Here is a 72089-nt window from a genome sequence, read left to right as displayed (position 1 = left end):
TAATCACTCATCATCAGGGAAACTCAAATGAAAACCACTTGCCTCACTGGAATATCTAAAATTAAACAGACTGATCATCCCAAGCATTGGTGACAAAGTAAAGCAATTGAAAGTCTCAATCACTTCTAGTAAGGATGTTAATCATGCAACCACTTGGAAAACAGTCTGGCAGTTTCTTAAAACATTAAACTTATACCTACCATATGAGTTATCTGTTCCACTCCTATATGCTTAACCAAAATAAATGAAGGTATATGTTCATACAAAGAATGTTGTTCATAACAACTTTATTTGAACAAGTCAAAAAGTACAAATGACCCAAATGTCCATCAATGGGTGAATAGATAAACAAATTATGATATATCCATGCAAGAAATTAGTTCTCAGCAATAAAAAGGAATGAACCATTGATACATGCAACAATATGGATGAAGCTCAGAATAATTATGCCAAGTGAAATAAGCCAGACAAAAAAAGAATACATATTCATGATTCTACTTACATAAAATTCTACAAAATACAAACTATATTGGTAGAGGTTGTCTGAGGACTGGGAGAAAGGGATATAGGACAGGGAGGAGGAGGAAGGAGGGATTGCCAAGGGGAACTTTCCGGCACGATGGGTATTTTTATCATCTTGATTGTGGTGATTGTTTCCTGATTGTACACATATGTCAAAATAGATCAAATTGCACACTTTAATATGAAGTCAATTCTACTTTAGTAAAACTGTTAGGGAGAGAGAGACGCAGACCAACAGACAAGGAGAACTAGAAAGAGAGGGCCTGACATGGGGAATATCACTGGAGAGTACTTTGGGATTCATGACTTTTAAAGGTGAAGGATCCAACTGAAAGTAATAGAAATAACAATAATAATTATAATTAATAATAATAATATTTCCATCATAGCTAATGTTTATTGTCTGCTTACTATTTTGTATGTATACACATGAGAAAATAGAAGCTCAGGAAGGCTAAGCAATTTGTTAAAGGTCACAGAGCTAGTGAGTGGTGGAATAATGATCTGGATCCAGAGCCCACACACTTAACCAGATCACTGGGAGGCTTCCAGAACAGACCACAGGGCGCCCTCAGTTTCCTTCAGTATTGGGGGCGTGCTAGCACAAACCCAATCACAGTGGTTCCCAGCCCCCCCTGACTCTGCCCAGCCACGCAGACTCGAGCTGCCCGGCTCCTAATGTTTTTTGCTCTCTTGTTTTTGCTCCTGATCCTCTGAGGCCAGGCAGGCAAAGCCATCCCTGACGAGTTTTGATTCAGGCAGCACTGGTCTCACAAATTCCAAGCCAGGAGGCTGGGAGCCAGTGCTCTGAGGGACATTTGAGAGAATGAAGATGAAAGCTGTCGGGAAAAGTGACACATGAGGGCACACATAAGGGCCTGCTTGGAATATCTACAGTTCAGTGGCTTCTCCGAACCTCTCTGGGGACTGGGGCAGGGGGGGCGGGGGTGGGAGTGGGCCAGTCATGGCAGGTGTTCCAGGATGTCTCATTAGGCCTGGGAGGGCCTTGGAAGAAGACTAGACTGTACTCATTAAAATAAGTTTGGGGGCGCCTGAGTGGCTCAGTCGGTTAAGCGTCCGACTTCAGCTCAGGTCACGATCTCGCGGTCTGTGAGTTCGAGCCCCGCGTCAGGCTCTGGGCTGATGGCTGGGAGCCTGGAGCCTGCTTCCGATTCTGTGTCTCCCTCTCTCTCTGCCCCTCCCCAATTCACTCTCTGTCTTTCTCTGTCTCAAAAATAAATAAAACGTTAAAAAAAAATGTTTAAAAAAAATAATAAGTTTGAATGCCACATGCAAAACTTTTGAAGCAGAATCCTTAAAAATGGTCTAAATAAAATACTTCCTATTTCTATAGAACACAGCAAGTGTTCTGGTTATTGGAATTTTTGTTGTAATAGTTTGGAAGCAATAGGGCCGAATATTGTTTTAGAAGATAGTAAATTCTGGTCCCACATAGCTCAAATATGACACGTGTGATTTGATGAAGGTAGAAGGAGTTCACATTAAACCTATATAATCTTTAGAAATGAAGGAGGTTTTTGTGGGAAAACGGAGAGAGAGAGAAGCAGACATGTCGAAGCCTCCCAGTCCTTTGTAAGGTGAACCAGACACCGCAGCAGGCTGAAGGTTTCGTTAGGTCAGTGTGGCTGGTGAACGAGGCCCTCCTCCGAAGCCAGCTCTCTGGGTTGTGAGAGGGGAATCCTGTGGATCCTTACACTTTGCAGCGACACGAGCCAGGACATGGCCGTTCCTAGCCTGGAAGCCCCTGGGATTCTGTCGCAATCAAAAAGTCTGAGACAGTCACACTCCAGGGAAGCCAGGGAGGGGGCCTGTGAGTTTTCTTGACAGCAGAGTCATGGGTCAGGGGATTGTTATCACTGTATCGCCTTCTCTGTCCCTGCCGTTCATGGTACTTCTGGCCTGTATTTCATCAGCAATTCCCCTTGGGATAGCCATGTTGGAAAAACAGAAGGGAATTCCCACCAGCCTTCCCCTGCCCAATCCTCCCCACCCCACTATGTTAGTTTCCTACAACCGCTGTAGAAAATTACCATACACTTAGTGACTTACAACACTAATTTATTCTCTTATAGTCTGAGCCCAGAAGTCTGAGATGGCTCTCACGGCGCAAAAATCAAGATGTTGGCGGAACTGCTTCCCTTTCTAGAGGCTCTAGGGGTGCATACATTTTTTTTTTTTTTTTTTTTTTGCCTTTTCCAGCTTTTAGAGACCATCCACATTCCTTGGTTCCACATCATGCCCCTTCTGTCTTCAAAGCCAGCATTAAATGGTTGCAACATTTTTCTCACACCTCATTGCAATGGGGCTCATCTGGATAATCCAGTATCATCTCCCTATTTTAAGGTCAACTGATTAGCAACTTTTACTTCCATCTGCAGCCTTAATTCTCTTCTTCCACCTCACCTAACACATTCACAGGTTCCAGGGGTTAGGACATAGACATCTTTGGAGAGCCTTTATTCTGCTTACCACCCCTCTCCCCCAACACAGGTAAACCCCACATTTCTGGTTAATTACAAAGATTAAACAAACCTAATGTTTCTAAGAAGTAAAAAGAGAAGAAAAAAGAACAAAAAGGTGCATCATGGGAGCTTCTTCAAATCTGCTTTGGGCAAGATGCTTGGTGAATGGGAAAAATGTTGCTTGAATTCTTGGCATAAAACTTTACTAATGACATCCGATTTATCTCTCCCTGATGAAAAGATCATGGAAGCCACTCACATAAATGTTTGTCTTCTTAAAAGCTTCCAAATTCGGGGCGCCTGGGTGGCGCAGTCGGTTAAGCGTCCGACTTCAACCAGGTCACGATCTCACGGTCCGTGAGTTCGAGCCCCGCATCGGGCTCTGGGCTGATGGCTCAGAGCCTGGAGCCTGTTTCCGATTCTGTGTCTCCCTCTCTCTCTGCCCCTCGCCTGTTCATGCTCTGTCTCTCTCTGTCCCAAAAATAAATAAATGTTGAAAAAAAAAAAAAAAGCTTCCAAACTCATCAAGAGGATGATGCCATCCCACAGGATCTCACTCAGTCAGTCAGAATAAGGAGCCTCTGACAAAGGGATTCAGGAAAATAATTCCCAGACAGAAAGACTGCCTTTTCTTAATCTTGAAAAGTTTGCCCCTTTTGGGTACCCAATTTGTTGTTTACAAGCACGCGTCTATAATGGCTGTGGTTTCTTCCGTGTTAAGCAACTAAAAGCTAGACTTTGATGCAAACACTTGTGAGAGCCCCTCTCTAGATTCCAGTGACACATACTGCCAGTCACAGAGCCATGCTGGATTTAGGCTGCACACCTGAGAGTGTGTATTAGTAACCTGTGGCTGCCATAACAATTTATCACCAGTTGCATGGCTTAAAACAGCAGAAACTGGGGCGCCTGGGAGGCGCAGTCGGTTAAGCGTCCGACTTCAGCCAGGTCACGATCTCGCGGTCCGTGAGTTCGAGCCCCGCGTCAGGCTCTGGGCTGATGGCTCAGAGCCTGGAGCCTGTTTCCGATTCTGTGTCTCCCTCTCTCTCTGCCCCTCCCCCGTTCATGCTCTGTCTCTTTCTGTCCCCCCCCCCAAAAAAAAAAAGTTGGAAAAAAAACAAAAAACAACAGAAACTGATTTTCTTACAGTTGCAGAGGCCAGAAATCCAAGATCAAAATGTCAGCAGGGCCATTTCTTTCTGAAGACTCTGAAGGAGAATTTGTTCCATGCCTCTCCTCTGGCTTCTGATGGCTGTCAGTAATCCTTGTCATTCCTTGGCTTGTGGCTGCCTCTATCTTCACACGGCCTTCTCCCCTGTGTCTTATCCTCTTCTTATAAGGACACTTATCATTGGATTTAGGGCCCACCCAGTTACTCCAGGATGATCCGATATCTACATCTTTAACTCAGTTACATCTGCAAAGACCCTTTTTCTAAATAAGGTCACATTCACAGGTATGACCAATTAGGAGTTGGACATTTTTGGAGCACCACAGTTCTGCACATTACAGAGTAGAATCTGGCCCCCAAATGGTACTGAGTGGAGTCCCGCCACTGAACCCAAACCCATCCCTTCAGGCGCAGTAAACTATTAAACACCACCCCACAACATCACTGTATTTCATCCCCTTTGCCAAGTATACAATGTTTTCTAGCCAGAAATGCCCTCTCCTGTGCCTGGAAAACTCCTGGAGCCCCAATATCCACCTCGAGAATCACCTTTATAAGATCTTCTCTGGCACAACTGCACACACGATACTGATCAAACGATCTTTGTTCTTCTCTTTCTCCAATAAATCTTGTAAGTTTTTCTATTAAAGTACCTATTACAATGATCACTTCACACATCTGTTTCTCCTACTAGGTCATGAACAACCTAAGGATGCAAAGATCCTCATGCGTATATGCATCCATTCATTCAACGAATATTTACCAAGAGCCTGCTATGCATTAGACACATAAGAACAGCCAAGGAGAAGCACACACAACTGACACATCTGAAAATGTGGGGCCCCAACCTAACCCAGGTCTGGGAGACCAGAGAAACTTTCCTGAGGTTGTGGTGTCCTTTGAGCTGAGAGCTGAAAAATGAATTAACTAGAAAGAGGAGGAAAGACTATCCCCAGCAGAGGGAATAACATTAGCAAAGATCCACTTGGGAATAAGTGAAAGCAACTTAGCAAGTTCAAGGGCCTTGAAGTGAAAGCAACTTAGCAAGTTCAAGAAGTCAATTGTGGCTACTGCAGGGCAGGGAGTTTCTGTAGTTACAAAGTGAGGCTGGGGGTATAGGCGAGTGTCAGAGCCCTGTAGCACACAGGACCTGTAGCACACAGCACACAGGACTTGTTAAGGTGTTTGGTCATTATGTATCTTCATGTTCCTGCTTAATCAGCATTAAGTGAATGAACGAAAACTGACCATCATCCATGGAGATCACACCAGCATACCTGTGCTTTCGCCATGTATGCAAAAACAAAATACATATTTATCCTTTCGAACTGAACTTGTGTTCCACAGCAATTTGATTCAGAGTTGAAAGTCTAATTTCAAACAAAAATAACTTGGGTAGCCAGTATCTGTACCAAATAGGGACTTGGACTTGGTCCAAATCAAAAGTACTTACTTCTAACTTATGAGGGAAAGAGACTACAACAAAATTAACTAAGAGTTTAAAACACTCACCCCTAGGAAGGAGGACAAGCTTCAGCATTGATTGACCATCCTGGTCACAGACAGTGAGCAGCCTCAGTTGCCTGGGGAGTTGTTAAAAATACAGCTTGTTGGGGCGCCTGGGTGGCGCAGTCGGTTAAGCGTCCGACTTCAGCCAGGTCACGATCTCGCGGTCCGTGAGTTCGAGCCCCGCGTCAGGCTCTGGGCTGATGGCTCAGAGCCTGGAGCCTGTTTCCGATTCTGTGTCTCCCTCTCTCTCTGCCCCTCCCCCGTTCATGCTCTGTCTCTCTCTGTCCCAAAAATAAATAAACGTTGAAAAAAAAATTTTTTTAAAAATACAGCTTGTTAAAGATAGAGATGCGCGGACCTGCTCTAGATCCAGATCAAAATGTCCAGGGGTGCAGCTCAGGCCACTACCAAGTTTCCATTAAGCAACTCCCAAGCCCACCAAAGTTTGAGGATCACTAACATAGTGACTTCTTTATTATGGCAAAATGTATCTAGTGATTTTTTTTTTTATAGTAAGACATCAGTGGTGTTATTTATACCGAATCTGGGGAAGAGGATGAGAGCTAGGATATGAAATGAAGGCGACGGTGGATACCAGGAGGGTTGAAAGTACAGATGGGAGTGGAGAAGGGAGAGGAAGTTCAGAGTCTTGAAATAAACAACCCCAAAAGGACTGATTAGTACTTTTTAACTATCAGGTCTCCCTTGGCTGGTGGAGAAGATGCTTAGGTGGCTAGTATAACTTGAGTTCTTATTCTCCTAGCCCAATACCCAGAGAGATGCCACCTTGACACTTCTCCTTCCTCTTGATCACAAAGTGTGTTCACACCACTGACACTCTGAGAGGTGATTGCACAGCCCAAGAGCCAGGGAGGAAGCCAACCCAGTCGCCACAGCTCTCCCAGCCTTCCACATGGCTGGGGGAGAAGTAGTAGTCAATGCTGGAGGACAAACACCAGTTCTCCTGGGAGGCAGATGCTGTCTCTGACTAAGGATTTGGTCCTTAATAGGATTTGGTCCTGTAGGTGTGCCGCCTGGCCAGAGGCTGATAGACCCTCCAGAGAGCAGGAAATCAGTGGGACCTGGACGCCAAGCAGGCACAAGGCAGAGGGTACACAGAAGCCTCCCATGGGGCAGTCCCTGTAGGGTCCCCTGGCTCTTGGCCAGCCCCTGGTGGAAAGATTTCATATTTCCAAACATCTCCCCAAATTATATTTTTTAACATATGAAAGACTTTAATAAACAAATGTAGATGCTTTCTTGGTTATCTGGCCTGGGCTCCTTGCCAAGAGGGGAGTCTATCTATAATCTGCTTGAGGCTACAGGGCAGAGAAGTCTATGGAACATGAATGTTTGTTTCCATGTTGCTGGTAAGTGGAAAAGCCTTTAGGTCAGGGCTAAGGTCTGGGGCAGGCTGAGGAAGAAGAGATCAGGGATGGCAAGTAGGGCCCCAATTCCTCCTCACTCTTTCCTAGTTTCAAAATAAAGTCACATTATAAGTGGGATTCCAGCTTGCAGACCAGCCTTCCTTTGGAGAGATCATGCAGACAACTTCAAACAAACTTAATCTGAAGCCAAAGGAGACCTGGACTTGTCTCTCAAGCTCTGTGCTCTCCTCTACCCCAAGGTTAAGTAACCATAGTTTGTGAGGGGAAATGAAAAAGATGGTGTAGAGACAGAGCTCCTAGGTCACAGCTGTGGTAAGCCAAATAGTGACCCCTAAAGATGTTTATTCTCTAATCCCTATGTTACATAATATGGCAAAAGCATGTTTGCATGTGTGATTATATGCAAAATCTTTGCATGTGTGATTAAGGTTACAGATCTTGAGACAGGAAGATTAGTCTTGATTATCCAGGTGGCCCCAATCTAATTGCAAGTACGCTTAAAAGCTGACAATCTTTCCAGGCTGAACTCAAAGAGGTGCAGTGGAAGAAGAGGCAGGAGAAAGTTAAAGTGGATTTACATGAGTGGATTTGACCCAGCACCGCTGCTTAAAGATGGAGGAAGGGGGCCACAAGCCAAGGAATGCTGCAGCTGCTAGAAGCTGAGAAAAGCCCTCAAGTGACAGCCAACAAAGAAACAGAGACCTCAGTCCTAGAACTGCAAAGAACTGAATTCTGCCAATAACCTAAATGAGCAAGGACACAGATTCTCCCCTAGAGTCTCCCCTGGGCCAGGAATGCAGCCTGCAAACACCTTTATTTTGACCCAGTGAGACAAGTATTGGACTTCCTACTTACAAAACTATGTGATAATAAGTAGGTGTCATTTTAAACTGCTAAATTTGTGGCAATTTGTTATAGCAGCAACAGAGCACTGATACCTCTCCCCCTATAGCCCTTTCAGAGAACAGAAAGTCAGTGGGTGCTAGGAACTGAGTGAGAGGCAACCTGGGCCTTTGGGTTTGTGTCTGACTGGAGCAGGTTGGGTGAAGGTCTGCACCCATGTAGGGGTTGGTTACTTAGACCCTAGAAGATAGGGATTCAGATAAGAATCCTGAGAGTAGAATCAAAAGAAAATCACCAAACAGGGCAAAAGGTGTTCAAGAAAATATTTTCTGATTCCATGGGTGGTCAGGTGGTCTTTCTCGTCTTCTGACTAGCTTGAGTGTGTCACCGAAGTCTGCAATGGTACGAGCCATGCCCACAGGGTTCTTTGTCAGCTCTCTGGAATCAGCCCTTGGTGGGATGGGGGACTGGAATCTGCCATCCACTGATGAAATCCAAGAATCCTTCTCCAGACTTGGCATTCTTCCCACTTACTGGGGGTAGGTGACAGTAGGTGTCTTTATCCACCCCCAGAGATGTGAAAGGCTCCCAGTCACTTGTTTCCATGGGTGAGGGTGGGGTGGGCAAGGGAAGGAATCCCTACATTGGGATTCTAAGTCTAAACACAGGTTGGAGCCAACTTACACAGGTGGGCACATAGTGGGCAGCTGCAGAGCATCCAGGGACACACCTTCTCACCAACCACGGGCTGGTGGAGACTGGGGGTCACTGCAGCCAGGTCTGCTAACAGCACCTCTCTGTCTCCTTAGGTGTGTGCCTATAGGCCTGAAGGAGAAGGGTTTTCCCAGGAGATATGAGGAGGCTCAGCTAAGCTCTCAGGAGTCTGTGAGCCCCTGAGCCAGAGGACAACCCCACCATGTGGAGTGCACACACTCTCAGAATCAGCTCAGCCTCCCATGATTCCCCCAGAGTAGCCAGCACTGTGCAGCTACTTATCAGACAGGTGAAGAGGCTGCACAAACACTTGACACCAGGTGGGCACATTTTTTAGAAGATAGGACTTCACCTTTTTCTCAGTTCTCTGAAAGTTGCACGTTCAAAACCTCCTTGCTCTGTCCCCAACCTCCTTCCCAGCCATTCTCTTGCCACTGTCCCTGCCATACTTGATCACTTCATCTAGTGTTCCATGCACACTTAGGACCTCTAATGTTGCTTAGTCATACCTCTGTCTAGAAAGCCCTTCCCTTTCTTGACAAAATAAATTTGGCCTTCAAAGTTCAGTCCAACCATCATCCTCTCTGGGGCACCTTCTCTAACTTTTCCTCATTTCTTACTCCAACTTGAGCAGAATTGTTGCTTTGCCATTCAGAGTGTTTATATTGCTTGGCACGGCCCTCTCTTGTGCACACTTGTTGCAGAGTAATGGTTTGAAATATTACCCAATGAACTGTACCCCTTCATCATGCTTTTCTTCAGCCCAGATTTCTTTCCCCGTTTGAACTAAGCTAGTCATCATTCATTGCCTTAGGGAGAGGCTGACAAAGCAAAGCATGGAGTCAGTTCTCAGCCTCTGAGTTTCTTTCTTTTCTAATACAATTCATTGTAAAATTGGCTAACATACAGTGTGTACAGTGTGCTCTTGGTTTTGGGGGTAGATTCCCGTGATTCATCGCTTACACACAACACCTTGCTCATCCCAACAGGTGCCCTCCTCAATGCCCAGCACCCACTCTCCCCTCTCCCCCATTCCCCATCAACCCTCAGTTTGTTCCTGTATTTAAGAGTCTCTTATGGTTTGCCTCCCTCCCTCTCTGTAACTTTTTTTCCCCCTTCCCCTCCCCCATGGTCTTCTGTTAAGTTTCTCAGGATCCACATATGAGTGAAAACATATGGTATCTGTCTTTCTCTGCCTGACTTATTTCCCTTAGCACAATACCTTCCAGTTCCATCCACGTTGCTGCAAATGGCACGATTTCATTCTTTCTCATTGCCAAGTAGTATTCCATTGTATATATAAACCACATCTTCTTTATCCATTTGTCAGTTGATGGACATTTAGGCACTTTCCATAATTTGGCTATTGTTGAAAGTGCTGCTACAAACATTGGGATACCTGTGCCCCTATGAATCAGCACTCCTGTATCCTTTGGATAAATTCCAAGTAGTGCTCTTGCTGGGTCGTAGAGTAGTTCTATTTTTAATTTTTTGAGGAAACTCCACACTGTTTTCCAGAGTGGCTGCACCAGTTTGCATTCCCATCAACAATGCAATAGGGTTCCTGTTTCTCCACATCCTTGCCAGCACCTGTTGTTTCCTGAGTTCTTAATTTTAGAGTCACTCTGACTGGTATGAGGTGGTATCTCAGTGAGGTTTTGATTTTTATTTTCCCGATGATGTTGAGTATCTTTTCATGTGTCTGTTGGCCATCTGGATGTCTTCTTTAGAAAAGAGTCTATTCATGTCTTCTGTCCATTTCCTCACTGGATTATTTGTTTCTTGGTGTTGAATTTGGTAAGTTCTTTAGAGATTTTGGATACTAGCCCTTTATCTGATATGTCATTTGCAAATGTCCTTTCCCATTCCATCAGTTGCCTTTTAGTTTTGTTGATTGTTTCCTTTGCAGTCCAGAAGCTTTCTATCTTGATGAGGTCCCTATAGTTCATTTTTGCTTTTAATTCCCTTGCCTTTAGAGACGTGTCAAGCAAGAAATTGCTGCAGCTGAGGTCAAAGATGTTGTTGCCTGCTTTCTCCTCTGGGGTTTTGATGATTTCCTGTCTCACATTTAGGTTCTTTCATCCATTTTGAGTTTATTGTTGTGTATGGTGTAAGAAAGTGGTCTAGTTTCATTCTTCGACATGTTGCTGTCCAGTTCTCCCAGCACCATTTGTTAAAGAGACTGTCTTTTTTTCTATTGGATACTCTTTCCTGCTTTGTCAAAGATTAGTTGGTCATACATTTGTGGGTCCATTCTGGGGTCTCTATTCTATCCCATTGGTCTATGTGTCTGTTTTTGTGCCAGTACCATACTGCCTTGATGATTACAGCTTTGTAGTAGAGGCTAAAGTCTGGGACTGTGATGCCTCCCTCTTTAGTTTTCTTTTTCAATATTACTTTGGCTATTCGGGGTCTTTTGTGGTTCCATATAAATTTTAGGATTGTCTGTTCTAGCTTTGAGAAAAATGCTGGTGAAATTTTGATTGGGATTGCATTGAATGTGTAGATTTCAGCCTCTGAGTTTCAAAAACCTAGTCACAAAGGATTATGGAAACAATTTGGTTACAGAAGAGATTTGGGAAAATTCACAGCTTATAGAATTCAAAGCTTCCTTTCCTTCCTTCCTCTCCTCCCCCCAACCCCACCCCTTTGGAGATTAGACCAGTGCCAGGATCAGTGCAGCAGCTTAATATCACAGTCTATGATAATGGCGCCCCCTGGAGTTGTGTAGTGCAAAACCTATACGACTGTGCATTGTGGCCTCAACATCGGACTCTTTCCCTATCTGTACTCACTCTCCCTAGCATGGAGGCCACTCTCCTCATTCTTGCCTCCTCATAGTTGCAGGACAGCTATTGTACTCCTAGGTTTCACATCCATGTTCCAAGTGGAAAGAAGAGGGAAAGGCAATTTCCCTTAACGAGAATTTTTACTCAGGAAAGGATGCCATTTGTATGGACCTCTGACTTGATCTCATTGGCCAAAAGTGTGGGAAATAGTCTTCACTTTCCAAGCTTTCTGAGAGGAAGGAAAGAGAGAAGGTCTTGAGTAGCCAGTTCCCATTGTCTGTCACAGAACATTTGAGTCAGGAGGCACAGCATGTGCAAAAGCTCAAGAGTCAGTCAAGAGTAAGAGCATCCCTGCTATATTCCCAGGGCCTACAACAGTGCTGGAACATAGTAAGCACTCACCAGACACTTGCTGGGTGAATGAATGGAGAGAGGAAGTAAGAGCATAGCATGGTAGGTAGAAAGGCTATAAGAAATTCAGAGTGGCTGCATTGTAGCAAGCGAGAGAGGAAGCAGCAAGACAAGAAGCCAAGAGGATTCCATGGAGCCAGAGCATGCAGGGCCCTCGTGTTTGGATCTTTATCCCAAGATCAATGAAAGCCTTTGAAGAATTGTCTGCAGGGGTGTAACTTGGTTTACATTTGTGTTGCAGGAAGATCATGCTGGCTGCATAGAGGTACACATTTTGGAGATAGATAAGACAAAAGGTAAGGAGCCCATCTGGAGACTATTGCAATATCCCAGCTAGAGAAAATGATAGCCTGGAAGAGTAGTTTCATAAAACAGATGGAATGAAATGGTCAGAATCTAGAGAGGAGATCTTGCAGGCAGAATTGACTGCACTTGGCAATGGAATGAACACGTGAGAGAAAGGAAAAGTCAAGGACAACTCTACAGTTTCTGGCTCAGGTTATTGAATCAGGAAGCATAGAAATAGCAGGTTTGATCTTGGGGGGGTGGTGGTGGTGATGATAAATGCATTTCGGACATTATCCCAGATCCTGTTAGGCACACACCCCAAGATCTGCTCATCCCCGCCTGCTCCCCAGGCCTTAGTCATTTGTTCAATGGGGATTGCCCAGGTGCAATCACTGGTGCCCACTTGCCTCATCCCAAATCACACTGGCATTGGAGCAATTCTCTTTAGCTATTTGAACTGCTTCTCATGTAGCTGTAGCAAGGACACTGGCTCCTTATGTGGTAGACAGGTAGCGGACTTGAGTATCTTCAGCACCAGCACCTTCTCTACATGTTTCACAGGCAGCTGTCACAAATGGTTAATTCTGTTCCACCCAGGTCCTGCTGCTTATCAAGCGGGTTCCCAGGTGATGCTTCATCTCCAGTTCTTTGTATACTATGACACACTGCAGCTTCCCTGCCTCATCCCACTTTGTCTGCATCAATAGATCCTTCAAGTTCCAGCCTTCCTTGAACTTACTTGGCTGGATCCATTCTAGACAATGGCTTCTCTGATCAATTTTAGGGTCATCTGAAACACCAAACTGGAAGCTTGTGGTTTGGATTCTCCAGTGGATGCCTGGAGGGGCCAGTTAACACAACCCAGAAATGTATGAGAGTTAATGCTCAGACCTGGCCTTTCATGGGGAAGTGCAGGAGAAAGGAAGAAACCGCCAGATACATCTTTCTGTGTCTCTGACCCCAAAGGAGTGTTTCTAGGCATGGTTCTTCTATGAGCCCTGTCTAGAAGACATTCCATGTGCCCAAGCATTTTTTTTAATGCAGCTGTGGCTAGTTTGGGGTAGTGGTTTCCTAGGACTCCCATAACAAAGTACCTGGGTGGCTTAAAACAACAGAAATCCACTGTCTCACAGTTCTGGAGGCCAGAAGACTAAAATGAAGATGTTGATAGAGCTGTGCTACCTCTTAGGCTCTAGGAGAGAATCCTTTTTTGCCTCTTCTAGCATCTGGTGGCCCAAAGGACTCCTTGGCTGGTGGCAGCATCACTACAATCTCTGTCTCTGTCTTCATATGGCTTTCTCCCCTCTATGTCTGTGTCTCTGTGTGTCCTTTCCTTTTATTATAAGGGCCTCAAACATATTGGATTTAAGGCCCACCCTATTTCAGTAAAACTTTCCTTTAAGTAGATGCATCTGCAAAGACCCTATTTCCAAATAGGGTCCTATTTACAAGTACTGGGGGTTAGGACTTCAGCATATCTTTTTGAGGGACACAGTTCAACCCACCACACTGGGTAACATACCACCTTATGTTTGCTTCCTTCTTTCCCTTCCTCGTTTACCTTTTTTCTCTTGCTCTTTGCTACCCTGGAAGTATACCCCCTTAAAAAGCTTTATCCTATGCATTTTGACTCAAGATATATTTCCTAGGATATCCATGCAAAGACTTCTTGAGTTTGAGACATCCAAGCAGAGGCATCTATCACATGGCTAAAATTGAAACACAGGAGAAAAATCTAGACTGAAAGAATAAACGACAGTGAATATCAGTTTTGTTCATTCTATACTCCTCTCCTTCTTCTGGTTATAGTACCTCATTTTTCCTTAAAAAGCTGTACTTCTACAATTCATTGTGTTCCTGGGGCACTGGCAATTACAGATCTCCACTACCACCTCAAACTCACAGTGTAGTCTGCTGAGTAGGCATGTGACTCTAGTTGGATTAACCAGAGCCCTTTCCTGGGAATGAAATAATAATATTTGGAGACAGAAGTTCTTTCTTTCCTCCCAAGTGGCTATTTAGGGTGATAAAACCTTGAGCTGTCTACATTCACTCCTGCCCCTCCCCCCTCTGCATAAGGAAGCTTATCTGCAGTAAAAGAGAATGAGGCCAATGGACCAAGAAACAGAGCCAGGGGAGGAAATGGAGGAAAGAAAGGCCTGACATCATCTGTGTTCCTAGATCAATAAATGCCCAAAGTCAATGCCACCTCTAAAGTCACTTGTTATGCTAGCCAAAAAGTTCTCTTTAAGTTTCCTTGAACCACTGTGAATTGAGTCTCTTTCATTAGCAACCAAAAGTCCTCACTATATAAATGTCATCAAGATCCGAAGCTAACAGAACAGGTTAGCTAAAGTTAGGTAGCCTAACAAGAGCAGAGGGAGTATGGCAGAGTCTCCAAGAGCAGGAACATTTGAGCAATAGTCAGAGAGAGCATTAAAGAAGACTGAAGAGGAGTGACCAGAGAGATAGGAAGAAAACAGGAGAGCAAGGTCATGGAAGCCAAGGGAGACTTGTAAAAAGGGAGTGGTCAACGGCATCAGGTGGTGCTTAGAGATCAAATGAAAAAGAAATGGGAAGTGTCCACTGGCTTTGGCACCAGAACATCCTTGGTGATCTTGAGAAAAGAAGTCTCAGTAGACAAGAGAGAGTAGAAATTTCATGAGCAAGTGTTGAGGAGTAAGCAAGGAATGTGGTAAATGAGTATAGGAAACACTCAAGAAGTTTGGTTGTGAACGAGAGAAAAGAGAGGGGATGACAGATGGAGAGGACACAGTAGTGTTAACAAAAGCCTTTTGAAAAAAAAAACAACAAAAACTTGAGCATATTTAAATGTTGATGGCAAGAGGCTGATGGAGAGGTAAAGATTGCAGCTGTAAGTGAGGGAGGGGGATGAGTCGCTGGGAAGGTGAGAGGGACTGGAATCTAGGACACAGACCACCATGGTAACAGGAGGGTAGGAGGAAAATACAGATGTAGGTTCAGACCAATCTGAGGTGCGAAGACAGGAAGATGGGAGGATTCTATCCATGAGGTGACAGTAAGGGGATTGCTGATAGTGGCTGAGAGGTAACAGGCAGGGGAATGGTGGGGTTGGAGGTTTGAGGACAAAACTGAAATGGCCTGTGTGGAGAACAGGAAGCAGAAGGCTCTACAGAAACATAAAGGAATTATTAGACATTACTAGAGGGACCAGCTGGCTGGAGACCATGTGTGTATAATGCAGTCTTCATGCCGTGCTCAGAGTGTCTGTGCAGGCACGAGGAAGGCAAATGATTGAGCCCAAATGAAACTGGGGTTTTCCAAGACTGTAGGACAGCAGAGTAAAGACTCCTAGAAAGCTGGGGAAGTGGGGAGGGAAGAAGGAAGAGGCTAAGAGAAAGCCTCAGAGTGGAAGGTCTAGGACTTTGGGAGGCTGGAAAACAGGGACAAAGGGTGTGTGTTTGAGCACAGATCATTCATGGCACCCCTATCTGATACCAACCAGAGCCCACCACCTGCCCCACTGCCACCATTTGTGATTTTGGTCTCCTGAACTCGATCATGAGTTCCTTGATATGCAGAGCCACTTGGCCATTGATGAGAGGTAGATAATAGTACATAGGTAGGCAGATGATGGATAGATGGATGGAAGGATGGATGGATGGATAGATAGATTTGTATTAGGAGAAATATTCAATTCCTTTACCCATGAAGACTTGCCAGGTAGGAGTCCCCACTTTTATTGCCATTATACACAAGCACACAATACATACCGTGCAGGGTGTAGGCTCTGGGGACATGTGGCAAGATTCACCATTAATCATTCTAAAGCCATCTCAGCTTTGCTTTTCAACCAAGACTTCAGCCCCCACCACCCCACTGCACCTGTCTCCAGTCAATGGCTATGACTGTGCTGGTGTCAATGAGAACCTGTCAGACTGGGAGCCTGCACCCACTCTCTGGGGTCTGAAGCAGCAGGCTCCTCAGGGGTGACAGGTAGGATCAACAGCTGAGAGTACTGCCCTGGCACTGTCTATGGGAAGCGTAACTTGAGGGCTTTTGGCCTTGCCCAAAGCCTGAGGACTACACTAAGCAAACAGCCTCAGAGGGCCCTGAGGATCCATTCAGACAGTCCATCTAGATGACTCAGTTCTTCAACCTGCCTGTGCTGCTCATTTTCCCTGGCAGGAGAGCTCCAATTCTCCCCATATTTTGCCCAAAGAAAGCAGGGCCAAGGAGAGAATCAAGTCTGACTAAGCAGACACAAGTTGCCTGCAGGTGTTCCTCAACCATCCTTCCCAAGGAAATCAGCAGTGGACTCCAGATAACCCCATTAGACGCAGAGCAAGGCAGCAACCTCTGAATTGATGGTAGGATGGTAGGGATGAGGAGCAGAAAACGAGGGCTTTCTGGATCTCTTCTTGCCAGTCAGTGAAGGATATGCATGTTATTTTCAGCAAATCTGCCTGGATTTAGAAACCTCTAGAATACCAGCCCTCTGTCTAGCACCAGAAATGTGAGCATTTTCCACTGACCCTTTCGTACAGTGATCCTACTTAGAGAAGTGACTCTCAGAGAAGGGTATTGTGAGTCCTGGGCTAAGAGAGGCTTTCCTCCAGAGCCTCAGGGAGGCTGTGACAGAGCAAGTAAAGAGAAAGAGGATTTCCTATTTGTTATGGACTGCCACGTTCTCACTGCCCAGCCAGCTGCCAGCCTGGGAGGGAGTGTGTGCGGCCACTGCTTACTGCTGCCTGGTAGAGGGCTCCAGGCTGAGAACAGCCCCCTATTATTCCCTCTCTGCTGGCATAAGAGGAGCTAAGCTGCCTCAGGAGCACAGGCAGGCCTTGTGTGGGGCAGGGGCAGGCACTGGGGGGTGTGTGAGGGACAACCTCCCCTGTGATCGCCTATTTCCCGCCACTCTCCTCAGACTGGATCCAGCCCAGCCTCCACACTGAGCTGCTCTCACAGGATTGCTGGGCAGTTGGTAACTCTGGCCTCAGCAGTGACACAGAGCTGGGCAGGGGGTCCATAAGGATGAGAGGTTCTGTGGCAGGGCCGGGGCTGGCTTCCAAGTGGGCCTGGAGCTCTGGCCCAACACAGGAGAATTACTGAACAGATGTCACCTAAATGGGATTGTAAGGTAGCAAAAGTAGAAAAAGGGCAAATGCCTCTTAGGGTTCCAGCAGGTGTGGAGGGAGGGGTATGCACACACGTGCTGAGATGGGGGCTAAGTTATGTGGAGGGAATTCTGTGGAGGGCATGCTTCAGTGCACACGATGGACTGCATCATCCAGCAGTTGTATCAGTCACCTGTACATAGCAATGTTGTCATATAACCCCAAAACTCAGTGACTTCAATGAACAACATTCATCCTTCTATGGGTCAGGAACCCGGGTACAACTTAGCTTGATGCTCTGGCTTTGAGTCTACCACAAAGTGACAAACAGGGTGTCAGCCAGTCTACAGCCATCTCAAGGCCCAACTCACCTAGCTATTGGCAGGAGTCAGTTCTTTGCCGGGTGGTAGACTGAGGGCCTTGGTTCTTCACTGGGTGTCATGTGGAGGCCACCCTCAGTTCCTCGCCACATGGGCCTCCCCATAGGGCAGCTCACAACACAGCAGATGGCTTCCTCAAGGCAAGCGGGTCAAGACAAGAGAGAGATGAGAGTTACGGTCTTTTATAAGATAATCTCAGAAGTGACAGCCATCACTTCTGCCATTCACTGGACCAGCCCACACTCAGGGCAGGGGGTTACACAGAGGCACGCTTACCAGGAGGTAGGGGTCACTGGGGGGCAGTTTCTGCCAGTCACAACCATTACAGGCACCCTCCACTTTTTGAAAGTTCAGGTTACATCACTTCACTTTTACAAAAACACCTGCATTAGTACCTGCTTTCACTAACAGAAAACAGTCCAAAGAGGATTTTCACTTTTATTTAAAAAAAAAAAAAGTTGGGGCACCTGGATGGCTCAGTCGGTTAAGCGTCTGACTTCTGCTCAGGTCATGATCTCACAGTCCGTGAGTTCGAGCCCCGCATCGGGCTCTGTGCTGACAGCTCAGAGCCTCGAGCCTGCTTCAGATTCTGTGTCTCCCTCTCTTTCTCTGCCCCTCCCCTGCTCATGCTCTGTTGCTCTCTGTCTCAAAAGTAAATAAAAACGTTAAAAAAAATTATTTTTAAGGCAAAAAGTTAAAATAGTGTTTGGCATTTACTTTGCAGTGAGGCAGTGGGTGCCCCAAGTAGTCACAGTGGCCCCGCCAAGGCCCTTCCCGGGAACTATACTCAGCACCCCAGAGTCAGGCCGCCAGAGCTCTGAGCTGTGTCCATGAGCATCTGTGTTTTATCTCAATTTACTATGTGCTTCCCTGAGCAAGTTGTGTCCTAAGGTATCAGAAAAGCCTAAGAGGGATTACTTTTGGGGTCTGGGAACACTTAAAAATACTTCCATATAAATTCATGGCAATTGCTTCTTTGTGTCACAGCATTTTGGCTACACAGGTTTTCATAGGACCTCTGCTTTCGGGGCGTGGGGGGGGGGGGGAACCTGTCATTCAGTCAGCAGTTATTGAATGAGGACCCGCTTCGTACCAGTCAATGTGCGAACCATGGAGGATAAAACAAAACCGTGACTGTCACTTGAAAATTACAGTCTGGTAGGTGAGGCACGTATTAATTAAAGAAACACACAAATGAATGTCAACTTCCACTACAGGGAACTCCAAAAAGGGGGCTGGGGCATGGCACGTGGTGCTGTGAAGGCATTTCTCCAGGAGCCTGGGCCAGGGCCTCCCTGAGGAAGGGATGATTGAAATGTCAGCTAATGTGGGGGCGGGGGAGGGGGACGGCCCGGAGCTAGTGGGGTGGTAAGAGATGGGAGTGGCAGAAAAGCGCAGCAGGGCCAAAGTGGTAGTGATGATGAGGTTGGGGAGCATAAGTTTGTGTGTGTTCTGCACCTGGGTGAGCCTGTGGGTTTACACTGTGCGGATGTCTTAGGTGCACAGAACTACTGGTGCACTTAGTCTCCAATGAAGGGACAGGAAGATGGCAGAGGACAGAATCGGAGCAGCGCTCTCTGAACTTTGAGAATTCACTTCACTCTTCTCCCTGCTCTCCTCCCTCCCCATACCCTCTCTGTGAGGCTTCTTTAGGGAGTCATACATGTCCTCATAAAAAGCAAAAACCCACTGATGTAGCCTAATGCAATCATCTGGAAAAGGAAAGCTGTTGGTGGGGGGGGAGACTGTCTCTGTCCCCGCCTCAGCCTGAAGGTTCCATTCTGCACACCAGCATCTCCGTTGTTAAAGAGGCGGCCTATTGATTGAGGCCAAAGTAACTTTTTATAGGTCCAGAGACAGAAAGGCAGGGCCCCTGTTGGAGGGAGGTGGAGGAAGTCCCGCAGTCAATGGGAAGGACAAGGTGGGGATGGGAAGAGAGCTGGGAGAGCCCCTGACCAGGACGAGGTCCCCTGAGTGTCAACAGAGCCGAGTATGGAGGATGCAGTGTGGCATGTGGCCAGCCCCACAGACCTGTGTCTCAGGCTGAAGAATCCCATGCATTGTCTGGCCATATGGAGACAAGACCAGACACATGCAAATCAGCAAAACTGAGCAAAAGCATGCATGGTCCCAGTCCTAAGGGCACCTGAAGAGGAGGTCTTCCCTCCTTCTTACAGCATCTTGGTGGGCTATGGAAGCAGATTCTGTGCCTAGAATCCTGCCCCCACCCCTCAGCCCAGGACCCCCATTTATTCAGGTCTTCATTCAGTCAATAAATATCCACTCCTGTGTGCCAGGCACTGTATTAGGCTCCAGGGACACAGACGGGGTTCCTGCCCTCATAGACCTTACAGTTTAAACAGCAAATAATCATCCAAACAATGATTCATATCACCACGTAATGACAATAGTGAAAGTAACACGAAGGAAAAACACACGTGAGAGCTTGCATGGTTTGGAAAACGCTATGGAGTCAGGGAAGGGGCTCCCGGTCTATATGTTGTCCTCTGGCTCTTGCTGAGCACTGCAGAGCAACTGGGCTTGTGTGGGTGCCAGTCTTGGCCCTCGCTCCATTCCTGTAACACTATCCATTGGTGTGACATGTGGCCCATTTTCTCAGCAAATTAAGTGTGCAGACTGTCTCTGACTTACAATGGTTCAACTCAATGATTTTTTACTTTATGATGGTACAAAAGCAATAGAAAACAGCAGAAACTCTACTTTGAATTTTGGATTTGGATCTTTTCCCGGGCTGGCGGTAAGTGGTACCGTACTCTCTCATGATGCTGGCAGTGAGCCCACAGCTCCTGGTCAGCCTCACCATCACGAGGGTCAACAACACTTACAACCATTCTATGACCATACAATCATCGCTTTTCTGTTTTTCATTTTTTGTTTTTCACTTTTAACAAATTACATGAGGTATTCAATACTATTTTATAAAGTAGGCTTTGTGCTAGATGATTTTGCCCAACTGTAAGCCACTGTAAGTGTTCTGAGCACGTTTAAGGTACACCAGGCTAAGCTGTGATGCTTGGTAGGTTAGGAGCATTACACACATTTTCAACACAGTATTTTCAACCTACGCTGGATTTATTGGGATGTGATCATATCATAAGTAGAGGAAAATCTGCATAGTGGTCTACTCCCTCATGACATACCACCCTTCTTTGCTACGGCTGGCCCCAGCAATCCTCTGAGATTGACCCCGTCTCCATCCTGCACTGGCCCGGGGCTGTCCTTCTCACTGCCTCTGTTCCAGGGTCCTCTAGCAGCCATGCTAGCTTTCCATCACCAGACACTTGCTTGGCCCCTCTCCAGGGGGACAGGAACATTTTCTTATCCCCTTCACAAACCACTGAAAGTGAAGGAATCTCTAGGTGAGGTGGAATGAGAGTCTACCCAGGTTTTCCCTACCTCAATATTCCACTGTTTAGGTTCACAAAGTTTTAGAAGAAGTGAGACAAAAGACCCCTCAACCGAAACCTGTAGCCACCACCTTACTCAAGGGATCAAGATTAGTGTCCACCATTAATAAGACAGATTGACAGAACCTACCCTCGATACGATGCAGAGAGAAGGGCACACCATTTCTGGTGTGTTCTTGCCCAAAATGCATAACCTCGGTCCAATCATAAGAAAACAGCAGAAGAATGCAAATTGAGGGATATTCTACAGATTCAGCTGGTAAGTATTTTTCAATGAAAGACAAAGATAGACTGAGAAATTGTCCCGGATTGGAAGAGACTACCTGATGACTAAATGCAATGTGGCATCCTAGATTGGGACATTGTTGAGAAAACTGGTGAAATTCATATAAAGTCTGTAGATTACTTAACAATATTGTATCAGTGTTTTATTTCTTGGTTTCTCTACTTGTATTATGGTCCTGCAGCATGATAACATTATGGGAAGTGAGGTGAAGGTATGTGGGAAACTTCTGTGCTTTATTTTGTCTTCAATTTTTCTACATATCTGAAATAATTTCAAAATAAAAAGTTAAGGGGTTAATAAAAAGTCCCTTCCCACCTTTACATCCCCAAACCTATCCACAGTATTAGCCATAACACAGGACCTGAGGTACCAGCCCCCAACACTGGTCCTCATCTCTTGCCTGAATTTTTCTCTCCTGTGCCGTAATCTACTTTCTTCCCTGCTTAAGGACCCAGTTCTCTGAGCTCAGGATCTTCAGAGCCCACACATGTTTTTTTCTCCATCACAAAGCATGACTTTCATAAATGAAAATTTTGCTTTTATGACCATTATAATTCCCGTTGCTTTAAAGCAGTGGTTCTTAACCTTGGCTGCACTTTGCAGGGACCTGAAAAGTTCCCATTCCGGGAACTTCTGATTTAATTGGTCTGTTGGGGCTTAACCTGGGCAGCAGGATCCTTAAAGCTCCCAGATGGTTCTATATGCAGTTAGGGTCAAGGAACAAATTCTTTGAAGAGTCCCATTTATGAATAGCAATGACTTCTTTTGTCTCAGCCAGTCCTGCCTTCCCCATGAAGAAATCTACACGTCAGCAACATTCATTGATTCAACGTATGTTAGTTGAGTCCCTTCTATGTGCAATGTTCTAGGTACTTGGGACATAGCAATGAACAAAATAGACAAAAATCCTTTCCCTTGGAGAGCTGACTTTCAAACCAGGAGAGACAGTCAAGAAACAATAACAACGACATGTAGTAAATCTCACAGTACATTTGCAAGTGAAAAATGCAAAAGAAGAAGGGAAAAAAAAAACAGGGCAAAGGACTCAGGGATGGAGAGAGGGCATCTAGCTAGACCTAATGGGGAAGGTGGCATTGGAGAAAAGATTTGCAGGGCATGAGAGAGTGAGTCAACTCAAATTCCCAGAATAAAAACCACGGCACATACTTCACAATATTATCTTCTGCATGTATTTAAGAAAGAGAATCTATAGGACATTGATTGAACATTGACAGCAGGAGTGAGAAAAGGGACCCATCAAGGATGACTCTCCAATTTCTTGCCCAGGCAACTGTGAATATTGAAGTTGTCCTTGGGTCGCCAGGGTGACTCGCTCAGTCAGCTGAGCACCCAACTCTTGGTTTCTGCTCAGGTCATGATCTCACAGTTTGTGGGGTCAAGCCCTGCATTGTGGGCTCAAGTCTGTGCTGTCAAGCACAGAGCCTACTTGGGACTCTCTCTCCCTCTCTCTCTGCCCCTCCCCAGCTTGCACACGCTCTCTTTCTCTCTCTCTATCTCTCTGTCTCTCTCTCTCACAGTAACTAAATAAACAGTTTTTTAAAAGTCTAAAGTTGTCCTTTGCTGCACTAGGGACACTGAGACCTAGAGATGGAAGTTCAGAGTTACGTTGTGGACATGCTGGTGTGAGATGTCTACCAGACATCCAAGTGAACCAACAGAGAGACTAGGGGCCACCAACTAGAGTCCACGGACCACATCTGGTTTTTACATTTTTAAATGATTGGCAAAATCAAAAGGAGAATAATATTTCCCAGCACATAAGAACTGTATAAAATTCTAATTTCAGTGTCCATAAACCAAGTTTTATTGGAACACAGCCCTGCCCACTTGTTGTCATGCCTAAAATGGCAGTGTTGAGTAGTTGGAACAGACACCATTTAGCCCACAAAGCCTAAAATATTTACTATCTGGCCTGTTGCACAAAAATTTCCCAGGCTTTAACACAGACAATTGGATCCATGGATCTGGAGCTCAGAAAAATCATCTGAGCTCTGGGCATCAGCAACAGCTTAGAGGTATTTAAGTCATGGAAGTAGGTGAATTTGGAGAGCAAATGTGGAATGAGATGGGAAGAGGCTTATGCCAGCCCTGAAAAACCTGGACATTTAAAGTTTAGATGGAGGAGGGGCGCCTGGGTGGCTCAGTTGGTTAAGCGTCCAACTTCGGTTCAGGTCATGATCTCGTGGTTGGTGGGTTCAAGTCCCGCGTCGGGCTCTGTGCTGACAGCTCGGAGCCTGGAGCCTGCTTCAGATTCTGGGTCTCCTCCTCTCTCTGCCCCCACCCCTGCTTACGCTCTGTCTCTCTCTGTCTCTCAATAATAAACGTTAAAAAATTTTTTAAATAATAAAAAATAAAAAATAAAGGTTAGATGGAGGAGAAGTAGCCCAAAAAAGAGGCTGAGAAGGGGTGGCTGAGAGATTGGAGGAACATCCAGAGAATGCGTTCTTATGGAGAAAGAAAGAAAGAGAGGGAGGGAGGGAAGGAAGGAAAGAAGGAAGAGAAAGAGAGTAATAAGAGAGACTTAGAGGCCAAAAGGTCAATGCTGCTGAAAAGCCAAATAATATGAGAATGGAAAGTGTCTAATGAATTCATCAACAAGATGGTAATTGGTGGCTATGGTGGGGCAATTTCAGCGGAGCAGGGAGAGAAGGCCAGATTGGAATGGGACAAAAGAGGATGGTGAGGAAGTGGGGACATCATGTGAGGATAAGTTTGGGAGGAGCTCAGTTGAGAAAGGGGGTACATCAGCCCACAGAGATAAAATGGTGGCTGGCAGCAGATAAAGGTCCAGGTTTCATTCTTTGCCGTTGTGGTTTTAACATCAGATCGCTTGGAGGCTATTTGGCAAAGGCAGAAGACGAAGCACAGGAGAGAATAGTCAAGGATGTGGAATAAAGCGGCCGGGCCCTGTGGCAGCTTACTGGTGGAAACTGCAGAGCCTGTAAGCCCTGCTTAGGCCCCTCCTCCATGGCTGTGAGCCCTTACAAGTTGGGAGAACCAGCCCAGGTTAGGAGAACCTTCACCTTACCTTTCACATAGAGCAGCTACAATGGAAGAGGGAGGCTGTCCGGAACCAGACAATGTAGCTTAAAGTCCTGGCTCTGCCTCTTAGTAACTGGAAGACCTTAGCAAGTGACTCCTCAGAGTCTCCGTTTCCTTATCTCTAAAGTGGGGCTAAGCATCCCTAGGTCACAAGACTGGTGAGGGTCAAGTGCAACAATGTCTGCACACCAGCCGCTGTCTCTGACGCGTCAGTGTTAGGTTCCCTCCTCCCTGTTCCAAACTGCTCCAGCCAGCTACTTCCCAGACTCTGTCTTAGAAAAAAAAGGGAAAAGAATCTTGGACACAAATTTGACCTACATTTGGTGTCAAGTCTCTCGTCTTTCAGGAAGGAGAGAGAGGCAATTCCAGGGATGTATTCAGCCAGCTGGCCTGGACTCAGCCAGATGCGTTGCCTTGGAAGCTCTCAGCTAAGGAAGGATCCTGAGATCCCTTCTTCCAGTCAGTGCTGGCATGAGCCCACTGGCCACCTGAACTCTGGAAGCTTTTGTCAAAAGAGAAATTTCTAGCCTGACCTGGCAGGGTTTGAGTTATGTAGCTGGTTTTGTGGTGTTACAGGGGTTGGGGGTTATCACCAGGGCACTAGCTTTTCACCTCTGGAGACCTTGCTGAGGGCAGGGCCAGCAGAAAATGGTTTCTCTTTTGATTACTGAGATCCCACAGAGATGGACGGTCCCCAGCACAAAGTAAGGTGTAGCCAAGATCAGGAAACACAGCCAATCTGATGAGAAGATTAGGAAGCAACGTCCACCATTAACACACTTGTGGGGCTGTCTGCACAGAACACCTGCCTCCTCCAGGCAGCCTCTTGGGCTGTAACACAGAAACATCCTATTCTAAATAAGCATCATCTCTCCAATCTGCTGTTTATAAAAGATAGAATGAATATACCTCCCTGGCATTTCCTTTTCAAAGCTGGTGAAATGGCCGCACTGTTTGCTTTATACATCAGGGAAGCAGTTCATCATTTTTTAGGACAAAAATCCTGTGAAAGGGACAGACCAGGTTGGTCTTTCATCCTGAGACATCAGCTCAGCAGGCCAGAGAGGGAGAGGAACCATGTGTTCTGGGAAGTAAATCAAAGTATCAAAGTGGCCTCCTGCAATTATTTAAATTAAATATTATGTTTCATTGAATGGAAGATATATAATTAATAAAGGTCCCCCACCTTTTTTATAGTCTTACTGAGCTGCAAAGAGATCATTACCAGAACAAACCTCTCCCACAGTGCCCCAGATGATGAGTGTGTACTTGTCAGCTGGTGTGCACACATGTGTGTGTGTCTGAGTGTTTCTAAGGACTTACACCTTAGGAGTCATCTGAGTATAAAAAGCCCACCCCGGCCCACTTAAGTAAAAGGGAATTAATTATAAGGAGTCGGAAACTGCTGTAACAGACCAGCTGGTCAGTTTCCCCAACCTGTCAGAGTCTGCATCTTCTGATCGGACCAAACCGCCCCGCTCACCAACAGCCACGGCCCATCAGACCAGGAGAGCAAACTTGTGCTGCATCAGTCTGCTTCTGTCTCCAAGAAATTTGGGATTGGGACACAGGTATGTGTATTTTACTAAATTGGCAGTGGTGTATCCAGAAGGACTTGTCTCAAAGACATGTCAATGTTTGAATTATGCAGCTCTTTGGAATGGTGGTTCTCAAACCTTTGCATGCCAAAGGATCACCCAGGGTGTTTGTTAATAACGTAGTCGCCTTGGCTCTATTCCCAGAGATCAGGGACTCTGAATTTTAATAAATGCTCCAAGTGATTTGAGTACAGGTATTTCAGCCAGAGAGAAAAGAGAAGCAGATGAGAGATGAGAAAACTTCACTGTCCCAGAGAGAAAAAGGAAGAAGGGAAGGCAAGCTGCCTGGTTGAAGATGGCTTCTGGTTTCGGTTCCAGTCCCTCACAACGCCCTTCTGCCTGTCCTGCCATTGTGTTCTGCAGATTCCTCTGATTCCTAAGACACCCTAAGTTGGTTTCTGCTTCTTGCCACCAAAGAATCCCTAAAAGCATTTGTGCTTATGGAACCCAAGGGCAAGTGACCATCTGGTGCAGTTAGCCATAGCTGGCCAGAGAAGGGGCAGGACCACCGGCTGCAAACCTAGCCACCTTGACCCACCTCTTCAACAGATACAGTGGCAGGTCCTTTCTACAAAGGGGTGTTGTCTGGGAAGGCACTCCAAACACATCTCCTGTAGTAAACAGTTCTGAAAGCATGTGAGGGCCCGTGGGCGTCCGCGTGCCTGTGTGTGCATGCATGTGCACAGCTCTGGTCTGTTTCCTGTGAGGCCTGGGTATGGTAGTTTCTCAGACACGAGAGTATAATTGTGAGTGGGTGTGTGTTACCGAATCAGTCTGTGCACGTGAGTGGGAGAGAACTAAGCCAAGCTGCAGTCTAGGTTATAATTGTCCACATTAGAGACTTGTTAACTGTATCACTACATCTACCCATAATACACCAGGAGTATATGTAGAAATGAGCTTCTTAAAGAGGTAGAACAGACAGCCTTGTTATTTGGGGCATGACGGGCAGGGGATACCATTTGGAAAGGTACAAGGTGTGGGGCGGCTGGGTGACTCAGTCAGTTAAGCGTCAGACTTCAGCTCAAGTCATGATCTCACAGTTCGTGATTCTGAGCTCTGCGTTGGGCTCTGTGCTGACAGCTCAGAGCCTGGAGCCTGCTTCCGATTCTGTATCTCCCTCTCTGCCCCTCTCTTGCTCGTGCTCTATCTCTGTCTCTCAAAAATAAATAAATGTTAAAAAAAATTTAAAAGAAAGGTACAAGGTGGCAAGGATTGTACTCACTACCTGGGGGCTGGGCAGAGACAGACACCGGGGATCTATAGGTTCTACCCCAGACTTCCCAAGCAGGCAGCGGGTCTCCATGGTGTGCACATGCCAGCAGGTAACAAGGACAGAATGTGCCTGTGAGAAGTCACAGAGAGTTGAGAGCCCACTAGTAATCAGAAGAGTTCTGGTAGTGTCTCAAAAGGATGATTTCTATCTGCCTTCTGGAGACCCTTGTAGCATCTTAAGGGCACTTCTGCATCTCTGAAAGTCACAATAGAATTCTCATCACACAACACGGCAAAAAAGAGAAGGAAACCTCTTCCCATAACTCCCCAGCACTTTCATCTGCATCTCTGATGTCACAATTATTTTCTATCTCCTGCCATGTCATGTGGAGGATGCCCTCAGCCCCCTCTCAGAGCCCCTTTCCCAGTGCCGTGTGCACACCCCCTCGCTTCTGTGTACGTTAGTGCTAATTATTTGCAGCTGTGACCTTCTTCAGACCTTGCCCTTGGGCTCCTGGAGCTGCTATGCACAAATCCACATATCCAGAGTTACAGATCGGGGAGTTTATGTCTCATCCCCTTCCCACCCTCCAGCAATGGCTGGTACAAGGTTACAAAGCCCACCTCTCTTGCCTGAGTAGCTGCAAACTCTCAGATGCAATTTATACTCCATGTCTCCCCAAGGGGTCAGGCAGAGGTTTGGACTTCAACTGAAATCCTTCCTTTCGTTGGCTTCTTCCCCTTCTGATACTGCTTCCCCCACTCCCTCGCTGATTTCTCCTCGGAGCACTTAATAAATCACTTGCACTCAAATCCTTGCCTCAGAGGCTGCTTCTGGGAGGATTCTCCCTTAGGGTTCCAGCTCTGTCCACAGTCCCAGAAAAGGCAGTTGTGCGGACTTCAGGACTTCATCTCCCTGGCCACAATTAATTACACCAGGTGGACCCCTAATCCATGCACAGCCAATTGAATTCTCGAAATGGAATAATCATCCTACATGTAAGAGATAAACCTGTAATATTCTTAGAAGAAACATAGGAGTAAATTTTCTTGACCTTGGGCTAGACAATGGTTTCTTAGGTTGTGTATTAGCTTGGGCTGCTACAACACAGTATCATAGACTGGTTAGCTCAAACAACAGACATTTATTTCTCCCCATTACTGAGTCTGGGAAGTCTAAGATCAAGGTGCTAGCTGACTTGGTTCCTGGCTAGAGCCCTCTCCCAGGCTTTCAAATAGCTGAAGTGTGTGTGTGTGTGTGTGTGTGTGTGTGTGTGTGTGGGAGGAAGAGAGAGAGAGAGAGAGAGAGAGAGAGCTCTCAGGTGTCTCTTCTTATAAGGGCACTAATCCCATCATGAGGAATCCACCTTCATGACCTTATCTCCCAAACATCCCATCTCTATAATATCATCACATTGGGAGTTAGGACTTCAACATATTAATTGGGGGGGGGGGGGGCACACAATTCATGTGGCAATGAGCATGTGATGATGCTCAGCATCATTAATCATTACAGAAATGCAGATCAAAACTTCACCAAGATACCACCATACACCCACCTTACACCATATGATTGAGCAATTCTACTCCTAGGTGTATACCCAAGAGAAATGAAACATATATCCACACAAAAACATGCGCAAATGTTCACAGCAGCATCATTCACAGTAGCCAAAAAGTCTAAAGAACCAAGAATGAAAAAGAATGACGTATTGATATACACCATCACAGTGATAAACCTTGAAACCTTTCATTACACTAAATGAAAGAAGCCAGACATAACATATTACATATTGTATGACTGCATTTATGTGAAATGTACAGAATAAACATAGAGACAGAGGGTAGATTAGTGGTTGCCTGGGGCTAGTGGGGGGCTGGGGTTAGTGGGAATGGGGCATGACTAATTCTAAGATTTCTTTTTGAGGCGTTAAAAATGTTCTAGAATTAGATCATGGTGATCATTGCGCAACTCAGTGAATATACTAAAATCCACTAAACTTTAAATAGGTGTATGCAAAATATATATCTCAATAAAGCTTTTTGTTAAGTTTTTTTAATGCTTTCATTTATTTTTGAGAGAGACAGAGAACTAGTGAGGGATGGGCAAAGAAAGAGGGAGATACAGAATCTGAAGCAGGCTCCAGGCTCTGAGCTATCAGCACAGAGCCTGACAGAGGTTTAAATTCACAAATTGTGAGATCATGACCTGAGCAGAAGTTGGACACTCACCCAACTGAGCCACCCAGGTACCTCACAATAAACCTTTTTTTTAAAAGACCTCTCAGTTGGATTCCCTTGATATTTCTTTGTATCTTTCTAATAAACAGGCTGTATAGGAAAAACACTTCTGTATTTCTCCTCTACTACTTTTTTGTAAGTTTATTTACTTTGAGAGAGAGAGAGAGAGAGAGAGAGAGAGAGAGAGAGTCAGCATGAGTGGGGGAGGGGGAGAGAGAGAGAGGGAGAATCCCAAGCTGGCTCCATGCTACCAGCACAAAGCTCTATGCAGGCTTGACCCCACAAAACTGCAAGACCATAACCTAAGTTCAAACCAAGAGTCAGACACTTAATCCACTGAGCCACCCAGGCGCCCCTCTCCTCTACCAATTTCACACCACTACCACACTCACAACACTTATGACACCAGACTTGGGGCAGAACATGGGGTTCCACATGAAGCAAGTCTCTGTGACACCACCTGGGTATCTGAGTCAATTCAGTTCTGACTGTAACCTGAGTTATCTCAGACCCCAAAGATTAAGGGCTCAAGGGTACTGCCTCCATTTCAGATGCCACTCATGAATCTAGGATGTCACCTGTGCTTCTGACAAACAGGTTATAAATCTGAGTTTCTTATGACCTCCTCCTTGGGTTCAGTCTTTTGCTAGAACAGCTTACAGTACTCAGGAAAACACTTAACCAATTTATTATATAATAAAGGATATGAAAAAAGATCCAGATAAAGATCCAGATGAAGAGATATATAAGGCAAAGTCCAGAAGAGCCCCAAATATAGGAGCTTCAGTCCCCTTGAAGTTGGTGTGGAGTAGGTATGATCAATCATTAACTCAATCTCCAGCGTCTCTCCCCTTCTTGGAGGATGGGGAGGGAGGCTGAAAGCTTCAAGCTCCTAATGGTCTTTCTGGTGACCAGCCCCTATCCAGGAACCAATCAAGTGCTACCTCATTAGAACAAAAAGACACTCCTATCACTTAGGAAATTACTAGGGCTTTAGGAACTCTGTGCCAGGAACAGGGGCAGATATGTATATAAATACTTTTTTTCTATTCTTTCACTTTTTTTCTATTATTTCACCATGACCTTTAACTTAAACTATTGAATATGTTTCTTTATCTTTAAGCCAAGTTTCCTGAAGACATAACACATAACGTCTCATCTCCCTTTCAGACTGTGACTTTCTGAAGGACGGGATCTGCATATAATTCACATAAATTGCTCCAGATGCTTTGCACTCTCTTGCTCTCAACCTCAGAGGCAGAGCTACTTTTCCTCCCACCACAAACACACCTATACACCTGTCACTGCTCTCACAACATCCTATTCCCTCCAGAACCTTCCTCTATCAATTACTCCCTTTCCATGTTTCATCAAAATCTTCCTTCAAGACTCCTCCATATTTTAAAGCACATTATCTCTGGTCATCCTTAGACCCAGATCTTCTTGAGTTATCCTGATACTTTCTCCACCCTCCACAGTCAAACTTCTCTGAACACCAGTGTATTCTCCCTTGCCCTGTTTCCTCAGCTCCTTAGTCCACAATAACCTGGCTTCCACACGAACCTTCCCCTGGACACAAGGCTGAATTCCCTTTTGGAGTCGTGAGCCCAGCTACTAACTCCCTGTCGATTTACAGACATGTTACAGAATGGGAGAAAGGATGAGTCTTCCATTTGACCTAAACTTGCTCACTCCTGTTTGTGTTGGTTGGCTGGATAACACAACATGCATTCCAGTCTCTCTCTTCTTGCCCGCCTCCACTCCACAGGCTGGAAAAATGAGATATTTTCTTTCCCAGCTTTCTCTGAAGCTGGGGGTGAGAGCTACCTAGTTCTGGCTAATTGAATGAATGCAAATCTATTGGGAGCTTCTGAGAAAGCTTTTGCCTTTCTAATAAAAGGGACATGTGTCTCTGGAGCCATCTCTTCCTGGCCCTACCTGCCTTCAACAAAGTCACAATGTGACTCTATGAGAAATTCCTAGAGAATCTCAGAAAGACTGGCACTGACACTGTCAGGCCACTGAGCCAATGATGGCAACCACCTACCTCTGGACTTCTTCCGTTGGGAAAAGAGTCTGAACCAACACACTGGGGAAAATATTTTCAACTTATATTCTAAAGAGTTAATATCCCTAATATTAAAAAAAAAAAAAAACTTCTAAAATAGAGAAGACCACAACTATATAGAAAAATCCAGAAAATAATGTAGGAAAATAAGCAAGACATATGAACACACCATTAACAGAAAAGAGATACAAATGGCTATTAACCATAAGAAAAGATGTCCAACCCTGCTCATAAAGAAATGCAAACTGAGATGTCATTGCCACCTACAAGACTGGCAAAAAGTCAAAATGTTGACAGCATAATCTGTTAGTGAGTCTCTGAGAAATGGACATTTTCATTCTTTGCTGGTGGTAATGCAAAATTGTACAATTCCTGAGGAAAGAAAATTGACATAATTATCTGTGCATTTACTTTTTGACCCACCAACCCCACTTCTAGGAATATATTCAAAGATAAAATGGTAAGAAATACCAAAGACACAAGTGCAGGGTTATTCATTACAGAACTACTTGTAACTGCAAAAGCCCACTGCTCACCCAACAATAGGAGATTGTTGAATAAACTATGGTATGCTTATATAATGGAATTATATGCAGCTGTAAAAAGAAATAAGAACCATTTATATATACTACTATACAGAAGTTTCCAAGATATATTTTTAAGTAAATAAAGTAAGATGGTAAAAGTGTGTATAGTATGCTACCATTCATCTAAAATGGAGCAGGAGACATATTTTAATGGAAAGATAAATCATAACATTTTTTAATGATCACCCAAAAAGTAAGGGAGGAAAAGTAGTGGAGAGGACAAGGACAGAATCTGGACTTCTCTGAATGTACCTTGTGTTACAGAGTTGACTTTGGAACCATGTAAATATTTTTTATAATTACAAGATAAAAATTCATTTATATATATAATTATAGTTGTCTTATGATCATATCTTATAAAAATTTCATTTTAAAATTAATCTTTAAAAATCAAAACCAAAAGGAAATGGGTAGTGCAAAAATGAATCTCTTTCTGTCCCCACTAATAGTATTTCTAATATTAAATCAATCTTGAATTCCTAGAATAGATCCCATTTGATTATGAAGCATTATCTTTTTTACCTATTATAAAATTCTGTTTGTTACTCTCTTCTTTGGGATTTCTACTTTGTTATTCATGTGATGTGGGCCTATAATGATCCTTTCTCATACTCTGTTTTTTTAAATATGAGTCATATCAATAAAAAAGAAAAAACCATATAATCATCTCACTAGATGCATAAAGAGCATTTGACAAAATCCAGTATCATTTTATGATGAAAAAACAAAGCTGCCAGAAGACTTCTGGGGAAGAGGCAGAGTAGGAAGATCCTAGGCTTATCTCATCCTGCAGATACAGGATAACATCCACATCGGGGTAAATAAAGCAGAAAATGACCTGAAGCCTAGCAGAACAGGCACTCTACAGCTAACTGTAGAGAAGAGGCCACATAGAAGAGGGTAGGAAAGGCAGAGACACAGTTGAGAACTAAATGGACCCACAGGACTGTCTGCAGGAGGTAGGAGTGCCACAGATGCAAAGAGGGGAGAGAAACAGATCCTCACACCAGAAACCACAGGCAATGAAAGGACAAATCCCTATAACATTTGGCTTTGGAAACTAGTGGGGCAAATGTCACAAGTTCTTAGAATCATCAAGTCTGGGGGAGGAACCAAGATGGTGGAATAGCATGGAAGTTTTTGTGTATCTTGCATCCATGAAAAATGCCAGACCAACACTAAACCATCCTGCACACCTAGAAAACTGATCTGAGGATTAACACAACAATCTGCACAACCTGAACCACAGAATTCAGCAGGTACACAACACGGAGAAGTGAACTTGGGGAGAGAGAAGCCACGGAGGGCAGGGAGCCACTTTTGCATGTGGAGAGAGGACGGAGATGGGGGAGGGGAGGATACAGGAAAAGCATCCCCCCAAAAGCAACTGGACAAAAAGTGCAAAAGTGGAAACAGCTGCAGGGACTGAACTAAAAAGGGAGAAAGAAGAAAGGAGAAAGGAGAGGGCTTAAATTCCATTAAGACTATCAACAGGGGGGGCACAGAGTCTGAAACTCCACAGCTCGATACCTGGTGGTGCTCTGGTGGGAAGGGCGAATCCCCAGGAGTAGAGTGGGGTCCGGGAGTCTTCAGGCTACATGGGGAGAGGCAGTTCCCCTGCTGGGAGGACACCTGGGAGAGGCTGTGTGGGTCTCTCAAAGGCAAGGCCCCAGTGGACTAGAGAGAACAGCCACATTTTCTGGTGCTGGAACAAGGTCATTAAGGGTGAAGCCTGGTGCCAGATGTGTGTTGTGATTTTCCATAGTCCCTGAAATGCTGCTGCTATACTATCTCGCGAACTTTTTCTGGGGCGGGCTGGCACTCGGCCACATTCTCTGGGCACCAGCAGCATCAGGGTCCAGCAAACATTCCTGGGTGCAACTGGCATTCAGCCACTGCTTGGTGAGACCCTCCACAGAGCAGCAGAAAGGGTCCAAGCCACAGTCCTTCAGAAGTAAGGGGTCGGGAAAAACATCCGAGAGTTTTTTTGCATCTGAGACAAAACACAGGATGGAGGGGCTGCCTGGGGCGTGGTCACGGATGTGTGAAAGCAGGGATTGGAAGGAAGCCAAGACAAAGGACAGGTGCACGATTGCGGACCGGGGAGAACAGAGTTCCAATACTAGAGACCCGGTAGCTGGGCGAGGCCATTTTCACTACTCCTGCACATGCACATACACACCTACAAGCACCACAACAATCCACCCCAATAAGCTAAGCAGCGCCATCTAGTGGATAAGGGAGCTGTTACACTAAGCCCCGCCCAACTGGGCTAACCTCGCTCTTCAGGAACACAAGTCTCTCTGCCTGCTTAGTTTATGGACTATAAAGCACTGCATAGTTTGACTTCTAGGGGAAAACGAAGTAATTTCAGTCATTTTTCAGTCTGTTCGTCGGTCCATCTATTCAATTTTCTTTCTTTTTTTTCCTTTTGCTCCTTTTCATTTCTTTTCTTTTTCTTGAATACAGAAAGAGAAAAAAATCCATTTTTATTTTCAATTTTTATTAAAAATATTTTTCTTTAATTTTTTCTACTATATTTTTACTTTTGTGTAAATTTTTTTAAATTCTATTTTACTTCCATAATTTCATTTTAGTCTACTTCAGTGTATTCATTTTTTTGAAATTTTCAAATGATTCCTTTTTTTTTTCTTTCCCTTTTTTCTCTAATCTATCAAGCCCTTTCAACACTCAGACCAAAACACACTTAGGATCTAGCATCATTTATTCAATTTTGTATGTGTGTGTTTGTTTTTAATTTTTTAATTTAATATTTTTTAGCTTTAATTTTTTTAATTTTAATTTTTTTAGCTCATTAACTCCTTCCTTCCCTTCAAAATGATGAAACAAAGGAATTCACCCCAAAAGAAAGAGCAGGAAGAAACGACACCCAGAGACTTAACCAACACAGATACAAGCAAGATGTTTGAACCAGAATTTAGAATCACAGTAATAAGAATACTAGTTAGAGTCGAAAATAGATTAGAATCCCTTTCTGCAGAGATAAAAGAAGTAAAAGCTAGTCAGGATGAAATAAAAAATGCTATAACTGAGCTGCAATCTCGAATGGATGCCATGGTGACAAGGATGGATGAGGCAGAACAGAGAATCAGTGACATAGAGGACAAACTTATGGAGAAAAATGAAGCAGAAAAAAAGAGGGAGATTAAGGCAAAAGAGCATGATTTAAGAATTAGGGAAATCAGTGACTCATTAAAAAGGAACAACATCAGAATCATAGGGGTCTCAGAAGAGGAAGAGAGAGAAATAGGAGTAGAAGGGAATGTGAGCAAATCATAGCGGAAAACTTTCTTAACGTGGGGAAAGACACAGACATCAAAATCCAGGAAGCACAGAGGATCCCCATTGGATTCAACAAAAACCTACCATTAACAAGGCATAGCATAGTCAAATTCACAAAATAGTCAGGCAAGGAGAGAATCATGAAAGCAGCAAGGGAAAAAAGTCCCTAACCTACAAAGGAAGACAGATCAAGTTTGCAGCAGACCTATCCACAGAAACTTGGCAGGCCAGAAAGGAATGGTGGGATATATTCAGTGTGCTGAATCAGAAAAATATGCAGCCAAGAATTCTTTATCCAGCAAGGCTGTCATTCAAAATACAAGAAGAAATAAAAAGTTTCCCAGACAAACAAAAATTAAGGGAGTTTGTGACCACTAAACCAGCCCTGCAAGAAATTTTAAGGGGGAATCTCTGCTCTGAGGGGAGAAAAGATGAATATATATATATATATATATATATATATATATATACCAAAAGCAACAGTACAGTTGCCCCGCATCGGGCTCTGTGCTGACAGCTCAGAGCCTGGAACCTGCTTCATATTCTGTTTCTCTTGCTCTCTGCTCCTCCCCAATTAATGCTCTGTCTGTCTGTCTGTCTCTCTCTCTCTCAAAAATAAATAAACATTAAAAATAATAATAATAACAAAAAGAAGACAGCCCTGAAGCTGTCACCACCAAGTTCTGGTGAACAGGGGACATTGCACTGCAGATACTATAAGACCTCTTCTTCATAAGGTCACTACTTTCAAGAGCAGAAAACATAGATGATTTTTCCAACACACAGAAACAGACACAGGGAGTCAGACAAGATGAGGAGACAGAGGAATATGCCCAAATGAAAGAACAAGACAAAAATCACAGCAAAGAAAGCTAAACAGAACAGAGATAACTAATATGCCTGATAGAGAATTTAAAGTAATGATCATAAAGATACCCACTGGACTTCAGAAGAATGGAGGACCTCAGTGAGACCCTCAACAAAGAGATAAAAAGTATAAAGAACCTATCAGAGATGAAGAACTCAATAACTGAAATTAAAAATACACTGGAGGGGGGTGCCTGGGTGGCTCAGTCAGTTAAGCATCTGACTTCGGCTCAGGTCATGATTTTATGATTTGTGAGTTCAAGCCCCATGACAGGCTCTATGCTGACAGCTCAGAGCCTGGAGCCTCCTTCAGATTCTGTGTCTCCCTCTCTCTCTGACCTTCCCCTGCTCATGCTCTGTCTCTCTGTCATGCTAAAATAAATAAACATTAAAAATTAAAAAAAAAAGATTTTCCCAGACAAACAAAAGTTAAAGGAATTCACGAGCACTAAACCAGTTCTAAAAGAAATGCTAAAGGGGACTTTCTGAGTGGAAAGAAAAGACCATAAGTAGGCTTAAGAAAAGTAGGAAATGCAAAAGCAAGAAAAGTAAATATATATATAAAAATAAGTCAAGGCTTTCATAAAAGAAAAGGATATAAAGTATGACACCATATACCTAAAACATGGTGAGGAGAAGAATAAGGATACAGTTCAAATTTAAACAACTATCAACTTAGTATATACCACTATCTAAGATGTTGTATATAAACCTAACAGTAACCACTAAACCAAAAACCAGTAATAGATATGCAATAAATAAAAAAGGAATCCAAGTATATCACTAAAGAAACCCAGAAAACCATGAGAGAAGAGAGCAAGAGAAGAACAGAGAATAACTACAAAAACAACCGTAAAACAAGTAGCAAGATGGCAATAAGTACATACCCATCAATAATTACTTTGAATGTAAGTGGACTAAATGTTTCAATCAAAAGACATAGGGTGACAAAATGGATAAAGAAAACAAGACCTATCTATATGCTGCCTACAAGAGCCTCATTTCAGACCTAAATTCACATGCAGATTGAAAGTGAAAGGTTGGAAACACATTTATAATGCAAATGGAAGTGAAAAGAAAGCGGGGTGCCAATACTTACAGTAGACAAGATAAATTTCATTTTATTTTATTTTATTTTTAAGGTTTATTTATTTTTGAGAGAGAGAGAAACAGAGTGAGTTGAGGAGGGGCAGAGAGAGAGGGAGACACAGAATCTAAAGCAGGCTCCAGGCTCTGAGCCGTCAGCCCAGAGCCCAACGTGGGGCTCCAAGTCAGGAATGGTGAGATCATGACATAAACTGAATTTGGATGCTTAACTGACTGAGCCACCCAAGCACCCCTAGATTTTTTTTTAAGTTTATTTATTTATTCTCAAGGAGACAGAGACAGCGTGAGTGGGGGAGGGACAGATAGAGAGAGAAAATCCCAAGCAAGCTCTGATCTGCCAGCACAGAACCCAATGTGGGGCTCAAACCCATGAAACCATGAGATCATGACCTGAGCCAAAACCAAGAGTTGGATGCTTAACCAACTGAGCCCCCAAGTCCCCCCATAAAATGGATTTTAAAACAAAATCTTTAACAAGAGACAAAGAAGGACACTATATAATAATAAAGGGAACAATCCAAGAAGAAGAGACAACAATTGTAAATACTTATGCACCCAACATGAGAGTACTTAAATACAGAAATCAGCTAATAACAAACATAAAGGAAGTAATCAATAGTAATACAATAATAGGGGTACCTGTGTGTCTCAGTCAGTTAAGCATCCAACTCTTGATCCATCACAGGGCTCGTGAGTTCGAGCCCAGCATTGGGCTCCACACTGACAGAACAGAGAATGCTTGGGATTCTCTCCCTCTCTCTCTACCTCTCCCCTGTTCATTCTCTCTCTCTCTCTCTCTCTCTCTCAAAACAAATAAATAAACTTTAAAAAAAAAGTAATATGATAATGTAGGGAACTTTAACACCCTACCTACATTAACAGATAGATCATCTGACCAGAAAATCAACAAGGAAACAATGGTTTTGAATGATATACTGGACCAGATGGGTCTAACAAATATATTCAGAACATTCTATCCTAAAACAGCAGAATACACATTCTTTTCAAGTGCACATGGAACATTCTCCAGAATAGATCATATGTTAAGCCACAAAACTAGTCTCAATAAATTCAAAAATACTGAAGTTATACCATGCATCTTTTCCCACCACAATTCTATGAAACTAGAAATCAACCACAAGAAAAAATCTAGAATGAACAAAATACATGGAGTTTAAATAACATACTACTAAACAATGAATGATTCAACTGGGAAATCAAAGAGGAAATTTAAAAAATACAGGGAGAGAGAAGAGAACAGGAAGATGGCGGCGTAGGAGGACGCTGGGCTCACCGCGCGTCCTGCTGATCACTTAGATTCCACCGACACCTGCCTAAATAACCCAGAAAACCACCAGAGGATTAGCAGAACGGAGTCGCGGGAGCCAAGCGCAGACGAGAGGCCCACGGAAGAGGGTAGGAAGGGCGGTGAGGCGGTGCGCGCTCCACGGACTGGCGGGAGGGAGCCGGGGCGGAGGGGCGGCTCGCCGGCCAAGCAGGGCCCCCAAGTCTGGCTTGCAAAGCAAGCGCGACTTAGCGGCTGGGAGGTCATAAGTTAACAGCTCTGCTCAGAAAGCGGGAAGGCTGGAGGACAAAGGGAAGGAAAGCTGCTGAGCCCCCGGACGACAGAGCTCAGTTTGGTGGGGAACAAAGGCGCTCGCCAGCGCCATCTTCCCCGCCCATCCCCCAGCCAAAATCCCAAAGAGAACCAGTTCCTGCCAGGGAACTTGCTCGCTCCGCGCAAACACCCAACTCCGCGCTTCTGTGGAGCCAAACCTCCGGCAGCGGATCTGACTCCCTGCTGCTGCCACAGGGCCCCTCCTGAAGTGGATCACCTAAGGAGAAGCAAGCTAAGCCTGCCCCTCCTGCCCCTGTGCACCTTGCCTACCCACCCCAGCTAAGACGCCAGATCCCCAGCATCACAAGCCTGGCAGTGTGCAAGTAGCCCAGACAGGCCACCCCACCCCACAGTGAATCCCGCCCCTAGGAGAGGGGAAGAGAAGGCACGCACCAGTGTGACTGTGGCCCCAGCGGTGGGCTGGGGGCAGACATCAGGTCTGACTGCGGCTCCGCCCACCAACTCCAGTTATACACCACAGCACAGGGGAAGTGCCCTGCAGGTCCTCACCACACCGGGGACTATCCAAAATGACCAAGCGGAAGAATTCCCCTCAGAAGAATCTCCAGGAAATAACAACAGCTAATGAACTGATCAAAAAGGATTTAAATAATATAACAGAAAGTGAATTTAGAATAATAGTCATAAAATTAATCGCTGGGCTTGAAAACAGCATAGCTGACAGCAGAGAATCTCTTGCTACAGAGATCAAGGGACTAAGGAACAGTCACGAGGAGCTGAAAAACGCTTTAAATGAAATGCATAACAAAATGGAAACCACCACGGCTCGGATTGAAGAGGCAGAGGAGAGAATAGGTGAACTAGAAGATAAAGTTATGGAAAAAGAGGAAGCTGAGAAAAAGAGAGATAAAAAAATCCAGGAGTATGAGGGGAAAATTAGAGAACTAAGTGATACACTAAAAAGAAATAATATACGCATAATTGGTATCCCAGAGGAGGAAGAGAGAGGGAAAGGTGCTGAAGGGGTACTTGAAGAAATAATAGCTGAGAACTTCCCTGAAGTGGGGAAGGAAAAAGGCATTGAAATCCAAGAGGCACAGAGAACTCCCTTCAGACGGAACTTGAATCGATCTTCTGCACGACATATCATAGTGAAACTGGCAAAATACAAGGATAAAGAGAAAATTCTGAAAGCAGCAAGGGGTAAACGTGCCCTCACATATAAAGGGAGACCTATAAGACTCGTGACTGATCTCTCTTTTGAAACTTGGCAGGCCAGAAAGAGTTGGCACGAGATTTTCAGTTTGCTAGACAGAAAAAATATGCAGCCGAGAATCCTTTATCCAGCAAGCCTGTCATTTAGAATAGAAGGAGAGATAAAGGTCTTCCCAAACAAACAAAAACTGAAGGAATTTGTCACCACTAAACCAGCCCTACAAGAGATCCTAAGGGGGACCCTGTGAGACAAAGTACCAGAGACATCACTACAAGCATAAAACATACAGACATCACAATGACTCTAAACCCATATCTTTCTATAATAACACTGAATGTAAATGGATTAAATGCGCCAACCAAAAGACATAGGGTATCAGAATGGATAAAAAAACAAGACCCATCTATTTGCTGTCTACAAGAGACTCATTTTAGACCTGAGGACACCTTTAGATTGAGAGTGAGGGGATGGAGAACTATTTATCATGCTACTGGAAGCCAAAAGAAAGCTGGAGTAGCCATACTTATATCAGACAAACTCGACTTTAAATTAAAGGCTGTAACAAGAGATGAAGAAGGACATTATATAATAGTGACAGGGTCTATCCATCAGGAAGAGCTAACAATTATAAATGTCTATGCGCCGAATACCGGAGCGCCCAAATATATAAAACAGTTACTCATAAACACAAGCAACCTTATTGATAAGAATGTGGTAATTGCAGGGGACTTTAACACCCCACTTACAGAAATGGATAGATCATCTAGACACACGGTCAATAAAGAAACAAGGGCCCTGAATGAGACATTGGATCAGATGGACTTGACAGATATATTTAGAACTCTGCATCCCAAAGCAACAGAATATACTTTCTTCTCGAGTGCACATGGAACATTCTCCAAGATAGATCATATACTGGGTCACAAAACAGCCCTTCATAAGTTTACAAGAATTGAAATCATACCATGCATACTTTCAGACCACAATGCTATGAAGCTTGAAATCAACCACAGAAAAAAGTCTGGAAAACCTCCAAAAGCATGGAGGTTAAAGAACACTCTACTAACGAATGAGTGGGTCAACCAGGCAATTAGAGAAGAAATTAAAAATATATATGGAAACAAACGAAAATGAAAATACAACAATCCAAACGCTTTGGGACGCAGCGAAGGCAGTCCTGAGAGGAAAATACATTGCAATCCAGGCCTATCTCCAGAAACAAGAAAAATCCCAAATACAAAATCTAACAGCACACCTAAAGGAAATAGAAGCAGAACAGCAAAGGCAGCCTAAACCCAGCAGAAGAAGAGAAATAATAAAGATCAGAGCAGAAATAAACAATATAGAATCTAAAAAAACTGTAGAGCAGATCAACGAAACCAAGAGTTGGTTTTTTGAAAAAGTAAACAAAATTGACAAACCTCTAGCCAGGCTTCTCAAAAAGAAATGGGAGATGACCCAAATAGATAAAATCATGAATGAAAATGGAATTATTACAACCAATCCCTCAGAGATACAAACAATTATCAGGGAATACTATGAAAAACTATATGCCAACAAACTGGACAACCTGGAAGAAATGGACAAATTCCTGAACACCCACACTCTTCCAAAACTCAATCAGGAGGAAATAGAAAGCTTGAACAGACCCATCACCAGCGAAGAAATTGAATCGGTTATCAAAAATCTCCCAACAAATAAGAGTCCAGGACCAGATGGCTTCCCAGGGGAGTTCTACCAGACGTTTAAAGCAGAGATAATACCTATCCTTCTCAAGCTATTCCAAGAAATAGAAAGGGAAGGAAAACTTCCAGACTCATTCTATGAAGCCAGTATTACTTTGATTCCTAAAGCAGACAGAGACCCAGTAAAAAAAGAGAACTACAGGCCAATATCCCTGATGAATATGGATGCCAAAATTCTCAATAAGATACTAGCAAATCGAATTCAACGGCATATAAAAAGAATTGTTCACCATGATCAAGTGGGATTCATTCCTGGGATGCAGGGCTGGTTCAACATTCGCAAATCAATCAACGTGATACATCACATTAACAAAAAAAAAAGAGAAAAACCATATGATCCTGTCAATCGATGCAGAAAAGGCCTTTGACAAAATCCAGCACCCTTTCTTAATAAAAACCCTTGAGAAAGTCGGGATAGAAGGAACATACTTAAAGATCATAAAAGCCATTTATGAAAAGCCCACAGCTAACATCATCCTCAACGGGGAAAAACTGAGAGCTTTTTCCCTGAGATCAGGAACACGACAGGGATGCCCACTCTCACCGCTGTTGTTTAACATAGTGCTGGAAGTTCTAGCATCAGCAATCAGACAACAAAAGGAAATCAAAGGCATCAAAATTGGCAAAGATGAAGTCAAGCTTTCGCTTTTTGCAGATGACATGATATTATACATGGAAAATCCGACAGACTCCACCAAAAGTCTGCTAGAACTGATACATGAATTCAGCAAAGTTGCAGGATACAAAATCAATGCACAGAAATCAGTTGCATTCTTATACACTAATAACGAAGCAACAGAAAGACAAATAAGAAAACTGATCCCATTCACAATTGCACCAAGAAGCATAAAATACCTAGGAATAAATCTAACCAAAGATGTAAAGGATCTGTATGCTGAAAACTATAGAAAGCTTATGAAGGTAATTGAAGAAGATTTAAAGAAATGGAAAGACATTCCCTGCTCATGGATTGGAAGAATAAATATTGTCAAAATGTCAATACTACCCAAAGCTATCTACACATTCAATGCAATCCCAATCAAAATTGCACCAGCATTCTTCTCGAAACTAGAACAAGCAATCCTAAAATTCATATGGAACCACAAAAGGCCCCGAATAGCCAAAGTAATTTTGAAGAAGAAGACCAAAGCAGGAGGCATCACAATCCCAGACTTTAGCCTCTACTACAAAGCTGTCATCATCAAGACAGCATGGTATTGGCACAAAAACAGACACATAGACCAATGGAATAGAATAGAAACCCCAGAACTAGACCCACAAACGTATGGCCAACTCATCTTTGACAAAGCAGGAAAGAACATCCAATGGAAAAAAGACAGTCTCTTTAACAAATGGTGCTGGGAGAACTGGACAGCAACATGCAGAAGGTTGAAACTAGACCACTTTCTCACACCATTCACAAAAATAAACTCAAAATGGATCAAGGACCTGAATGTGAGACAGGAAACCATCAAAACCTTAGAGGAGAAAGCAGGAAAAGACCTCTCTGACCTCAGCCGTAGCAATCTCTTACTCGACACATCCCCAAAGGCAAGGGAATTAAAAGCAAAAGTGAATCACTGGGACCTTATGAAGATAAAAAGCTTCTGCACAGCAAAGGAAACAACCAACAAAACTAAAAGGCAACCAACGGAATGGGAAAAGATATTTGCAAATGACATATCGGACAAAGGGCTAGTCTCCAAAATCTATAAAGAGCTCACCAAACTCCACACCCGAAAAGCAAATAACCCAGTGAAGAAATGGGCAGAAAACATGAATAGACACTTCTCTAAAGAAGACATCCGGATGGCCAACAGGCACATGAAAAGATGTTCAGCGTCGCTCCTTATCAGGGAAATACAAATCAAAACCACACTCAGGTATCACCTCACGCCAGTCAGAGTGGCCAAAATGAACACATCAGGAGACTATAGATGCTGGAGAGGATGTGGAGAAACGGGAACCCTCTTGCACTGTTGGTGGGAATGCAAATTGGTGCAGCCGCTCTGGAAAGCAGTGTGGAGGTTCCTCAGAAAATTAAAAATAGACCTACCCTATGACCCAGCAATAGCACTGCTAGGAATTTATCCAAGGGACACAGGAGTACTGATGCATAGGGGCACTTGTACCCCAATGTTCATAGCAGCACTCTCAACAATAGCCAAATTATGGAAAGAGCCTAAATGTCCATCAACTGATGAATGGATAAAGAAATTGTGGTTTATATACACTATGGAATACTACGTGGCAAAGAGAAAAAATGAAATATGGCCTTTTGTAGCAACGTGGATGGAACTGGAGAGTGTGATGCTAAGTGAAATAAGCCATACAGAGAAAGACAGATACCATATGGTTTCACTCTTATGTGGATCCTGAGAAACTTAACAGGAACCCATGGGGGAGGGGAAGGAAAAAAAAAAAAAAAGAGGTTAGAGTGGGAGAGAGCCAAAGCATAAGAGACTGTTGAGAACTGAGAGCAAACTGAGGGTTGATGGGGGTGGGAGGGAGGAGAGGGTGGGTGATGGGTATTGAGGAGGGCACCTTTTGGGATGAGCACTGGGTGTTGTATGGAAACCAATTTGACAATAAATTTCATATATAAATAAAAAAATAAAAAAAAAGTTCAAAGCAAAAAAAAAAAAAAAAATACAGGGAGATAAATAAAAATGAAAACACAATAGTCCAAAATCTTTGGGATGCAGCAAAAGCAGTTCTAAAAGGGAAATTTATAGGAATACAGTCCTACCTATAGAAAAATCTCAAATAACAATCTAACTTTACACCTAACTGAGCTGGAAAGAGAAAAAACAAAACCCAGTAAAGGAAAGGAAAGAATAAAGGTAGAGCAGAAATAAATGAAATAGAAGGTAAACAAGCCTTATTTTTTAATCAATGAAACCAGAAGCTTAGTTCTTTCAAAAGATCAACAAACTGAAGTTTGATAAAATTTTAGCCAGACTCATCAAAGAAAGAGAACTCAAATAATCAAAATTAGAAATTAAAGAGGAGAAATAACAACTAATACCACAGAAATACAAAGGATTATAAGAGAATATCATGAAAAATTATATGCCAACAAAATGGACAACCTAGAAGAAATGAATAAATTCCTAGAAACATATAACCTACCCAAACTAAAGCAAGAAGAAATAGAAAATTTGAACAGACTGATTACCATCAAGGAAATTGAATCAGTAATCAAAAAACTCCCAACAAACAAAAGTCCAGGACCAGATGGTTTCACAGGTGAATCCTACCAAACATTTAAAGAAAAATTAATACCTATTCTTCTAAAACTATTCCAAAAAATAGAAGAGGAAGGAAAGCTTTCAAATTCATTCCATGAGGCCAGCATTACCCTGAGACCAAAACCAGATAAAGACAAAAGACACCACACACACACACACACACACACACACACACACACACACACAAATATATATAAGCCAGTATCTCTAATGAACATAAATGCAAAAATCTTCAACAAAATATTTGCAAACTGAATCCAATAATATATTTAAAAATTACCCACCATGATAAAATGGGATTTATTTTTGGATCATAAGGGGGGTTCAATATTTGCAAATCAATCTACATGATATATCACATCAAGAGAAAGGATAAAAATTACATGATCATTTCAATAGATGCAGAAAAAGTGTTTGGCAAACTACAACATCTGTTCATAATTTTTATTTATTTTTTAAAAAATTTTTAGTGTTTATTTTATTTATTTTTGAGAGACAGAGAGAGACAGCGTGAGCAGGAGGGGGCAGAGAGAGAGAGAGAGAGGGAGACCCAGAATATGAAGCAGGCTCCAGGCTCCGAGCTGTCAGCACAGAGCCTGACGCAGGGCTTGAACTCACGAGCCGTGAGATCATGACCTGAGCCGAAATCAGCTGCTCAACCGACTGAGCCACCCAGGCACCCCTGTTCATAATTTTTAAAAACCCTCAACAGAGTAAGTTTAAGGGGAACATACTTTAGCATAATAAAGGCCATCTATGAAAAACCCACAGCTAACATCATCCTAAAGGTGGAAAATTGACAGATTTTCCCCTAAGATCAGAACAAGACAAAGATGTCCACTGTCACCACTTTTATTCAAAATAGTACTGGAAATCCTAGCCACAGCAACCAGACAAGAAAAATAAATAAAAAGCATCCAAATTCATAAGTAAGAAGTAAAACTCACTATTTGCAGATGACATGATACTATATAGAGAAAACACAGAAGACTCCACCAAAAAACTATCAGAACAGATAAATAAATTCAGTAGGGTCTCAGGATACCGAATCAATATACAGAAATCCATTGCATTTCTATACACTAATAATGAAGTAATAGAAAAAGAAATTAAGAAAACAATCTCATTTATAATTGCACCAAAAATAATAAACTACCTAGGAATAAAGTTAACCAAGAAGATGAAAGACCTGAAAGACTCTGAAAACTATGAAACATTGATGAAAGAAATTGAAGATGACACATACAAATGGAAAGATACTCCACGCTCATGGATTCAAAGAACAAACATTGAGGGGTGCCTGGGTGGCTCAGTTGGTTAAGCATCCAACTTCGTCTCAGGTCATGATCTCACGGCTCATGAGTTCAAGCCCACCATTAGGCTCTGTGCTGTCAGTTCAAAGCCTGGAGTCTGCTTCAGATTCTGTGTCTCCCTCTCTCTCTGCCTCTCCCCTGCTTGTGCTCTGTCTCTCTCTGAAAAATATATAAACTTTTTAAAAATTTTTTTAAAAGGAGGAACAAATATTGTTAAAATGTCCGTACTATCCAAAGAAACCCACAGATTTAATGCAATCTCTATCAAAATACCAACAGTATTTCTCACAGAACTAGAACAAATAATACTACCATTTGTATGGAACCACAGAAGACCCTGAATAGCCAAAGCAATCTTGAAAAGGAAAAACAGAATCAGAGGTATCACAATCCTGGATATCAGGATAAACTACAAAGCTTAGTAATCAAAAAACAGTATGATACTGGCACAAGAATAGACACATAAATCAGTAGAACAGAATAGAGAACCCACAATTATATAGTCAATGCATATTGGACAAAGGAGGCAAGAATACACAATGAGAAAGTCTCATCAACCAATAATATTGGGTTAACTGGATGGCTACATATGAAAGAATGAAAATGGACCACTTTCTTTCACCATACACAAAAATTAACTCACAATGGATTAAAGACATAAAGGTGAGACCTGAAACCATAAAAATCCTAGAAGAGAGCACAAGCGATAACTTCTCTGACATTGGCCATAGCAACATTTTTCTAGCTATGTCTCCTGAGGCAAGAGAAACAAAAGCAGAAATAAAATATTGGGACTACATCAAAATAAAAACTTCTGTACAGCAAAAGAAACAAAAAATAAAACTAAAAGGCAACCTACGGAATAGGAGATGTTTGCAAATGATATATCTGATAAAGGGTTAGTATACAAAATATATAAAGAATTTATACAACTCAACACTAAAAACCAAATAACTTAATTAAAAAATCAGCAGAAGACATGAACAGACATTTCTCCAAAGACATACAGATGACCAACAAACAGACACATGAAAGATACTCATCATCAGTCATCATCAGGAAAATGCAAATCAAAACCACAATGAGACATCTCATACCTGTCAGAATGACTCAAATCAAAAAGGTAAGAAACAAGTGTTGACAAGGATGTGGAGAAAAATGAACTCTCTAGCACTATTGGTGGGAGTGAAAACTGGTGCCCCTCTATGTTTATTGCAGCATTATTTAAAATATCTAAATTATGGAAACATCCCACATGTCCATCAATTGATAAATGGATAAAATATGTGGTATACATATACAATAAAATATTATTCATACATAAAAAAGAATGAAATCTTGCTTTGCAACAACATAGATGGACCTGGAGAGTATAACGCTAAGTGAAATAAGTCAAAGACAAATACCATATGATTTCACTCATATGCAGAATTTAAGAAACAAAACAAAGAAAAAAAGAGAGAAACCAAAAAAACAGACTCAACTGTAGAGAACAGACTGGTGATTACCAGAGGGAAGGTGGTGGGGGGCTGTGAAATAGGGGAAGGGGATTAAGAGTACACTTATAGTGATTTCTGAGTAATGTATACAATTATCGAATCACTATATTGTACACCTCAAACTAATATAACTCTGTATGTTAACTATACTGGAATTAAAATTTTTTTAAATCTTTTCAGCAAAATAGTTTAAGAGAGGTCTTCAACATTATTTTTAATAATGTATAGAAGGGGTGTCCAGGTAGCTCAGTTGGTTAGGTGTCTGACTCTTGGTTTCAAGCTCATGTCATGATCTCACCACTCATGGGATCGAGTCCTAAATCAGGCTTCACGCTGACAACATGGGGCCTGCTTGGGATTCTTTCTCTCCCTCTCTCTCTACCCCTCTCCTACTCACACGCTTTCTCCCTCCCTCCCTCCCTCCATCTCTAAATTAATTAATTAATTAACTTTTTAAAAAATTTAAATGTATGGAAAACCTACAGTTAATATCTAAGAACAAGAAGAAAGCAAGGCTGCCTGCTCCTACTACTTCTAGTCAACATTACATTGGAGGTCCTAGCCAGTGCAATTAAGGAAAAGAAGAAAAAGAAAGAAAGAAAGAAAGGAAGGAAGGAAGGAAGGAAGGAAGGAAGGAAGGAAGGAAGGAAGAAAGAGAGAAAGAGAGAGAGAAAGAAAGAAAAAAAGAAGAAAGAAAGGGCATCCAACCTTCATTCACAGATGATAGGATCTTCTGTGTAGAAAATCTAATGGAATTTATCCAAAAAAAAAAACTACTAGAATTAATGTTTCCACAGTTACAGGATACAAAATCAATATACAAAAATCAACTGTATTTCTATATACTAGCAATGATCAATTAGAAGTCGAAAATACCAGGGCATCTGGGTGGCTCAGTTGATTAAACATCGGACTCAACTTCAACTCAGGTCATGATCTCATTGTTCGTGAGTTTGAGCCCCATGACCAGCTCTGTGCTGACAGTGCAGAGCCTGTTTGTGATTCTCTCTCCTCTCTCTGCACCACCCTCCCCCTCACCGCACCTGTCTCTCTCTCACAATAAATAAACTTGAAAAAAAGAAGTTGAAAATAACATTTACAGTAGCATAAACAAATGTGAAATACTTAGGGAAAAATCTGACAAACGATGTACAAGACCTGAACACTGAAAACTACAAAACATTGCTGAGAAAATTTAAAGAAGACCTAAAAAAATGGAGCGATATAATGTGCTTATGGATTGGATGACTCAATAAGGCATTAATTTTTCCCAAATTGTTGTATAGATTTGATGCAATCCAAATCCAAGTACCAAAAGCCTTTTTATTAAATAAATTGACAAGCTAGTTCTAAAATTCATATTGAAATACAACAGATCTAGAAGAGCCAAATAAAGTTGTAAAAGAAAAAAAAGTGGGAGGACTAGTACTGCCTGGTTTTAAGACTTACTATAAAGCCACAGAAGTACTGCAGTAAAGACAGACATGTAAATCAATGAAACAAAAAGATAGAATCTAGAAATAGATCTAGACACATATGGACAATTGATTTTCAGCATTTGGTGCAAAGGCAATTCAATGGAGGAAAGATATTCTTTTCAATATGTGATACAGGATCAATTTGCTCTTTATATGCAAGAACATGGACTTCAATTCATTTACATAATTAAATCAAGATGAATCATGGATCTAAATATAAATACTAAAACTACTTTTAGAAGAAAACATAAGAAGAAAACACTAAAACTACTTTTAGTGACATTAGATTAGGCAAAGATTTCTGAGGTATGACACCAAAGCTACACATTTTTTTCTTTTCTGTAAAAGAAAAATTGATAAATTGGATTTCATCAGAATCTAAAATTTCTGCTCTTTGAAGACACTGTTAAAAGAATAAAAGGCAAACCATAGACTAAAAGAAAATACCTTCAAATCATATACCTGCTAAGGACATGTGTCCTAAATACACAAAGAAGTCTCAAAACTAAATAATAAGAAAACGAGCAACCTACCAAAACTGGACAAAAGACTTGAAAAGATACTTCACCAAAGAACACATATGGATAACAAAGAAGCACATGAAGACTTTCAATATCATTAATCTTTAGGTAAATGCAAATTAGAACCACAGTGAGATATCACTACACAGCTATTTAAATTGCTAAAATACCTTGGATAAATTCCTACTAGTGCTATTGCTGGGTCATAGGGTAGCTCTATTTTTAATTTTTTGAGAAACCTCCATACTGTTTTCCAGAGCAGCTGCACTAGTTTGCATTCCCACCAACAGTGCAAGAGGGTTCCCGTTTCTCCACATCCTTGCCAAAATCTGTAGTTCACTGATTTGTTCATTTTAGCCACTCTGACTGGTGTGAGGTGGTATCTCAATGTGGCTTTGATTTGTATTTCTCTGATGAAGAGTGATGTTGAGCATCTTTTCATGTGTCTGTTGGCCATCTGGATGTCTTCTTTGGAAAAGTGTCTGTTCATGTCTTCTGCCCATTTCTTCACTGGATTATATGTTTTTCAGGTGTTGAGCACTGGGTGTTGTATGTAAGCTGATTTGACAATAAATTATATTCATTAAAAAAATTATATAAAAAAATTGTCAGAAAAATAGAAAATAAAAAATAAAAAATAAAAGAGTATATAGAGTAGTCATATTGTGAAGAAAGGAGATGTTGTTCTTAAATCATCTTAAATAAAAATAAATAAATAAAAGAAAATAAACTGCTAAAATAAAATGACTGCCCATAGCAATGATGCCACCTCTTGGGAAAAGAGGTGGTCGTGTATTTTTTTTTAAGGTACATATGTAGCTGCCAAGTGTTCCAGCCTTTTCCATTCTGAATATTTACTTGAGAGAATGAAAGTATATCTCCATACAAAGACTTATAGATGAATGTTCATAACAAATTTATTTGTAATAGCCCAAACTGTAAATTACTCAAACGTCCATCAACAGGTGAATGAATACACAAATTTTGGTATATCCACACAATGGAATACCACTCGGCAATAAAAAATAAAAAGAACTGTTGATAGATGCAATATAAATGAATCTCAACATAATTATGCTGAGTGAAAGATTTCTTATTTTTATAAAACTCTAGAAAATGCAAACTAACCTATAGTGACAGAAAGCAGATTAATGATTGCCTAGCATGATACACAACCTCTAAAATGGCTCCCTGTGATTATCACATCCTAGTATTCACAGTCTTGTGTAATTCGATCCCCTTGAGAGTAGACTGGACTTAGTGACTTTACTATAAATGAACAGAATATGGCAAAAAATGATGAGATTTCACTTCTGAGACTAGGCTATAAAGAGACGGTGACTTCCATCTTGCTTACTTTCTCTGCCATGCACAATCTCTCTCTCATTAAGTCAGCTGCCATGTTGAACTGCCCTAAGAAGAAGACATATGGCAAGGAGCTCGGTGAAGCCTCTACCCAACTAATGAGAATCTGTAGTCCTCAGTTCAACAGCTTATGAGGAACTGAATCCTGCCAACAACCATGTACATGAGCTTGGTTGCAGATCTTCCCCTGGTCCAGCTGTAAGATGAGACCACAGCTCTGGACAACACCTTGGTTACAACCTTGGGGGAGATATTTTGGCAGAGGCACTCAGATAAGTTGTGTCCAGATTCCTGACCTGCAGAAAGTGAGAGATGATAAATGTTTGCTGTTTTAATCTGGTGAGTTGTTGCATAGCAATAAACAACTGATACATTCGTAGACTGGGGGTAGAAGGCAGGGGTGAGAGGCAGGAGAGGATTGCAAATGGGCACGAAGAAACTTTTGGTGATGGATACGCTCATCATCTTGAGTGCTGTGATGGTTTTGTGAATGTATACATATGTCAAAACTTGTTAATTTACACACTTGAAATATGTGCCATTTATTGTATGCAAATTATATCTCAATGAAGCCGAGGTTTGTTAAAGGTTGCTGTGAGGTCAACTAAGAAAAGGACTAAGAGTGTATAGGGTAGTCATATTGTTAACATGGAGGTCTTCAGTTTAGGATAACCTGCCATCTGGATTTGCCCAGGACTGAGGCTATTCCTGGAAGGCAGGAGTTTCCGTTTTAAAATCTAAGAAAGTCCCAGGCATTTAGGGGATTGGTTCCCCTACTGATAACACTAACAAGAATGATAGGGTCATCCATTAGGGAAGTCATTGGCAGCCTTGTGGAAGGCTGTCTCACTTGGGATGATGAGGACAAAAGCCTCTTGGAATAGTTCAAGAGAGATGGCAGAAGAACCAGGGAAACTGATATCAACAACTCTTTTGAGGAGGTTCATTGCAGCAGCAAAGAGGGAATTGCGTAGCAGCTGCAGAGGCTGTAAGTCAAGGAGGTATGTTCTAAGGTAGGAGTCCTTGTGTCCTATTTGTGTGCTAATGGAATTCCATAATCCAGTGGAGAAAAAAAATGTTGGTGTGACTGCACTACACAGGACACTTGCTGGAGAAATGACCTCCAGTAGGTGGGACTTGCTTGTCAAGCAGAGATTGCACAAGTGACCTGAGGCTCCCTGCCAGGCCCCCGGGGCTCCCCAGTGGGTCAGGGTGACCCAAAAATGCAAGATCTTTCTTCAATTCTTACAGTCAAGTGACTCATGCTTCTTTCTATAGACTCTCGTATTTTGGAACAACAAAGTGAACAGGAAAGGTTAGTAAAATGTGCTATTTATAAACTAAAATGACCCAGGACTCTGACTGTGTCCTTTGCTAAGAAGTCTGGCTGCCACGCCACACTTAGCAATGTTTTCAAACTCCTACTCTGCATGCACACTTGGTTAGAATGCATGCACAGGGTTAGAATTTCTTAATTTTCAGAAGGACGCATGGTTAGTACTTCATCAGTGTTACCCTGAACTGGCTGTGGTTTTTTTTCCTACCGATGGCCTTGCTATTTTCATTGTAAAATTCTCTTTCAGTATAGCTTTAACATTATCCACTTGGCTTTTTGTGGGTTGTTAGGTTGATTTCACAGTCTATAGTGATCCAGATTTGCATCAATAATTTTTAACCTATGACTTTCCTATAATAGGCTCCAAGACCATGTAAGTCTGGTTTTCTAATAGGAATCATTCGCATCCCTGTTGCTCATGGAGGGACATGTCATGTGGGATGGGCTGCTTGTGAATATCAGCTATGTTAATAAGTAATATTATTGAGTTATTTTTAAGTTTTTAGCAAATTCTTCATAGTAGAAAAATCTATTAGGCATGTTCACATTCTTCTGAAGTAACTAATAAGTGAATTGTTTATATTGCTAGCACCATAATGAATCCAACTTGTTTTATTTCTTGAGTTTTTCTCCTCAGTGGCAACTTGAGAGCAAGGGAGAGCACAAAGCCATGTATCCTGCCTGTGGATGCCACAGTGGAAAGCTGAGGAGCCCCGATTATAGAAAGGCTTTTTCAGGGCTTCTCAGGACAGGCCTTTGTGCCAGCACATGCAGAATTTACAGCTCCCCAAACCATGCCAGCTGCAATTCCAGGCTGGCCCCCATGAGCACCCACACTCCACTTCTTCTTCTTAAGGACCGGCCGAGAGAACGCTGTGGTTTTGCTGCACAGGAGGAACATCCCATTTTTCCTGGACTGCATCTTTCCTTTTTTTCTTTTCTCCCTTGGCTTCTCTCTTTTCCTTGCCCCCAGGATTTACTGTTCTAACTATAGCTTCTAACAGGTGTCCAGCCGGGACGAGGAGGCTGTGGTCCAGCTGTCCACAGACACATGGACACTCTCCAACCATCTTGCTGGAATAGCAGGGCCCTGAACACACTCGCTGAGTGAGGACAGCACACCCCCCAGGTCATGGCTGGGGAGGGGCAAAGACAGGGAAGCTTCTCACTGCCAGAGCAAAGCTGAGCCCAAGAGAGTGTGCAAGCTATCCCCAGATCTGAGTGGACTGCTCTGTTTCAACAGGGAATCAAGAATTAGCTCTTATTTTCTCATTCTTGGCAGAGACTGCCAGAAGTCTACTCAATATCTATCCCCTCCTCCTTCTTTCTTATTAATGTAACCCTTATTTGAGCCTCACCAGGCTCAGACTAAGCACCCACTACAAGTGAGCTACTGCTGTATCATTTAATCCCCGCAACAACTCATTGCACAGAAGAGCTCCTACTTGTGCTCAGTGATTTACTTGAGATCTCACAGCTAACAGGTGGCAGAGCTGGGATTCAAACCCGAGTCTGTCTGCTTCAGAGACTTATCCTCTTCCTCTCTACCTCGTGTCTCCCTAAGAAGAAAGAATCCACATACAGAGATGGGAGCTTTAGAAAGCACCTCTGAGACCCAGTCTTCTCTCTGGGGATAAGATCACCCCACAGAGCAGGTGCAGGTTCTCTCCAGGACTGCCCAAAGTCAAACTCCCCTCTCCCAGTGCATGGCCCAGAGTTTGGTGCATAGCATAGGCCCAACAGGGAGTGAAGAAATGGAGGAGAGGAGAGATAAAGGGGGAAAAGGAGAGAGAGAGGACAGAAAGAAGGTACCAAACACCCATGTCCTCAGCTACCTTCCCCAAGCCCCGGCTGCAGGCAAATGGTCTCTACCAGTTAGAACTTGCATCCAGTCAAGAATACCAGAACTACAACTTAAACATGTGAGTTTATGATTATTTTCCCCCACACAACCAGACAGATAGGTAGTGGTGTCATAATAGTGATTCAAAGATGTCGGGTCTGCGGTCTCTGCTTCTCTCGGCCTTTTCCTCATGATCACAAGATGGTTGCTGAAGGTCTCGTGATCATGATCCAGGCAGGAAGAAAGGAAAGCAAATATTTCTTAGAAACCTTTAGTTTATGTCTTATTGGCCAGAACTAGGCTGGGAAATGTAAGGTTTTAGTCTCATTTTGTTTTTAGCAAGTTTTCTTTGTTCTGTCATCCCCTTCCCTGCCTTCTTCTCTGCTTCTCAGTGCCAGGGAATGATCTCTAAAGTACAGCTCACACATGTAATCTCAGGAGAAAGGACAAAACAGTTCCTGCTGAAATTACGAAGACTTCTAGAAAATGGATCCAAACCCCAAAAGTTTCAGATTTGATTTTCAGGGCACACCTCTGCCTGCACCTGACCTACTGGGTTTCTATAGCTTGATGACTCCTCTGGGAGAGCCCTGGGCCCCAGAATTCACAGATAGGGCAGGAATTGACCACAACCACCAAGGAACAAATCCCAAATCAGTTGGGATATTTTCAGCTATAAGTAAACGGAAAACCTCAACTCAGAGTAACTTTAATATGTAAGGGAGTTTATTACCTCATATATAAGGAAGTCCAGAGATGGGAAGACAGGACACCAGGCAAGTACTTCAGCACTCCATCTTTTCTGTGTTTTCTGGGAACTGCCCCTCTCTGTGTGTTGGTCAGTAGCAAGATGGCCAAAAAAGCTTCCATGCATCATAGCTGGATGAAGAAGAGAGACCATCTCTTCCTAGGGCTATTTATTAGACATGAGGAAACCTTTCCTAAAAATCCCCCTACAGACTTCCCCTCATGTTCCCTTGTGGCCTCTCCATGTGGCCAAGGTTTCCTCATACCATGAAGTCTGTGTTCCAAGGACAAGCACTAAGAGAGAGAGTCAGAGACAGAGAAAGAGAGAGAAACCAGATGAAAGTCATATCTCCTTTCAAGACCCAGCCTCAGCCATGCAATGTCACTTTTCCCATATTCTGTCCCTCGCAGTCACAAAGTCACCCATCTTCAAAGAGAGGGGAAACAGAATCTGTTAGTGGGGCAGTGGCAAGTTCTGGAAGAACACATGAGAACTGACTGACTGTGGCCACTTTCAGAAAATACAATGTGCTGCATCAGGAGATCCAGTTAGTCTTTGCAGAGCAGCCCCTGCACCGCCCCCTGCTCATCTGCATATCCAGGTCTTACCTAGAAGGATCTAAATCACCTGCAGAACCCGGCTGCAAGGCATTCTGGGAAATGTTGTTTCTAGCAGTTGGAATGGGAGGTAGGTGAGACAGCTGAGAGGTGTCCGCCACAGCTGAGAGAGAAGAAAGAGGGACTAAATAAACGATGAGGAAGTGGCCAACACAGTCTGCTACAGATTCTTACCTGTTCTAATATCTACTTCATAACTTTCTCCTATAACATTTGACAAGTATTCACTGGGCATCTCCCATGTTCCAGGCAAGCTGGACTTTAAACAAGACAGATAGGGATTTTAGAAGCTATGGAAGACAATGTTAAAGAATTATTATAAAAATTTTGCATTTGGGATTGTGAAGCAGGCTTTAAAAAGAAGTCACATATTATATATATATATATATATATATATATATATATATATATATATATATATATTCCCACATGTTTATCTTGTTAGCCAGCCTGATAGGAAACTTCAGGCACTGGAGACTAGCCTGAGCCTTCCTTCATAAACCTCTGTAGACATCCCAGAACAAAGCTCTTTTAGGTGCTTAGGTATTACTCAGAGTATTAACTGATCAGAGTTAAATAGTAGAGATTTGTAAAGATAAGTACATGTTCAAATAAATGCAGAATTCTGAAGCAAGCTAGTATCAACAATATCTAGATAAACTTGGCACTAACTGAAGCAAAATGGAGGCATTGGCCTCCAACATGAGGAAAGTTCAATACCAGACACAATCCAGGTCCTGGCAAGAGTAGGCAGTGAGGCAAGTATTGAAGAGGATACAAAGAAATGGAAAAGTACTCCATGCTAATGGATTGGAAGAATAAACGTTGGCAAAATGTCTATACTACCCAAAGCAATCTACACATTTAATGCAGTCCTTATCAAAATACCACCAGCATTCTTCACAGAGCTAGATCAAACAACCCTGAGATTTGTATGGAACCACAAAAGACCCCAAATAGCCAAAGCAATCCTGAAAAATAAAAACAAAACTAGAGGCATCACAATTCTGGAGTTCAAGCTATATTACAAAGCTATAGTCATCAAGACAGTATGGTCCTTGCAAAAAAACAAACACATAGATCAATGGAACAGAATAGAAAAACCCATAAATTGACATCTAACTATATGGTCAACTCATCATCTTCAACAAAGCAGGAAAGAATATCCAGTGGAGAGAAGACAGTCTCTTCAAAAAAAAATGGTGCTGGGAAAACTGAATGGCGACACACAGAAGAATGAACCTGGACCACTTTCTTACACCAAAAATAAATTCAAAACGGATGAAAGACCTCAATGTGAGGCAGGAAAACATCAAAATCCTAGGGGAGAACACAGGCAGCATCCTCTCTGACGTTGGCTGAGCAACTCCTTATTAGATAGATATGAAAGCAAACATGAACTATTAGGACTTCATCAAGATAAAAACTTCTGCACAGCAAAGGAAACAATCAACAAAACTGAAAGGCAACCTACAAAATGGGAGAAGATATTTACAAACAACATATCAGCTAAAGGGTTATCATCCAAAATCTATAAAGAAGGTATCAAACTCAACACCCAAAAAACAAACAACCCAATTAAAAAATGGACAGAAGACATGACACTTTTCCAAAGAAGACATCCAGATGACTAACAGATACATGAAAAGATGCTCAACATCACTCTTCATCGGGGAAATACAAATCAAAACCACATTGAGATATCACCTCCCACCTGTCAGAATGACTAAAATTAACAACACAAGAAACAACAGGTGTTGGCAAGGATACAAAGAAAAGGGAACCCTCTTGCAGTGTTGGTGGGAATACAAACTGGTGCAGCCACTCTGGAACTAAAAATAGAACCCTATGATTCAGCGATTGCATTATTAAGTATTTACCCAAAGGATACAAAAATACAGTTTTGAAGGGGTACATGTACCCCAATGTTTATAGCAGCATTATCAATAATACCAAACTATGGAGGGAGCCCAAATGTCCATTGACTGATGAATGGATAAAGAAAATGTGGTGTACACACACACACACACACACACACACACACACACACACACAGGAATATTACCTATCTATCAAAAAATGAAATCTTGCCATTTGCAATGATCTGGATGGAGCTAGAATGTATTATGTTAAGCAAAATTAAGTCAACCAGAGAAAGATGAATATATGATTTCACTCATACGTGGAATTTAAGAAACAAAACAGATAAATGTATGGGAAGCAGAGGAGCGGGGGGAAAGGGAAGAAAGGGAAAAAAACCGCAAGAGACTCTTACTGATAGAGAACAAACTGAGGATTGTGGAGGGAGGTGAGTGGGACATGGGCTAGATGGGTATTAAAAAGGACACTTGTGATGAGCCCTGGGTATTGTATGCAAGTGATTAATCACTGAATTCTACTTCTGAAGCCAATATTGCATATTAACTAACTAAAATATAAATTAAAAACAAAACAAGACAAAAGCCCCAGCCAACATTAGCCATTGTTTCAAGAGAGATAAATGTTAGAGTTCCTCAGTATCAGCCATAAGTGGAACTTTAACTCCCAAGGAAAACCTGCCATTCATTCCAGGAAAATATGGGTGCTGAAAAGGGGATGGGTGTCCATGATCGGACTGTGGGTCTGGAAACAGTTACAACCATATTGATTAACACCAAAGGTGCTCCCATGCCCTATGGTTCAGTTGCCCCAGTAGGTTTGTGTTTTAGTCATGTTAAAATAGGCTCCCTGTTATGGGCTAATCACACAGGGCTTTTTTAGTAGCTAAAGAAAGTGCTGCCTTGGTGACATTGTAATATACATTCAATCATACGTTATTTCCTCAATTAACAGAATGACGGTAGGGGAATAAATAGCGCAGCCTCGCACCCATTCTTTTCCTCTCTGATGTTTTCTTCTTAAGAAACAAACACACAGCTTCATTACCAACTAGCTCAGAATAAATTAATAGGAGCTGAAATCCGTGAAATTAGATTCACTTTTCTAATTAGCTGGAGAGTTTGCAGATACCGGGCGGTCTTTATCACAGGCTCTCTTCTTCTCTGGAAGGGAATGGCCATTTGTGATCTCAGAAAATTAAACCCTCCCCTCTTACATTCTACAAAGGAATTTCTGATTGAAGTGTAAATGTCCTTTGGCCACCTGGAAGATCATTTTGACGTTGTGAATCTTGAGCAAATTCCTCATTAATTCCACCCCGTGGTGGGGAGATTGTGTGATGTGGCAATTTCCATTTTCAAAGGAATTGTCTTTTTTACTAATAAAGTCCTTGGCTTAGTTGGCACCCTCCTTCATAGAGTTCAAAGTGATGCTGAGACTTTTTGGCTTTAATTCTCATGTCCCAGACAGAAGAGATAGTGGCCAGGAGAGAAAGCAACTGCTTTCCTAACAAGTGAAAGAGAAGGAGGTCATGGAGCCAGGGGCCCAGGGAGACATGGAACAAAGGTCTCAGGATGACCCCGCAGGTCAGTGGCAGCCCTGGAGCATCCCGACTCTTATTCCTGACCCCCAGCTAAACAACCATCCCAATTTACTCCCAAGAGTCTAAAATTACCAAACAGACCCACAGGGCTCTGAGTGAGGACTTCGGAGACCTGTGACTACCTCTTCTAATGACCCACTCAGTGACTTAAAAGGGCAAAATTGGCCTGATGAAGGAACGAGCTCCCTGTCCACAGCAGCTAGATGCCTACTTCTCTAGAATTCCTTTACTCACGCCTGCATTCAGTTCTTTAACACATTTTTATTGTGCACCTACTACGTGCCAGATGCTACTCTAGGCCCTGGGGATATAGAAAGGAACAAAATGAACAAAAATGCTTCCTTTCACAGAGATCATCCTAGTGGGGAAGACAAAAAATCAACAAGATAGATAAGCAAAATGTAAGGCTTGGTGAATGGTGATAGATGCTAGAGAGAAAATAAAGCAGAGCCATGGGATTTAAAAGGGTGCATGAGAGGTTGAATTTTTAGTTGGAGTGACTGGGGAACATCCCACTGAAACAGCCCAGGAAAAGATGGACGATCACAGTGAACACTATGGAGGGTGACACAGCCTTGGGCGGAAAATGGTACCAGATGTTTTCTATAGTCTTTTGAAATACAGGCATGCTTCATTTTATTGTGCCTCACGTTCTTGCACTTCTCAGAGCTTGCTTTTTACAAATTGAAGGTTTGTGGCAACCCTGAATTGAGCAAGACTATTGGCGTCATTCTTCCAACAGCATTTGCTCGCTTCGTGTCTCTGTGTCACGTCTTGCAATATTTCAAACGTTTTCATTATTATTACATTTGTTATGGTGATCTATGGTCAGTAATCTTTGATGTTTCTATTGTCATTGTTTTCAGACACCACGAACTGTACCCACCCAAGACGGTAAACATAATCAATAAATGTGTGTGTTCTGACAGCTCCACCCACCAGCAGTTCCCTGAGTCCCTCTCCGCGGGCCTCCCTTCCCTTTTCCCTGAGACACAGCAATATTGAAATGAGGCCAATTAATAACCCTACCATGGCCTCTAAGTGTTCATGTGAAAGAGTCACATGTCTCTGACTTTAGATCAAAAGTTAGAAACGATTAAGCTTAGGTGAGGAAGGAATGTTGAAAGCCGAGATAGATTGAAAGCTAGGTCTCTTGCACCAAACAAGTTAGCCCGGTTGTGAATGCAAAGAAAAAGTTCCTGAAAGAAGTTAACAGTGCTACTCTAGTGAATAACACATGAATGATAAGAAAGCAAAACATACTTACTGCTGAAATGGAGAAAGTTTTAGTGGTCTGGATAGAAGGCCAAACCAGCCACAACGTTCCCTTAAGCCAAAGCCTAAAGACCCTGACTCTCTTCAATTCTATGAAGGCTGAGAGAGGTGAGGAAGCTGCAGAAAAGTCTGAAGCCAGCAGAGGATGGTTCAGGAGGTGCAAGGAAAAAAGCCGTCTCCGTAACATAAAAGCGCAAAATGAACAGCAAGTTATCCAGAAGATCTCACTCAGATAATTTATGAAGGTAGCTACACAAAACAACAGATCTTCAGTGTAGACAAGGCAGCCTTATAATGGAAGAAGGTAGCAACTCAGACTTCCATAGCTAGAGAGGAGAAGGCAATGCTGTTCTCAAAGTTTCAAAGGACAGTGTGGTTCTCTTGTTAGGGGCTGATGCAGGTGGTGACCTAAAGTTGAAGCCAATGCTCATTTACCATTCTGAAAACCCTAAAGCCTTTAGAATTAAGCTAAATCTCCTATGCCTATGCTCTATAAATGGAAAAACAAAGCCTAGATGACAGTACATCTATTTACAACACGGTTTACTGATATTTTGAGCCCACTGTTGAGATCTACTACTAAAAAACAAAACAACAACAACAAGAAAACAAACTTATTTCAGAATATCACTGCTCAATGACAATGCACCTGGTCACCCAAGATCTCTGAAGGAGATGTACAATGTGATAAATTCTGTTTTCATGCCTGCAAACACAACAGCCATTCTGTAGCCCATGGATCAAGGAGTCATCTTGAGTTTCAAGTTTTATTTAAGAACTATATTTCACAAGGCTATAGCTAGCATAGATAGAGATTCCTCTGATAGATCTGGACAAAGTAAATTGAAAGCCTTTTGGAAAGGATTCACCATTCCAGATACCATTAAGAACATTCATGATTCATGGGAAAAGGTCAAAATATCAACATGAACAGGAGTTTAGAAGTGGATTCCAACCCTCATGGAGTACTTTGAGGGGCTCAGGACTTGAGTGGAGGAAGAAACTACACATGTAGTGGAAAAAGCAAGAGAACTAGAAGTGGGGCCTGAAGACATGACTGAATTACTGCAATATCATGACAGGACTTTAAGGGATAAGGAGTTGTTTCATATGGGTGAACAAAGAAGGTGGTTTCTTGAGATGGAAACTGCTCCTGGTGAAGATGCTGTGAAGACTGTTGAAGTGACAACAAAGAATTTAGAATATGACAGAAGCTTAGGTGATAAAGCAGCAGCAGGGTTTGAGAGGATTGACTCCGACTTTGAAAGAAGTTCTATTGTGGGGGAAATGCTATCAAACAGCATCACATGCTACAGAGAAATCATTCACGAAAGGAAGATTCAATCGATATGGCAAACTTCACTGTTGTCTTACTGTAAGACATTGCCACATCCACCCCAGCCTTCAACACCCTGATCAGTCAGCAGCCATCAGCAGCAAGCAAGAACCCCCCCATGAGCAAAATATTGACACACTGAAAGCTCAAATGATGGCTAGAATTTTTAGCAATAAACTGTTTTAATTAAGGTATAAACATTTTTTAACATAATTCCATTGCACATTTTATAGACTACAATATAGTGAAAGCATAACTTATATGCACTGAGAAACCCAAAAAGTTCATTTGACTCGCTTTATTGTAATACCTGCTTTATCGCAGTGGTCTGTCTGGAACTGAACATATCTCTGAAATATGTGTATCAATTCATCCCTCTCTGCCTCTGCTTTGGCATTTGTGAATGTGGCCAATATCTGTCCTTCAGGGGGTTGTAGGAGTTAAGAAATTAAGTGACATTTGTACAGCATCCAGAATTCATGTCCACCTGGATCCTCAGAATGTGACCTTATTGGAAACAGGGTCTTTGCAGATGTAATTAATTAAGACGATGTCATAGGGGATTAGGGTGGGCCCTAAATCCAATGACTGGTGTCCTCGTAAGAAAGCCATAAACAGATACAGATGTTTCTTCCTCTACATGAGGAAGAGAGCCACATGCAGAAGGTAGCAGAAGTTGGAATGGTGGGGCTACAAGCCAAAGGGTGCCAAAGATTGCCTGCCACATCCAGAAGCTAGGACAGAAATATGGAACAAATTCGCCCTCAGAGCACTCAGAAGGCACCAGCCCTGCTGACATCTTGATTTTGGACTTTGGTCCTCCTGAACTGTGAAAGAATACATTTCTGTTTTAAATTTTTTTTTCAACGTTTATTTATTTTTGGGACAGAGAGAGACAGAGCATGAACGGGGGAGGGGCAGAGAGAGAGGGAGACACAGAATCGGAAACAGGCCCCAGACTCTGAGCCATCAGCCCAGAGCCCGACGCGGGGCTCGAACTCACGGACCGCGAGATCGTGACCTGGCTGAAGTCGGACGCTCAACCGACTGCGCCACCCAGGCGCCCCTCATTTCTGTTTTAAACTACCAATTTGTGGTAATTTATGACAACAATCCTAGGAAACCAAAACACATTTTGGTCAGGAAAGTGGTGCAGCTGTGACAGACACCTAAAGGATGGAAGGGTTTTGGCATTAGGTAATGAGTAGAGGCTGGAAGAATTTTAATGTGATGATGAGACCTTGAACTTGGATCCTGATGCTGTAATCAGTTGAAAATTTGGGGGTCTTGTGAGAGGGTGAATGTATTTTGCGTGTGGGAGAGATATGAATCACTGGTGCTGGAGGGCAGATTGTGGCAAATCATTTATAATATTGATCTAGATGTAGGCAGGGCTCCCTGGATGCAGTTCTTTGAATGGTGTTCATGTTGATCCAGAGATCTAGGAATTAAAAGGACAAGTTATTTGACCTCAACATACTTAACAGGAAAGGATGAGAAGGGGATAGATGTCCCCTGGAGACATCTTCATTTAAAAGGCGGGGGGGGGGGGGGTTAAATGAGAGGCATATAGTAGTTACTGTCCCATAGCAATTTTGAGATCTAAGTGGGTACATGTCGGTATTCCCACAATCGTAGAAGCAAAGAGAGTTCCTCAATTAGGGCTTATTTTCGGCTTCCCAGGAGTAATTCCCTAATCATTGTTCTCCTTGGTTCTTGGCTTCACATTGTAGGCTCCACTCTCTGTGATGTCTTTACTTTTCAAGAATGAATGGATCCTATTTACAACTGGGTAGCAATCTCTACTGCTTTATGCCTGTGAAGAGTTAGAAGCCGAGAAACCTGTTTTCATTTCACTGTTTCTGTTCCTTTTAATTCAAGCTAGTAGTGTTTTTGCCAGGACAAGTCTCTTTTAAGTTGTGTGGATTTAATCGGGCTTGGAACATTCGTGCTTTCCCCACTGCGCCTCTTCCTACTTAGAGTGGGTGTCAGGATTGTGTTAGAAGCTCTCATGCCCAGCTGAGAGAATCTACTAACTCACCACCTTAAATCTTTCTGAGATATAAACAAAGAGTCTTACAGCCATTAACTTGATTCATTCTTTGCCCTGAGACCATTTCTTACTTTGAGACTTTTGCTGAAGATACTGTCCTGGAACCTTTCCATTGCTTCTAACGTCTTGCAGACAGAATAGTTCCTTCTTGAGCTCCTCTTTCTCTCACAATACCTTAGTTTATGCTGCTAAAAGAAGCTAATGGGCACTCTCTTTCATTACTATTGTTTTAAATCCAAATATAGTTAACATACAGTGTAATATTAGTCTCAGGTGTACAATATAGTGAGTCAACACTTCCAAACATCACCTGGTGCTCATCACAACAAGTGCACTCCTGTTTAACCCATATCCCTCACCCACTTCCCCTCTGGTAACCATCTGTTTGTTCTCTGTAGTTAAGAGTCTGTTTCTGGGTTTGCCTCTCTGTCTTCTTTTCCCTTTGCCCATTTGTTTTATTTCTTAAATTCCACATGAGTGAAATCATGATGGTATTTGTCTTTCTCTGACTTATTTTGCTTAGTTTGATACACTCTAGCTCCACCCACATCATTGCAAATGGCAAGATTTCGTGTTTGTTGATAGCTTAGTAGTATTCCAGTGTATATATGCCACATCTTTATCCATTCATGAGTCAATGGACACTAGGGCAATTATGTTTCCATAATTTGGCTGCTGTTGATAATGCTGCTATTAACATCGGGGTGCATGTATCCCTTTGACTTAGAGTTTTTGTATTTTGTGGGTAAATTCCCAATAGTACAATAACTGGATCATAGGGTAATTCCATGTTTGATTTTTTTAGACACCTCCATACCGTCTTCCAGAGTAGCTGTACCAGTTTTCACTCCCGCCAACAGTGCATGAGGGTTCCTATTTCTCCACATCTTCTCTGATACTTGTTGTTTCTTGTGCTTTTGATTTTAGCCATTCTGACAGGTGTGAGGTGATATCTCATTGCAGTTTTGATTTGCATTTCCTTGATGATGAGTGATGGTGAGTATCTTTTCATATGTCTGTTGGCCAAATGTATTTCTTCTTTGGAGAAATGTCTGCCCATTTTTAATTGGGTTATTTGTTTGGAGGGTATTGAGTTGTATCAGTTCTTTGTATATTTTGGATACTAACCCTTTATAGGATATGTCATTTACAAATATCTTCTCCCACTCAGTAGGCTGTCTTTTTAGTTTTGTGGATTTTTTCTTTTGCTGTGCAGGAGCCTTTTATTTTGATGTAGTTCCAGTAGTTTATTTTTGCTTTTATTTCCCTTGCCTCAGGAGACATATCTAGAAAAAAAAGTTGTTATGTTTGATGTCAGAGAAATTTCTGCCTGTGCTCTCTTCTAGGATTGTTATAGTTTCAGGTCTCACATTTAGGTTCTTAATCCATTTTGAATTTATCTTTGTGTATGGTGTAAGAAAGTGGTCCCATTTCTTTCTTTTTCATGTAGCTGACCAGTTCTCCCAATAGCATTTATTGAAGAGACTGTCTTTTTCCCAATGGGCACTTCCAGCATTCTTCCTGGAAACCTCCTTAGCCAGAGGCACAGATTCACTGGCTACATTTTCTGTTCTCCAAGATCACACTAATTTATCCAACACAATACAGCATAGATTGCCCTTTCTCTAGCCTGCGGTAGCAGTTTCCTCCCTGCCCTTCTAGTCTCCACAACCTTATCCTTCTAGCCTCCAACTGCCACTCAGCCCCAAAGTCTACCCACATGATTTAGATTTTTGTTATGGTAGCACCTCTATTCCTGTGTACAAATTTTTGTTCATTTAGCCTCTGATACATTTTTTAAAACTACCCCAAAACTTAATGGCCTAAAATCAGCAAACTGGGTTGTGCTCAGTTGGCCAATTTATCTCTTCAACAGATGGTTTCAATGGACTCCCCCATGCCTGGTACTCAGCTGGGAAGACTGACATAGCTGAGAGTGGCCTGAGCCTCACTGTCTCTCCACAAGGCTTCTTATCTCTGAGGAAGCTGTCATGCGCTCCTTTACAAGGTGTCTCCAGGTGGCATGCAAGGCCCCTTAAGGAATAGACTCATAACTTGCACAACATCCCTTTGGCTGCATTCTCTTTGCTTGGGCAAATAGACCAGATTCAACATGGAACTACAGAAGAACACAAATTCAGCCCCTTTGTTTCTTGCTACAGCAGGAGCCTAAAAGATTGGAAGTGGTTTGGGTCCCTTCAGGCCAAGGGAGAGGTTCTGGCCCAGAGTAAGTGCTCAGTCAATGTCTAACTAGTGAGCAAATGAATGTGTGTAATGTGTTCTTCTCATGGATTGAAAGTCACTCACACCAGGAGGGAGAAATTACCCAGCCCTGCCCTCTACCGCACCCCCATCCCCCTCTCTGTGAGCCCTGGCTTTGACTCCTTCTTCTACCCACTTACCCCTAGATGTAGGGCCAAGCCCAGAAAAATAATCCAAGGGGCCACAGATTTCCCCCCCACTCACCACTGGGGGGGCGTCATCCCTAGGTTGCCATGATAGAAATGGGCAGTCGCCTGAAGCCCAGCAGCACAGGAGCCTCACCCTTGGGGCCAGAGACACAGACTCCTGACAAACAGAAAGGGAATGGTGGGCAAGTGTATGCATGGAGTGTCCCTACCACAATATGTCCTCTGGCTTCTGGGAAGGCCTTACCAGCCACAGGACCATGGATAGCCAGACCATGAAGGGCCCCAGCCACTGCACAGGTGGAAATGGAGGCCCATGAAGGAGCCTCTGGTCAGTGGTCAGTGGTAGAACCATGCCTCAGGCCCAGGCATCTGACCTCTAGCAGTTCATTAATTCTCTCAGGCATTCACTCCATAGATAATGACCCAGATGGGAAGACTTGCCAGGACTTGCCCCAGGCACTAAAAAAAGGGTGTAGGGGAAATAAGAGCAAGGAAAAAAGAGAGAAGCCTATCTCTTCCACCAGGGAGGCTCTAACAGAAGCTTCCTCCCACCTGAGGCTTCTAGTCAGCAGGGCCTCCATGAAGTAAGGCCAGTGTCTCTAGATCCTGAGCTGGCCATGCTCTTCTGGGTCCATCAAAAGGGAATGCTGCACCCACCTTGGCCCTCAACACTCACATAGTGTCCCCAACCTCTTGCACCAGCTACCAGTTGATGCAATGCCGATGCAACGATGCAACGTTGACCAGGCCCCGTTTCCTCAGCCCCTGCCTCTCTGGACCCTCCCACCTCCTCAGGCTACAGCCCACCCCCTACTAGGCCGACCACTAGTGTCAGCCCCCAGGGTGCACAGCCTACACTGGCCGTGGGCTCATCAGTCTGTCACATCCCCTGCCTCTACTCTGTGCTGGGCCCAGGAGACAATGGTGACTCAGAGCCAGCCCTTCCCCGCTCCCCCCACCCCCTGGGGTCCTTCCAGACATGGACAAATAGTCATTTTCCTTCTGACAAGCAGATTAATGCTTTTCTCTCAGGAGAGGCTCTCAGGGACCGGGAAACATTGCCCCCTCTGGCTCCAGAGCAGCTCCGAGGGCAAAGACACCCGTATCTGAGGTCTCCTCCACACCCACCACCTCATCCCTGGGATTTTCCATAAATCCTCCAATGACAGGGAGACATGGACTAGAGCAAGGAAGGGCTGAGAGAGGTACACACTCAGACCCCCTCATGCACACATAGACACAAGGACCACACATCCCACTCAGACACCCACTCACACACTATGAGCATGCACTTCCACAGAGACACAGACGCCAACACACACACACACACACACACACACACACACACACACACACAGGGTCACATGCAGACAAGTTCGCATGAGGTCACCCTCTCGCAGTCACAGTGGGCATGCACACCACGTTCGTTCTAGCCACTGTGCTCTAGCCTGAGGCTGGGCAGTGGTCCTTCCTGTAAGTTTGGATTTAGCAACAGCCCCTACCTGGGTGAGCTGCAGCCCAAGCGAGGAGGAGGGAAAAGGGACATCCGGGGCATCTTTGAAGGGAAGAAGATGAGCCTTGAGCGAGTCCTCAGTCAAGCTCAGGGGTACATCCGGTTGCTCTGGGACAGGATAGGCTCCATGAGAAGCGTCAGGTGGCAGTGCAGGCCTGGGGGTGTACAGGAAGCCACACGCCCCCAGCTGCAGGCCAGGAAACTCCGACATAGTGTCCAAACCAATAGGCTGCTCCCTGGGGGCCTGCAGGGGCTTCAGCGTCCTGCCACCAGCCTCTGCCAGGAGGGAGGGAACCAAAGCCACCCTGACCCTTGCCCTCCCTCCACCCCCACTAGGAATCCCAGACACAGACTTGCTGCTCCAGCAGATTTCCATGGATGGGAGCAGAGGAATCGATGGTGCTCATAGCATTTACAGCCAGTGGGAAAAGCCGCCCTGGGCCTCCCTGACACCAGAAATAAATGATCCTGTGAACAGAAAGCCACTCAGACACAGCCGGAATGACCCGCTAGAGAGTGCTTTCACCTTGAGGAATTGCCAGTGCTGGCGGCAGCCAACCCCTGTGAGCCCCAGCCAGGCCGTCTGTGCGGTGCAGGGTCAGATCACACAGCATCCAGGCCCCAGAACCCCAGCAGCTCACGCCACAGTCACCAACAATTCCTCCAGGCAGCCTCCCAGCCCCAGGCACACGTGCAGCAGGAACCTGGAGGCCCAGGCTTTCAGAAAGCAGCTGCTTGGAAGAATCTGTCTGTGGACAAAAACAGGGTTTTGTTTTCTTAAACAGAAAACCTGGTTTCTTTTCCTTCTCACATAACTCCAAGGCTGCTGACAAGCTCTTAAAAGGAAGAAACCAGTAGGCACACTAATTCCTTGGCTCATGCAGGACCACACTGCCTGCTAAATCCCCCCAAGCATTTCTAGGAGTCCCAGGGTGTGACCCATATGTGCTCAGGGATGAAGCTGGTCAGTTGCTATACAACAGCTGCAGATTTCTTCCTCTTCTACCAGGGACTGCCTGCCTGACACGCTTCTGCTGGGTAACGCTGGGTCCCCCAGCCATCCCGGTGAAACCTGAGCCTGCCCACAGCCATACAAAGTGGGGCAAAACCTCTCTCCTTCCATGCCATGCTCTGTCACAGGTGTCCAGAGCAAGGCTGCTTGGGCCCCACTGCCTTACAGAATTTTGGAGAAGTGACTTTTGCAGCTCCAACCATCCCAGTGACCCCATTTCCTATGCCTTAGTACCTAGACGTGAGCCCATGGGGGCTGGCTAGTGATGGAAGGAGGCAAGGCTGGACCCAGAACTGCTTTGCCCCTTAATGCCTCCACCGGGGAAACTCTTTGGCTTGGGATACCTCTTCCCTTTGGTAAGGACTCTTCCTGAAAGACCACAGTCCACAAGAAAGAGGATACTGTCCCACTGGTTGTCAGAAATATCCGGCTTCACCTGAGTTCTGGAAATAGACATTGTTTTGGCTCAAGCAAGGAGCCCCATTACACACAAATACCTGTTCAGAGGTAATGAGGACACCTTAATCCTGTCAGATGCAAAGACTTGGTTGGTACTGCTCACCACCAACTTCACCTGAAATAGCCCAAGGGGCAAGAACATTGTCCCTGTGTGTGGGCAGACCCTCAGGACTGAGACCTGAACACCTTCCCTCTCCTAGGATAATGAGCAAAAGCAGAGGGTGTAGACTCAGTACTCCCCACTCCCACATCACTTGCCCTGCTTGCTTCTTTTCCAGATAAATGAAGACTGTTGGCATAGAAGGAAGGGATGACTGACCCCTGCTAGAAACCAGTGGTCCCCCCAAGAGCCCCTACCCCATGCCTCCAGCTCCACCCTTCAGGACCCTTGCTCAGTACTACCAATCCCCACCCTGCTGCTCTGAGACAGGCTCTGAGGACTGATGACCCTGCAGCCTTGGTAACCAGGCTCCCCAAGGATGCTGCTCACACCCTAACCTCATTTCCCCTTCAGTCTGGCCCTGAGTGATCGTGTCCTAAAAGGCTTTAGCCATTACCATTGGCTTCCATATTTACAGGGTAGAAGCAGCCTCTGGCTGGACGTCACCCAGATATTCACACTCTTCTCAAAGATCATGCTAACAGCATCCCTAACTATGTCCTTCTCAGGCTCAAGCAGCTTAAAGAGGCCTCTTGGAAGAGAAGACTCCCCTACAAGAGCAGATTTGTGTTGTAGCCAAGCACAAAGTGAGAGGAAGGTCTCACTGTCAGGAGGTCCCCAAACCTGAGGATGGTGGGGACCAGCTCAGGACCATGATTCTCCCCTTATGGAGGCAAATGGAGTGAAAGGAACATGCCACCCCAAAATATGCCACTTTGGCAGATTGATTATTTTGAGCTGAAGGCACTTGAGAAACAGCAGATACAGGAAGCACTCTCTACCCTCCCCTTTCTACCTAAAAGCAGGACATAGGGGCGCCTGGGTGGCACAGTCGGTTAAGCGTCCGACTTCAGCCAGGTCACGATCTCGCGGTCCGTGAGTTCGAGCCCCGCGTCAGGCTCTGGGCTGATGGCTCAGAGCCTGGAGCCTGTTTCCGATTCTGTGTCTCCCTCTCTCTCTGCCCCTCCCCCGTTCATGCTCTGTGTCTCTCTGTCCCAAAAATAAATAAACGTTGAAAAAAAAATTTTTAAAGCAGGACATAAAATTTCCCCTGAGAGGGGCGCCTGGGTGGCGCAGTCGGTTAAGCGTCCGACTTCAGCCAGGTCACGATCTTGCGGTCCGTGAGTTCGAGCCCCGCGTCAGGCTCTGGGCTGATGGCTCAGAGCCTGGAGCCTGTTTCTGATTCTGTGTCTCCCTCTCTCTCTGCCCCTCCCCCGTTCATGCTCTCTCTCTGTCCCAAAAATAAATAAAAACGTTGAAAAAAAATTAAAAAAAAAAATTTCCCCTGAGAAAGGTGCCCTCCTGTATCAGGAAGAGAACATTCTTATCAGCAGAGCCTGGGAGTCCACATCGAAATGGAACTGTACAAGCAAACCTACAAATATAACCGTTATCTTCCATTAGTTTCCCCCATATAATTTCCTAGTCACTGCCCCACAATTTACTGCCCCTTGCTCAAGCCCCTTTGTCTTGTCACATCCCACAATTTATTGTTCTTTGTGTAAAAAGGCATATAGGCTTTGGGACTTAATAGCTTCTTCGGTCTTCATTTGCCTTCTGAAGATTCCCATGTGCACATAAAAATATCATATCAATCTATATGCTTTTCTCCTGTTATTCTGTCTTCTGTCGGTTTAATTCTTAGGCCAGCCACAGAGCCTAAGAGGGTAAAAGAAAATTTTTCCTCCCCTGGAGGAGCATCTTAGAACGTGCCAGTCTGAGGAAATGTGCAAGGGCTGGTGGTCACTTTGTAATGCCCCGATTTCGAATCCGAGAGACTACCAAGGAGCCGATACGGATGCAAACGCACGAGGGTTTACTTGCAAGCTCGAGCTTGGGCCCAAGTATACCCGACACAGCGACACAGCGGAGCAGAGACTTGGACCCCTAGGTTAAGAGGCGTAGCAGTTTTATAGGGGCCAGTGGCCAATGAGATTGTAACACACACAGAAAGTTGCATAGTCATGCTAGTCCACACGCAGGTGGCCAATTGAATTACAATTTACCCTATAGTAACTGTTTGAACTAGCCTATCACTCTGGTCAGAATTGGCGCGCAAGTTTGGCGGGCAAAAGGCGGGGTTTAAGAATTGGCGCGCAAGTTTGGCGGGCAAAAGGCGCGGTTTACATTCTTTGGCGGTTAGGGGTTCCGCATTCCTATATGAGCCGGTTTCCAGTAAGGGTGTGCTCAGCGGCTTGACTAGGGTGGGGGAGTGTCTTAAGCAATAAGTAGGTCATGTGGGGGTTATACGTGAGATGGTGGGTGTAGCACAAAATGGAGTTAGTCTTGCTCTGCTTGTCCAGGGGTAGGGGATTTTTGTTAAATTCCTTGGGTCCCACAACTTCATTGCCCCCAAACTTTAACAAATGCCTCAGATTTCTAAAACTCCAAAATTTCTCTGATTCCTTTAAGTTTGAGAAACATATATGATGTCTCTTGCTGTAACAAAGGGTGTCAAGTTATCAGCACTTGGGTGCTACGATGAGGCACCGACAACTTAGTTAAACTCCGAGACCAG

At 43.5% G+C, this 72089-nt stretch overlaps 1 long non-coding RNA gene across 1 annotated transcript; it reads right to left on the bottom strand.

The window, feature by feature from the left end:
• Window positions 1–51348: 51348 nt before the first annotated feature.
• On the bottom strand, window positions 51349–55971 carry LOC121042120 (uncharacterized). Its single transcript, XR_005795986.1, has 3 exons — window positions 55863–55971; window positions 55240–55385; window positions 51349–51623 (listed from the first exon to the last, which is right to left on the bottom strand). It is a non-coding gene; the product is annotated as an uncharacterized LOC121042120 (long non-coding RNA).
• Window positions 55972–72089: the final 16118 nt, after the last annotated feature.

This window comes from Herpailurus yagouaroundi, unplaced genomic scaffold, assembly GCF_014898765.1.
Source record: "Herpailurus yagouaroundi ecotype Mexico unplaced genomic scaffold, PumYag 184, whole genome shotgun sequence".
Classification (NCBI taxonomy): domain Eukaryota; kingdom Metazoa; phylum Chordata; class Mammalia; order Carnivora; family Felidae; genus Herpailurus; species Herpailurus yagouaroundi.
The sequence above is the reverse complement of the archived record's forward strand: the minus strand, read 5'-3'. Positions and strand labels throughout refer to the sequence as shown.